General features: G+C 39.0%; 1 long non-coding RNA gene across 1 annotated transcript; it reads left to right on the forward strand.

Moving 5' to 3' along the window:
• The first annotated feature begins 3305 nt into the window (after positions 1-3305).
• Positions 3306-45836, forward strand: LOC147578092 (uncharacterized). The gene is made up of 2 exons (XR_015254782.1): positions 3306-3404; positions 44016-45836. It is a non-coding gene; the product is annotated as an uncharacterized LOC147578092 (long non-coding RNA).
• Positions 45837-72089: the final 26253 nt, after the last annotated feature.

The following is a 72089-nucleotide window of genomic DNA, read 5'->3' on the forward strand; positions in this document are numbered from 1 at the left end:
GTTAAGTAAACTAATTCATGTGGTATTTTTAGTATATTGCTTGATGTATAGCAATTATAGTTGATGCTTGAACAAAATGGGTTTGAACTGCGCAGGTCCACTTAAAAGTGGATTTCTTTTTAATAAATATACATATAGTACTATAAATGTATTTTCTCTTCCTTATAATTTTCCTAATGACATTTTCTTTACTCTAGCTTACTTTACTGAAAAGGATACAGTATTAATCTATGGAACATACAAAATATGTGTTAATTGACCATTAATGTTGTAGGTAAAGCTTCCAGTCAACACTAGGCTATTACCAGTTAAGTTTTAGGGGAGTTAAAAGTTATATGTGGATTTTCAAACCCACAGAGGGTTGGCATCCCTAACTCCTACGTTGTTCAAGGGTCAACTATCATCATAAAGTTCTAGCAATGATGATGATAATGATGCTCAGAAAACATCTGTTTAAGCTGGACTCAAAACCACACATTTCCATATGCCACAAATTTCACGTGTATAAAATGACCACAATCTATTTTTATTGCCGAGTCCGATCTGGGTTTTATAAGTTCTCATCTCTGCTCTTTAGAGTACCCCTTGGCAAACTGTGTCTTGTGAACCAAATCTAGGCTTCTGCCTATTTTTGTAAATGAAGTTTCAGGGGAACACAGCTGCATCCATTTGCTTATGTATTATCTGTGGCTGCTTTTGCGCTACAATGCCAGCATTGAGTAGTCGTGACAGAGATCATGTGGCCCACAAAGCCTAAAAAGTTTGTTATCTGGACCCTTACAGAAAAAGTTTGCCAACCCTTCTCTAGAGGTTGGGTCAGAAAAATCTGAACGATGTTAGCAGATTCCTGCCTCTTTAAATGCATGCCTCTGGCTTGGAAGGATGGGAGTGAGGAAAGAGGCTGCATATATCAGGTCATACAAGGGCCCTGTCTGGAAGAGGTGGGAGTTCCTAAACCAAGCCTTCTGTGGGCCTTAACTCATCTTGACCACCTGGCCCTTCTCCATGGCTTATCCCTACTTCTTGCTCCTTGCTGGCAATTTCTAAGTGCTAGGAGAACTGAAATGTCACAGACAAAAAAAAAAAAAAAAAAAAAAAAAGGTCACAATAAAATTTGAGAAATGATGTGGGCTTGCACCTTTTATTTTGGTTCATTAAAACTATTTTTTATTCTATAAAAGAAAGGACATTTAATCCCTTATGGTAGTTCCCATGTGGAGTAAATTTGGCTTTATAAAAAACTCAGGAGAACGTTCTTATTTTTCTCTTTTCACTGCTGATTAGCTATCATTTGCTCACAGACAGATGTTTAGGACAACCTGCTCTATGTGTTCCTTTTAGCCCCTGGTCTGTCTCCCTCTGTAGTTCCTGACATGTCAGTTCAGCATCTGGCTCTGTGCTTACTGCACTCCTTAGTTTTAGATCCTTCTATGACACTTCCTGTGGTCCTCTGTTCCATCAGTGATACTCGTTAGGCTGTGTCTGTTTTACTCACTTCTTCATGAAGAGTAACTTGATCACACGCATGCAGAATGGCTTCCTTCCACATGCCTTACATATTTATTGAATTGATTTCATTTTAATTTTGGGCTGACTTTCCTTTGGAAAATGTCTCTCTTAAAAAAAAAAATTATTTATTGTGAGAGAGAGTGAGCAGGGGAGGGGCAGAGAGAGAAGGAAGCAGAGACAGGGAATTCCAAGCAGGCTCCACACTGTTGGCCCAGAGCCCCATGTGGGGCTCGATCCCACAAACCATGAGATTATGATTGGAGCTAGAACCAATACTTGGACGCTTAACTGACTGAGCCACCCAGATGCCTCTGGAAACTTTCTCTTATTAAATGCTATCTTGTCAGGTAGCTGTGGTCTTTCTGATTTATTACACCTTCTCTTCTCCTGATTGAACTCAGGGACAAGAAGGCTTTTTTCAAACTGTCCCCAGACCCATCCCCATGGTAGAGGAAAATTGAAGGAAGGAGAACAAATGGCATCTCCTGGGAAATCCAGGGGCGTAGATCAAAGATGCCCACCCAATATGGGAAATTTCTTTGAGGTCTCATGGTTTAACTTGAAAATTTATATGAATGTTATATTCTAGTCCATAATATATCCATTTGTTTAGTAGAAAAATATTTTTTTTAAGTTTCTTAACAACATGAAAGGATGCTCCGTTTCACGAATCTTTAGGGAAATGCAAATCAGCACATTAGGTAAATGCAACAGCCATAATGAGATACCACTACCCACCATTAGGGTGGCTATTATTAAAAAAAAAAAAAAAAGGAACGTAAAATTATGAAGCCACTGTGGAAAACAGTATGGCCATTCCTCAAAAAATTCAATGTAGAATTACCATATGACCTAGCAATTCTGCTTCTGGGTATGAAACGAAAAGACTGAAAGCAGGGACTTGAACCAATATTTGCATACCAGTGTTCACCTTATTCGCAATAGCCAGAAAGTGGAAGTAATCCAAATATCTATTGATGAATAAATGGATAAACAAAATGTGATATATCTCTAGAATGGAACACTACTCAGCCTTAAAAAAGAGAGATATTCTGATACATGCTACAACGTGGATGAACATTGACAGCATCATGCTAAGTGAAATAAGAAGTAAGCCAGACAAAAAAGGACAAATATTGTATGATTCCACTTATATGAAGTGTCTAGCTAGAATAGTCAAATTCGTAGAGACAAAGCAGAATGGTAGTTTCTAGGGACAGGGTAAAGGGATCGTGGGGGTTGTAATTTAATGGGTACGGATTTTGAGTGTGGAATGATAAGAGGGGTCTAAAGATGGATGGTGGCATGGCAGGTGGTTGCACAACAGTGGGAATTACATCATCCTATAGAACTGTATACTTAAAAATGGTTAAAATGGTTGATTTTATGTTACATGTATTTTACCACAATAAAAAAAAAAGTGACAGCAGTAATAATGGTTCATTTTAGAAAACTGAGAAATGACAGAGGGGTACACACTGGAAGTCAATACTAACTGTTTGATATATGTGTTTTGATTTTATCCTTTCTATGCATGTGTATAAATTTTTAATGATTATGGAACCATGCTGTTTTGTATTTTTATAAACAGGGATGAGATCTAACATTATTGAGCCTCTATATGTGCCATTGTCCTGACTCTATTTGATTTCATTCTCAGAAAGCACTGTGAAATAAAAGGTTTTCTATCTCCATTTTGTAGATGAGGGAACTTAGAAGACTTTTTTGGGTTCATATAAATGACAAGAACAGGATTTGAAGCAAGTCTGTGTATTCATAAAGCCCATATTCTTTCTAGGATTCTGCACTGCCTGCAGCCCTGGGAGACAGAGCAAGTTCAGAAACCTGGTTTATGCTAGTTTTACAAAGGAGAAAACAGGATTGGAGAAATTAAAGTGAGTTACCTACACATTTGGACATTATAAGTCCAAATCTCACCTTTTCATAAGTATCTTATAAGGCATGCGAAGTGGTTTCTGAGGGACTCAGCGTCAAATTCTTCAAAGGGTGCCCTGGTGTTGGCCTGGGTCACCTGTAGGTCTCTACAAGGGCATCTGTCATGTAGTAGATGGGCTGGACAGATGTCATTTGACTCTTGGAGTCCTAGTTGCTCCTCTGGGCTTGAGACAAATCAGTGTCTTCTTTGCAGAAAGACGCTAGAGACTTTGCTTTCCCATCTCCTTTTATAGCCTGATAAGACTCCATTTCAAAGTCTTGGCTACTGCTGGGCTGGAATATTCTGTTTGTTTTGGTCCCGAATTCTGAAGGCAAGTTCTTCCTGGAGATGGGGATGGAAATAGGGAGTGGCCAAGCAACCATGTGGCAATCCTGCCGGCTAGTGGCGACACAAAGTATGGGCCTAAACTAAGGACCCTGCAGCTTGGGATGAACTACCAGGTTGACTCAGAGTCAGAGGACACAGGTTTTATCACCTTGATTTACACATGATGGGAGGGAAGGATGCCTAGAGAGAAGAAGTGAATTGTTCAAGGTGTTGATGGTGTTGGGATTAGAATCTGGTCTCTCTTGGATCCCAACTCATCTGAGACATTTATTAAGCATGTTCAGCAACAGTGACAAACAGGCTACCATGTGTAAGATTATTTCTATTTTCCACAACAATTCTCCAAAGAAGATATTTTTTTATGTCTCTTTTATTGATGATAAGCATAGGCCAAAGAGATTACTTGTTCAAGGCTATTTGATAGCGAAATTAGGGTCCACCAAGAATGACTGGGGTCTGTTGAGGCTAAAGTATCAAGCCCTCACAGTATATTATCAGGTGGCAATTATTTTACTCCCGGTCCCAGTTTCTTCCAAATTCTAGATAAGTAAGTGTTGTTTGTTTGTTTGTTTTTTTGATAAATACATATAGAAAAAAACCAACTATTTCTTTTCCCTAACTAAAACCAGTGTAAGTTAAAAAAAAAAAAAGCCATCATGGAGAAAGCAGTACTGAGGATGGATCTTGAAGTACCGATAGGCTTTCAAAAGGCAAGTGATCTGATAATAAAAGACATCCAGGAAGAGTGAACCGCATGAAAGAAAAAGTATGAGAACAATTTGGGAAATAGCAGATAATCCATTTTGGCTAGAATTAAGGTATAGGCTGTAATTTGGGGAACCATGAGACATAGGAGCTAGTTTGGGACCTGAGTGCAAAGGGCTTGGAAGAGGAATTTGTTTATTTTCTTTGAACAGTTGGAAGCGAAGGAAAGTTTTGATGGATAGGAGCATGGCATGTGTGAAGTTACACTTTGGGAAGATTTTTTTGGAGAGCTGTATATGGGACAGTTTATACAGTGGCACAACCCTAAAGGAGAAGCAATAGGAAAGGAGGTAATATGTTCTATCAAGAAGGGTGCTGATAGGTATCTGGGGAGAGAGAGGGCCAGGACGTGGCTATCCTGTTTGTTACAGAATAATAAAAATAGCAAAGGTTTTAAAAATATGCCTTATTGGAAGTATATATAAAATTGACCAAAATATCAACTGTCCATATAAAATTATCATTTTCAAAAATTTAGGTGTGGTGGGTGTGCTGATGGGGATTTGGGGGAAAGTTAGGGGCCCCCGCCCCAAGCTACCTTTTAGCACTGCTTAGTGACTGTAATTGATTACCTACAAGTGAGGTCAGTCTTTAACCACTTACCATCTTCTCTCTTTAGAACTGTGATGCAGTATAGTTTCCTGGGATTTGACCAACTCTGTTCCTTGAGGTTTGGGGTTAAAGGAGGGTGAAAAGAGATTCTGGAGTTTTCTAGAGACACCAATTTATGGTCAAAATATATTGACCATACAGGTCTTGGAAAGTATCTGGGGGTGACGTGGGGATCTATATACATAAAGTTCTGTGTGCCAAAGCTGGGCACTTTGCAAAATCTCCTTCTTGTAATCTTCATAAAAGCCTTGCAGAGTATGTATTGTTATTCTCCTGTTTAAAGATGAGGAAACTAGTACTCCAAGAGGTGAGGTGATTTTCCTGATATCACAACTACATAGAAGAGCTGAGATTGATTTCAAGTCTGTGGAGCTCCAAATCTTGTGTCCTTTCTACTTTGCTTGAGAGATGGGGTGCTAGGAAGTGGGGGAAAAAAGGAGATGAAGATTAAATCCAAAGTTTTGAAATTGAATAAGGCTAAAAGATTAGGAATAAGGCAGAAGGATGGACAGGCTTGTTGAAGAAAAATTAAGTTTTGGATATATTGATCTCCTGCCTAGATGGGGTATCAAGCACATAGTTGTTAATATGAAAATGGGGTTTGGAAGGTATGGAGCGAAGGGTAGATTTGGGAGTTATTGAAGAAGACACTTAGGAGCAGGGCATAGAATAATGGTTCTCAATCTTTTCGGGGGTTAGGATTGGAAATAAATTCTGAACTCTTCTTAGTAGTTTTGTTTATTATAGTACTATTGGAGAAGAAATGCTGAAACTATTGAGGATGTACTATTGGACTCAACAATTGCATAAATATGATGTTGGAAATCAGGATTCTCTTTGTGGAAGAAGGGACATACAACTGTGGAATATAGAAAAGCAAGAAAAAACACTGTAGGCATGAGTTACTGGAAATTTCAGTGTGGACCCTTGAGTTCTTAAAAAAAATGGATGTATGCATATCTTTATATGCCCATGTATTTTAATATATTTATGTATATATGCATATTTGTATGCCTGGGTATGCATAGGTTTCTTGGCTCTGGTTGAAAAAGCCAGGAAGTAAAGACCCTCTCTCCCCCAATGGTAGGAGTGAGCACACATATCACCCAAATCTTGATTTCTAATATGATTCCCCACCAAAAGGAAGTAGGGCTCCTTAGAAAAATGGCTGATTGCAGAATTGGAGCAAGTTAGGATCAAGATGGTTCTGGAATATCTTATTATACCAGGTAGTAAGGAAATGCTACCAAAAAAAGAATCAGAAGGATGCAGGAGCTAGCTTTGAAGGGCTCCTGCTGGCCAAATCTGGGATAATTTAAACAATAAAATAATTAAGTACATTAATGAATTCTAAACTATTGAAAAGCATAGAAATTCATGAGTCCATACTGATGGAAGATATATGGAGGAGAAAGAAGGATTCTTGCTTATAGTAGAATGCCAAGGACTGACTGTTCTGTAGTAAATCGTAAATTTTATAACCATCATAGTCAAGATTGGATGAGGCAAGCATCATCAACAGATGCTAAATTCAGAAGGAAATTTTGCTTAGCAGTAGGATATTTGTATGGATTTTTAGTGTCTTCTCGCATATTGCTTATTATAAGGAGGAATTTATTTTTATTTTTTTTTTCAACGTTTTTATTTATTTTTGGGACAGAGAGAGACAGAGCATGAACAGGGGAGGGGCAGAGAGAGGGAGACACAGAATCGGAAACAGGCTCCAGGCTCTGAGCCATCAGCCCAGAGCCTGACGCGGGGCTCGAACTCACGGACCGCGAGATCGTGACCTGGCTGAAGCCGGACGCTTAACCGACTGCGCCACCCAGGTGCCCCAATATAAGGAGGAATTTAAATAGCAGTAAGTACATAGCAGAGAAGTGAGATAACACCTTGACCAGATGATCAAAATTATTTCCAGTGAGGGACAGACGGAAGTGATTGGGCTCCAATTGTGATACCCTCAGAAGGACATAACATAGCCTATGCATGCTCTGGCTGAGAATATATTTAATCACATGGACACATTAGACAATCATAAAATGAGAGAAAAAAGGGAGATGGGACTATATTCTTCAGTAATGTTAAGTTCATGAAAAGCAAAGACTGTGGAACTATTCTAGACCAAGGGAAACTGAGGCAACATTACAACTAAAAACAGTACCTGACCTTAGACTGGGTCCTCTATTGGAGAAATGGTATAAAAGACATTAGTAGATTAACTAATAATATTGGAATTGGACAGTATAATTGATTGACAATATAATTGATTATTTGATAGGCTATCCCTATTCTTGGGAAATACACTTTGAATTATTTAGGGGTAAAGAGTCACGAATTACAACCATATATAACGGTAAAATGTTAGCAATGGGCAGATCTCTATAATGAGTGCATGGGTATTCATTTGTACTATTTTTATTTTTGCAACTTAAAAAAATTTTTTTAAACATTTATTTATTTATTATTGAGAGATAGAGAGAGACAGAGCATGAGTAGAGGAGGGGCAGAGAGAGAGAGGGAGACACAGAATCTGAAGCAGGGTCCAGGCTCTGAGCTGTCAGCACAGAGCCCGACATGGGGCTCGAACCCACAAACAGCGAGATTATGACCTGAGCCGAAGTTGGACGCTTAACCAACTGAGCCACCCAAGTGCCCCATTATTTTTTCCACCTTTTGGAAGCATGGAATTACTTCCAAATAAAAAGCCTATTTGAAAATGGCTTTAAATTTAACATTTAAAGTGTTAAAATGAACAGAAGAGGATCTAGAACAAGTATTATCTAACAGGTAGAATAAATGGGTGAAAATTATTATGGCAGTTAGACAAATCCTTCTATACAAAATTGGCTTGATTTATTAAGTGGACATATGTAAAACAAACTTGTAGTATTGTGCAATAGTTGTTTAAAGACACAGCTTAACTGTCTTCTTGTTATGGTCTATCTGTTTCTAATGCCACAGTAAAAGTTATAAATATCCCAAAATGAATCAACTTGAAAACAATTCAAAAGTTCTCATTCTTAAAAAAATAACTCTGTTTATTCAATCACAATATGGCATTTATTTGGCAAAGGAAATAAGATTAATTTGGGGATAAATAACAAAACTGATTTCTTAACAAGTCTAATGCAATCTGTTTTCAACTAAGAAGTACCTAAGGGGGTGCCTAGGTGGCTCAGTCAGTTAAGCATCCAACTTTGGCTCAGGTCATGATGTCACAGTTTGTGGGTTTGAGCCCCATGTCAGGCTCTGTGCTGACAGCTCAGAGCCTGGAGCCTGCTTTGGATTCTCTGTCCCCCGCCCCTCTCTCTCTCTGCCCCTCCCCCACTTGTTCTCTCTCTCTCTCTGTCTCTCTGTCTCTCAAAAATAAATAAACATTAAAAAAATACCTGAGAAACTCACAACTAACTGTCTTGTTAAACAGGATGTGTAATTAATGTTTACTGTCAAAGGACATTCTCCAACTGCTGTTTGCATGGCATTAAATCTTTGGTAAGGTATTTATTTTCCCTTTCAGTTGTGTATTGTTTATTTTGAACATTGTTCATCATGTCAGACACCTTTTGTGTGCTTCCTGCTTGTCTCTGAGGCCTACGGCCACTTGTTCCAGACGTAGGCACTGAATACCTAGCTGTGCATGAACTGGGACCAGTTCCACAGAATAATCTGATATCATCTTTCCTTTTTCCGTTTCTGTGTATCTCTCACCTTCTGTTCTGTAGTCACTGGCATGAGACACTGAAAATATGCTCAGTGTCCACAAACATGCAACTCAGACATATGGAGTGAATTAGTGCCCGCTGGGTGAAACTTTGACAATGGAAGATTGAACCAGTCTGGATAGTCAGTTCTATGAAGCAGCTTTTATATGGCTTTGTAGTGGAAGGTACCATAAGATCTAGGAATCAGTGTGTTCAAGAGGTGACCTGTGCAGTAATGTGTCTTCTTGGATTGGCTCTTTTTCCCAGCCTTCTTCTCCTTTTCCCTCATTCTTGCTTCCTGGGAGTACATTCTATAATAAAGTAGTAGCACATAAGCTTTGCCTCAGGCTCTGCTTTCTGGGGAATCCAGGCTAATACAATTATTAGTTGCTCAATGAATATTGAAAAGTATGGGAAAATCGAAAGTACTGTACTTGGTTTGTATTTTTATTTTGAGACTTAGCACCCTCTAGTGGAAACTATTCTTCATTTTCAGTCATTCCAAGACAGCCCCCAAAAGGGTTTTTTTGTGTACCAGTTAGTTTTCCCAGATAGAAATAGGTTTGGCTGATACAACAGGAAATAAAGAAGCTGCATTCCCTCCTGCTTTTGTCCATTTTAGGTTATATTTCTATTCCTATCTGGAGGAATACTTAAAAAATTGAAAAAGTAAGACAGACTGAACCCATATCGTGTAATGTGAATCAAACATAAATAGAAAGAAAATCAATTTTGATTATGCCACAGCAAGATACCTGATGGATTTTCCAGAGAATCTTTATTAAAAAATGGATTTTCTTAGTTGTATCTTATGTCGCTTTTGCCCCTTGCAGTCTGTGTTCCTGTATCAAGCCAGTTGTCACTGAAAGCCCATAGTCTTGACCTCTGCCAAAGCTCAGAGCTGATTTTAACTGCACCTTGTTTATCAGTGAGGTTTAGATTTTCTTAAATGTCCACCATATCCTGACTGTTATTAACCTCAGAAATCATATTTACCTATAAGAGTAGTTATCTTTTGGTTTCACTACTTATGTCCACTACCCTTTTTATGGCAATAATGCCTGATTTTGTTTTGGGATATATAACCCTCCTCCATTTTTAGCCATGAACTTCTTTTTGAGGATGACTTAGCAGGATCCAATGAGCACATATTATCATCTTAGCAATAGTGATTGGTTCAGGGTTAGATCTCTGCCCAAATCAAGACCATAAAGGATAAAGAGACTTGATTTTGGAATTTTTTGTTTAACTTTTTGCAAAGAGAATTTCCTCTTGCACTGAATGAAGTCTTGTGATGATGTGCACCTGAAGCCGCCGGGAGCCACCATGCAATGTTTGAAAATATAGCCAATCTAGAGGAAGTAGAATTGAGAGATGGATCCTGGTGATATCACTGTATTCTTAAATGAGGCCACTGGTAATGCTAGCGGTACTTATTAAATTATGTTTAATGTTTGTTTATTTTTGAGAGAGAGAGAGAGAGAGAGAGAGAGACAGAATGCAAGCAGGGTAGGAGCAAAGGGAGAGGGAGACACAGAATCTGAAACAGGGTCTAGGCTCTGAGCTGTCAGCATGGAGCCCAGCGCCGGGCTTGAACTCATGAGCCATGAGATCATGACTTGGGCTGAAGTCAGTTGCTTTATGGACTGAGCCACCCAGGTGCCCCCTAGCCAGCCGTACTTATAAATTTTACAATTACATGAGCTGCCACATTTTTTTCTTTCTTCAAGTGAGGTTGACTTTGGTTTTTTAGTCACTATCAACTAAAAGATTCCTAACTGGTAAACTGTTTAATTCTGAACTCATAGCCTTGTCCTCCATCTTGGTTCTCTTTTGTTATTTATTATTTTAGTGAATATCATTATCATTCCATCTATCTGGGCCTCTAGCTAGAAACCTATGAGTCATCTTGACACCTCTCGCTCTCTCTCTCTCTCTCTCTCTCTCCCTTTTTTTTTTTTTTTTGGTTATTTACTTATTTTTGAGAAAGAGAGTATGTGAGCCAGCAGGGGAGGGCCAGAGAGAGAGAGGGAGAGAGAGAATCTTGAGCAGGCTTCTTGCTCTCAGCACAGAACCTGAAGTGGGGCTCAATCCCACGAACTATGAGATCATAACCTGAGCTGAAATCAAGAGTTGGATGCTCGATGACTGAGCCACTCAGGTGCCCCGACACCCTTTTCTTTCTTAAGCCCATATCTGGTCCACCAGTGAGTTTTGGATATTTTGCCAAGTAAATATTTCTTGAATCCATCTACTTCTCTTTGTTGAAGATGGTCTCATCTTTCACTTAAGCTCTAAAACAAAACAAAGCAAAACAAAATGAAACAAATAAACAAAATGTCCTAAGTATCTCTGAGTATCCCCTCATGCATCCTCTAATCTGTTCTCTATTCTTTATCCAGAGAGATTTTTTTCAAAGTACAAATTTGATAATATCATCCTTCTTCTATCCCATTCTTCTGATTAAAACCTTACCGTTACTCTTAGGATAATGAAACTTATGTGAGAATGTCTGATTTTCAACTACCTTTCTAGTCTAATTTTATAACCCTGCCTCAGTCACTCAGAGCCCCTGTACATGTAAATTCTTCTGCCTGGATTGTGTGCTTCCCTCCCCTTGTAAGATCTTAACTTTGAACTATTTCTTCAAATAAACCTTCTCTGGCCCCTTTGATTAGATTCAGTAATGCTGTAATAGCCTCTCATATCTTGATTTGAGATCTATCCCGAATTAGGGATGATTTCTCTTTCTTGGCCACGTTTAAAATTTTTTAAAACAAGAATGAGATGCTAAGACAAAAACTGATAAAAAAAATTACACATCCTTTAATCAACTACTAAAAGCAACGTCCCAGCTATACTTAAATTATTACTTGCACTGCCATCTGGCAGAATGTGGTCTTGATACCAGAGAAGGTGTTCTTAGGACAGGTATGTGGTTGAATGGTGAGAGGAGGCAGTGAGTGGGAGGAAATGAATATATAAAAGGATTGATATAGAGTAGATGTACCAGGTTTCCTAGTTCTTTCTTAAAACATGGTGAAGAAGAGGTTGTGACTGGTCTTACTCCCCTAGTAAAATCTTTATAATTGGAGCAAAATCTTTATAAGTTCACTCTAATGTCCAAGTTTGAAGCCCAATCCATCATCCCAGATTAGACATCATAGATCTTGTGGCAGCTAATGGTGTATGTTGCTCATATCTTTCTTGATGTGAGAATACACTGCAAAGAGAATAGTTAGCTGACAGCCTCCAGATGCCGTACCTTTGGGATCTGTTGAGGTGTCTGTGTCAAGGAGCCTACATGCTCTTTGGGCTGCTCCAAGCCAACAACAACATGGCAGAAGTACTACAGCTGGGCCATTCCTACCCAACAGAGGGCTTCTCGAATGGGTAAACTTGGCTCTGGGGTGCCCCACTGGTCTGCTCAAGACTTTCTGAGATCTGGGGCGCCTGGGTGGCGCAGTCGGTTAAGCGTCCGACTTCAGCCAGGTCACGATCTCGCGGTCCGTGAGTTCGAGCCCCGCGTCGGGCTCTGGGCTGATGGCTCAGGGCCTGGAGCCTGTTTCCGATTCTGTGTCTCCCTCTCTCTCTGCCCCTCCCCCGTTCATGCTCTGTCTCTCTCTGTCCCAAAAATGAATAAACGTTGAAAAAAAAATTTAAAAAAAAAAAAAAAAAAAAAAGACTTTCTGAGATCTGTACTGTACTGAGATCTATAACTACCTACCCAATCCTCCTTCTTTCCTCTCCTTTTACAACAGTCAGGTGGCATCATGGTCGGAAGGCTTTTTCCATTTACTATTCCTTCCCCTTTATTCTTCCTAGTTGTCCCCCCCCCCCCCCCAATTAATTGTCTGTTTCCTGGAGGATCTGAACTGACACACACATTTGGTTGGGAGATAATAGTGGAAAAAAGAGGTGTGAAATATTATCCTCCTTCCTTTCATCGTTTCTGGAAGAAGTAGTGTTGGGGGACAGATCCTTTCATGATCACCTAGATGTTGGTGTTGGCTAATGAACTGCACACTCCTCAATTGGTCATCGCCATTGATCAAGCTCATTCCAAATCTCCTGTTGAGGGAGAACGTTAGGTCTGTACAGGTCTGGATGGTGATAGACTTGTCTCTGAGCAGCTATCTAGGCATCTGCGGTTTCCATTAAGTAATTGGCGGCATCTTCCATTTGACAGCCATCTTACCTACATCTCTGGTGAACATGATCCATTAGGTAAAAACCTTCCCTTCCTGTCCATATTTTGATATCCTTGTCTTCCTGTTCTTGAGGTCAGTGGGGGTGGTTGTGATCCCGTTGTTCACCTCTCTCAGGAAACATGGTGTATGTGTGGTGGGAAGAAGCTGGGGTCTGAGCCTTGCCCTCTTCTGCCTGACCTCGCCGGTACTCATCCCTTCCCCCTCATATTCCTTTACCCAAGTTCTGGTAGCAAGCCCTAAGGCTCAGCTGACAAGAAATTGGCAAGCAAGGTACAAGTCCCCACTTCTTGCAGCCCCACAATAATATAGCTGTCTGTCTCATGGAGCCCCCAAACGAGCAGCGAGGGAGTAAAGGTTCATGTAGCAAATTCTAACATCTAGGAACTTGGATCTGACTTCAGCTTATTTTATCTTTATCTCTTTTCCCCTAGTAAGGAAGGCTACAAGAATTGGGAAAATGAACCATTCTAATTTCCTCAGACTTTTGTGGTCTCACACAATAAGTTCTTTACTGAGTTTAATATTGGCATTTTTGAGTGGATATGAGGAAAGCCACGAAAATGAAGTAAAATCGATGTCTTAAGTGGCTGTCACATATATCTTGCAAATCAGTTATAGTGCCCACTTTATTGAGTTATGAGGACTAAATAAGATAATACACATACTGTGTTTAGAATGGTGCCTGGACATTGTAAACAGTAAGTGATATCAACCATTATTTTGCATGATGAAAAATTTATCTGAAAATAAAAAACACTTTTACTCTCTAAAAATTTTACAATTTTTTTCTGTTTCTATTTCTTGAGTTTTCCAAAGAAAAGAAAATGAAAATTTGTAAGACACACCCATTTTGTTCCAAATGGAAAAAGAAAGTATTATGTTGTATTTATAATAACAAAATCATGAAATTCTGATTTACCGGGAAATTTTTGTTTGTTTGAAGCTAGAGGTGTGATAAAATGACATGAATAACCTTTTATAATAGCAGGGGCAGAATCCAAAGGAAAGGGCACTGTGGTAAGCCTCCTTCAACATCATCTGCTTTCTAATGCTGTGCTTCCTTTGGGATTTCTTCTCCGCCTGTACATCAAGGTATCTCTTACTCAGAAGTGAATGACTTTCACTGTGTGAAAATAACAAAGTTTTTGCCACATGTAGTGCCTTCTGAAAGAGTCATTTTCACTCCATCTGTTAAGATCTGTATCAGCATGTGTACGTTGTTTAGCAGACTATTGCCTTAACCACTCGGTCACTTTATCCTTTATGAGTATATGGTTTAAATTGGGCCACTGTGACTCACTGGGTTGTATTTCCCAGGCTTTTATATTATCACAATGCCCAAGTGCTAGAGCATGTTTTTCCTCCGTTATCATATTGGCGTGAGTTTAAAAATGAGTGACCATTAAAATATCATTTTAGTATAGTTTCATTTCTTGATTGCTGCCAGTATTTGTACTTCTAGATAAGGGGTTACCAATTGTAGCCCACCAGCTGTTTTTGTAAGTAAAATTTTATTGCAACATAGCCATGCTCATTTGCGTATGCATTGTCTGTGGCTGCTTTTGCATTACACCGGTAGAGTTTAGTAGTTTCAATACAAATCATATGGCCTTCAAATTTAAAATACTTGCTATCTGGACCTGTACAGAAGAAGCTTGCCCCCTTCTGTTCTTCCATGTGATTATTTCTGCATAAGGATGTTCACAACTGGGACACAAAAGATGGGCTTCTCACACTTTCTCTTAGGGGCAGATCTTTGGCCATTTCTGACAAGGAGGAAGGGTGGATATAATTATTTTCTAGATTGTTTTAATTGAGCAGGGTTTATATGAGCAGGGAGAATGAGCAACAATCAATGCTGCTTTCAGAAAACCTATCATCCCCTGTGCCATGGTCCCATTATAAGTTTATCCTTAGGCTTGTGGCTTTTAGGACCCAACTCCCCACTTCTTTTGGGATTGTATTAATATGACACTATTGATTTCAGTGAGAAGGGAGAAGAGGATGGTCAGACTTTCCCTTTCATCTATCTTTTGCCTCAAGTTGGCAGACTTTCCTCTCCGCTTTGGAACTCAGCAATTACCCATGCTCTTTTAATATTAATAATCTGCATAGCAGGGGGCAGTTTTTGAAGTCACCTGAATTTTGCAGTTGATGGAGCTCATATTCCCTTCAGAGTTTTCTTACCAATTCATTGAGTAAGGCAGACTTTCTCACTATCTCCTTCAGTTGTCTTATCCTCTACTTCATAGTTTCCTTTGTCTTTCTGGGTAGTGATTTGTAAATTTTTGTTTTAATATCTATCTTCCAATTCACTAACTCTCTCCACTGCTGAGTCTAATCTGCTGCTTTTTGATTTTGATTTTTTTTTTTCTGTTTCTAGAATTTGTATGTGGTTCTATTTTAAATCTCGCTGTCCAATTCTTATAGTCTCTTGTGCCTTTGCAGTATTTCAATGCTTGTTTTTGTTTTTTGAAACATATTAAACATACTCATTTAATATTTGGGGCCTGGTTATTCCAACACCTAGTCTTTATTGTCTTATTCTATGTATTCTGCCTGCTAACTTTTATTCATCATGGTTTGTTTCCTTCTCAGTTCAACAATTCAAAAAATATGGTTTTTTTAATTAGTGTTTACTTTTGGGAGAGAGAGAGAGAGAGAGAGAGAGAGGGACCGCGAGTGGGGAAAGGGCAGAGAGTGAGGTAGAGAATCTGAAGAAAGTTCTGTGCTGTCAGTGCAAAGCTTGATGTTGGGTTCAAACCCATGAACCGTGAGATCATAACTGAGCCGAAGTGGGCACTCAACTGACTGAGACACCCAGGTGCCTCTCAGTTCCATAATTTTTTATTGTGAACTTATATATCTTAGAATTTTATCTCTGAGAATTTTCTTCGAGTCTGTGCCTAAAATTAATTTCTCTACAGTGGATTTAATTTTTCTGCCAGGTTTCTGGGAGCACTATCAACCAAGGGTCAATTTACCTTTGGCTTAGGGTTTCAAATACATGCAGTGTAGATTTTCACCTTTAAACCATGAGAATGTACGTTTTATGAGGAATTCCCAGGGGAAGCATTACTTTTTCTTTTATTTTCATATTTTTCCTTTTCACACAAAGCTAAGGCTGAGAAAGGCAAGTATCACCAAGAGTCTCACTATAGGGAGAGAGAGACTCCCTATTTCTAGTTCACTCATTGAGGGTATTACCCTTTGGTGGTCCTGACTTTATGGAAGAGTCTTTGATTCAACCTCCCACTCTACTTAGGCCTCTGACTGTGTCTCCTGCTTGCAGAAACTCATTAAAATTCAGATTTTAGGCCGCCAGGAATCAGCAAGTACCCCAAGGAAAAGGTTTGGCTCTTGCATTAACTTAACTTTTTGTGCATTATTGGACTCCTTTGAGTAATTCTATTCCTTCCCATCAGCTCTCTTATACATTAAAAAAATTTTTTTTTGCAATAAGAAAATTTTTTTTCCTTAGCATTTTCTGGTGCGTTTTATTACAAGCGGTCTCATTTAATGTTTATAAAGCCATATTGCCAGAAATGCCCATTCATTTAGACAGATCCTTTTTATCTTTTCTTGTATGCTTATGTCTTGAACTCCCACATATCTTGCATTTTTCCTTTATTCCTCATGTTTCCCATTCTCATCTTCATTCAAATTCAAGTCCTCTATACATTTGGACTATTGCAAGGGCCTCCGATACAAACTCCTCCCCCCCACCCTGCCACCACCATTTCATTTTCCAGTTCACCTTGCTTGTGATAGCCAGCCATTTACTTAGATAAATGAAACTCAGAACAGTCAGCAACAGCATTTTGTATCAGCATCTTGGAAAAGAGCTCAGAAAAAAAAAATGGTATATTGTTGGAGGAAACCTGTAAGTAAATAAATACATGTAACAATCAGATGAACGAAGCAGGTCCAAGAGGCTGTCTCTGGGATCAGAGAGAAAGGGAGAGCTCAAAGCTGACTGGATAGAGGAGTGGGATTCTGAATGGCTTTACAGAAAAGGTGGTCTCTCAGTCAAGTCTTGAAGTTGTTATTATCTAGGAGAAAAGAGGATAAGAGAAGGTATTCTGGAAGCAGAAACAATATGTTCACACACTACTCTTACGGTTTATTTGGAGACAAGAAAGTTGAATAAGATCTAGAACAGAGGATATCCCCATTGCAGAAGACGTAGTTGCGATTTGGATTTCTGCCCTGCAGAAACATGTAATAATAACAATCCCTCTCCAATTCTTTCCTGTATTTTATCATAGCTCACCAACCCAACAGGCTGGCAAAGAGGTAGTCTTATGTTTTAGTAAGTTACTTTATTTGTCACCTAATCCGTGCCATATCTGAGGTTTACATTTTCTTAACTTCATTTTTCCAAATGGGTTTGGAGTCTCTTCTTTAATGCTTTTATGTGCACATAGTGTGTAGGCAGTTATTTAGACCAGGCTTAGGAGTCAGATTGCCCACATTCAAATCCTAGCTCACTACTGTGGCGGGCCATGGCCACAGTAATGGCAATGGCATGGCATGGAGGCTCACATGGGCACCTTGCCCAAGCAAGAACCAAAAAATGGAGATAATTAGATTAGATAACAGTGGCTTAACCAAAAATTATGAAGCTGGAGCCTTGACACTAGGGTCTAAAGGTCCTTCCACCTTGAAAAGGATTAAAGGGCAAGTAAAGTATTGCAGATTCTTCCAACGTGGAGGATCTCCCAACTACATGAGTTGCTGAAATGATTTCACTTTAGGCTGGTTCCTTGAGCAAAACTGCTGTTGCTAGAGAGCTTTATCTCTTTTCATTTGTCTTTTATTTATTTTTTTAAAGTTTATTTACTTTGAGAGAGAGATCATGCATGAGCCGGGGAGGGGCAGAGAGAGAGGTAGAGAGAGAATCCCAAGCAGGCTCTGTGCTGTCAGCATGGAGCTGGATGGACATGGGGCTCAATCTCATGAACCGTGAGATCATGACCTGAGCCGAAATCAAGAGTCAGATGCCTAACTGACTGAGCTGCACAGGGATTCCCCCATCTTGCTTTTATGTGTGTTTTGGTTTTGTTTGTTTGTTTGTTTGTTTGTTTGTTTTCGCATGGCTTACTGGTTGAAGCAAGAGTAAAACAACAGGAAAGTTAACCTTAACTCACTCAGAGTTATCAGTTTTGCCAGTCTGAACTCAGACCAACCTCTGCGTAGCTTAATCACTTACAAACTCTGATTTTCTCATATGTGAAATGGGACTGATTTGAGGATTAAACAAGATAATGGTGAGAAGAAAAGCTAATAAAAACAAGATAAAAGGGACCAGCCAGATGCCCAAGGCTGGATACTCCCCTTGCATACTTTTGGCTTCTGTCATCTTGTTTGCCTCCTGCCTCCACCAACTACCTGTGTAGCACCACTGATAAGGGCCCCCTCCCCTTTTTCTTTTGTCTCTCAACCCCCTACCATCCCAGCCATAAAAGGCCGATGCCAGGGTTCGGGGCTCAACCTTTGGAGGTGACTCTGCTGGGCCGGCACTGGTGCACAGTAAATAGTCTTTTCTGATTCCCCGAGTACGTGTGGCTTGTCTCTTCCTGGGCGCCAAATATTTGCTGTAACAATGGTAGCAAAGTCCTTAACAGTGTCTGGCTCACAGGAAGTAGGAGCAAAGGTCGGTATTATTACTAAGTCGCTGTCTCACATATTTACCCACTCTTTTGGTGCCACTGCTTTCTTATCCTGAATCAGATGGTGGTATCTATGCACTCTACCTCTTGGCTTTCATCCAAAACTTTTATAGAGTGAGTCAAATTCTTCCTTCACAGATGTTCTCTTTTCATGTTACCTTTAAATCATTTAGCTTGCCTACCCCATCTTAGCTCATGGCCCTCCATCTTTCCATCTTATTAAATCTAAAATCTTAGAGTCATATCGACTCCTTTCTTTTTCTGATATCCCAGGTCCAATCTGTTGTACTCCCTGTTACCCCTTGTCCAAGCTGCTATAATGTCTCTCCTGGCTTATTGCAGTAGCCTACTAATTGTTCTCCCTGTTTCTGTCCTTATCCCCATTTAACTTATACTCAGTGCAGCAACCAAAGTAATCTGATAAAATAAAAATTGGTCCAATCAGTTACTCCTTTCTTCAAACCCTCAAATGACTTTCCGTCTCAGAGTAAATGACAAAGTTATCTTAATATGAGCTAGGAGACCCTATATAATTGAACTCCTATATCTATTATCTCATCATCGCCTACTCTCCTTGTTGCTCACCCGTATACACAATGACTTCCCCAAATTGGTATTTGTGCTATGGTATGAATTTCTGAGTTCCAATGCATGGCTTTACATTATGTATACACAAATATCTTTTGCTTAGATGTGGCTTTTTTTGGTAAAATTGTTGTTGTTGTTGTTGTTGTTTTAAGTAGGCCCCGCACCCAATGTGGGGCTTGAATTCATGACCCTGAGATCAATAGTCACGTGCTCTACTGACTGAGCAGCCAGGCACCCCTAGATGTGGCTTTTCCATAGCATCTCAAGCTCTGGTACTCTCACCCAGCTAGAGACCATTCCAAGTACGTGTTGTGTTTACATTTGATCAACACATCAGTTGTGTCCTCATTCATATAAGTCATAATAAAAATGTTGAACGGATCAGACTGGAGAACAAAGACCTTTTGTTCATCACTAGAGGCTTTTAGATAACGCTACTAAGATGAGTCATCCAGTTGCAAATACATATATCTTTTCACTTTACATTTCTCAATCTTGTTCCTTAGCAAGATGAGGAAATGCAGAAAAGGTAAGTGAATTTCTCAAGGACACATAGCTTGTATGCAGCAGATGTGGATCTAGACTGTTAGTCCAAGGTCTTTCCTAATATTGCATAATACTTCTAGCATTTTTGTATTTTTCACCACACCAAACACTATTTTGCAAATTTTCAATACACATATGTTTATTGTTGATTAATATGCCTTGCCTTTGCCTTCCTGTAAATTAAGTCCTTCATTTAGACCTATGGTTCTCCACTGGGGGCAATTTTGCTTCCAGGAGACATCTGCCATTATCTGGAGACAATTTTTGACTGTCACAAATGGGGAATGCTACTGGAGTCTGCTGGTTAGAGGTCAGAGGTTCTGCTAAACATCCTATGATACACAGCACAGCATCCTACAATGAAGAATTATCTGGTCCAAAATGTGCTGAGATTGAGAAACCCTGATTTAGAACTTAGCTTATTGATTTATAAGCAGTTAAGAGAAGGTCTAAAAGTACACCAAAGCAAGCTGATTATTTTTTTCTCTCTGGTTTCCTTGTTAATGGACCCAGCTTTTAAATAAAACAAAAGAGCACTCGAGCTGAAAAAAACAGATACACAAATAAAACCTTGTAGCCCAGCTCCTTTTAGTACCTGAGGTCCTTGTACTTGTACTGAGAGGTGATAGCCAAGCAACAGCCACCCTCCTCAGCTGGGATAAAGAAAGTTGTACTCATTACATATTCATGTTTGCAGTGGCATTCTTCACTTAAGAGATTCAGGGCACATCATTAATTAAAGCAATGAATTCCCCAGAAACAACACTAATTAAATCTAAAAATCAAAACAGAATAAAAAGGCAGACCTCATTTTTCCATCCCATCTGAGCAACTGAGAAAAACCATCCAGCTTCAGTAAGCCTAGTGAGGGATGGTGGGATTTATCAAGAAGGCAGACCAGAGGGCTTCACTTACACTCTCTTTTCTCTCCTTTCTTGCTCCTGGTTCCAAAAACGAGCCATAGACAGAGCTGCCAAAAAGCAATAGCTGGTTGGTAGTGGCGGTACCAGCATTTACATGGTGTGGGTTTTATCTTCCTTGAGGAAGCAGTGGGATTCTGTAGCAGCCGGAGGGTTAGGGTTTCAGGAGTCAGAGATCCACTGTTTTAACGAGGACAACCTTGATCCTCTGCTTTTCTCTTCCGTATCTGATATTTGGGCCGTCTCGTTTAACTCACACACATTTACTGATTACTTCCAGGTCTATATTTTTCATTCCAGGAACTGTGCTGAATGCTTTGTACGCCTTGTCTTTTTAAAATTCTTTAACAGCTCTATGTACTCTTATTCACATTTTCTAGATTATGAAATTCAGGTTTGGAGAAGTAGTTTGCCCAAGAGCACATGTATAGTAAGTGCAAAAGCTGGGGCTCAAACCGGTCTTTTATCCCCACTTCATTCTCAACTCCATTGTCTGGTTCAGGTTCCCATTGTTTCTCATCTGGGTTCTTATCCCAGTCTGGACTCCCTGGTCTTGCTTCCTTCCATGCCGTCCTCCACTCTGCGACCAGAATAATCTTTCTAAAATGCAGATCTAATAACCCTAATGACCACAGTCCTCTATTACTCTTACTAAATGATTTATGGTTCTCTGAATTCATCAGATTCTGTGTCTTCACACATGTTGTTTACCCAACTGACATTTAGTTTCCTTAAAAATCCAGCTAAAGGGTCTGCTATATTGAGTAGAAAGGTAGTCATACCTTTCTTAAAACAGAGACCATGTTACCTGCCTTATTAACATCTGTGAAAACAAAAAGAGAGGGGTGCTTGGGTGGCTCCGTTGGTTGAGCATCTGACTTCTGCTCCGGTCATGATCTGACAGTTTGTGAGTTTGAGACCCACATTGGGCTCACTGCTGTCAGTGCAGAGCCTGCTTCAGATTCTCTATCCCCCCCCCCTCTGCCCCTCCCCCGCTTGTGCTCCCTCTCTCTCTCTCAAAAAATAAATAAAAAACACATTAAAAAATAAAAAAATAAATAAAAATAAAACAAAAAGAGGAAAAAAAAACCTTTCTGGGTAATCCTAACATGTTTGTGAAATAATTTCCCATCCACAATATTAGAATACTTTGTTTGGTTTTGTTGATTAGGTCATTTAAATGGATTGATTTCATCCAACCATCTTATTGTTGGATGATGATGAAGTTCACCACTCTTCTCTTTTCTTTGTCTCTAAAATGACAAAAATTTAATTTTTTAAGTGTTCTGAAGCCACCCCAAGCATATTTCATGGATCTTCTTTGCCCTGAAAATTAAATACGTGTTCAGAGTACACATGTTTGTGGGTGTTCCAGTTGGTGCTTCTTTCTGTCCCCTGACACTTTGACTCATTTGGTCCAATCTTTCAGGAGATGCTGCATCCCGGGAAGTACAGTCCTTCAGAGTCTGTTTCACGTGCTTCTCTTGAAGGGCATAAATGGGACTAGAGATTGTATCCAGTGGCAAATCATGAACATCCCTGGCTACCTCTGGTAGCACCCAGTAACTTTTCCCTGTCTGTCATTCCATCCCTACCGTCTTTCTCAATCTCCTCCTAATCTTCCTCTCCATCCACCTGCTCTGTCACTCTGCAGCTCTCTCTGCTCTTACTCTAAATAACCACCCAGTCAGCTTTTGTATTTTTGACACCTCCCCCATTCTGGGGACTCCATTACATGAACTCTAAGTATTAGTCTGGCGATATGAGAGCAGGGAGAGAGGGGACCAAGTGGACAGAACCAGGTCACTTATGCTGTAATAGTTTAGTCCCACTGCAGTGACAATTTTTTGGTAGGATGGGGTCCCTACTTCCACTTGTAATTATGATTTTAGTGGTGTGAGGAACCTTAGGTCAGATAGTCTACCTTTCTCATTATGTAGGTGAGGAAACAATGGATGCCCAAATACATATGACTTGCCCATGGTTACTCCACTTGTGAATGCCATAGTTAAGCCAGACCTTCTGACTCAGGGGTCAGGGTATCATCTTAGTAATGCTTAGTAATGACCATATTCCAGAGTTATTCGGTGCTGTTTAAACTCTTCACTTATTGAAATAAGTCATACAGAGAAGGACAGATGCCATATGTTTTCACTCTTATGTGGATCCTGAGAAACTTAACAGAAGACCGTGGGGGAGGGGAAGGAAAAAAAAAGTTAGAGAAGGAGAGAGCCAAACCATAAGAGACTCTTAAAAACTGAGAACAAACTGAGGGTTGATGGGGGATGGGAGGGAGGGAGCGTGGGTGATGGGCATTGAGGAGGGCACCTGTTGGGATGAGCACTGGGTGTTGTATGGAAACCAATTTGACAATAAATTTCATATTAAAAAAAATAAACTCTTTGCTTAGTACTAAGCACAGTGCCTCTTGAAAGATATGTGTTCGGTGAATGTGGGAACAAACATAAAGAGATGCAATTTAACTATTACAATTAAAGTAGAGGATCCTTCTCCCAACCACACTATGACTGAAGAACCAGAGGGAGTAGCAAAATAAATTTGGTCTGCCAGTCTGCTTGTGCTGTTTTAGTTATGATATTTTGTTATAGATTACTTAGGGGTCTAGTATTCTATTTTAATGATATCATGAACCTTTAAAATGAAGGCCAACACATCCCACCCACCCCAAATGGCTTTTTGAGTTTTTATTAGCTATGTTTTATAATAGTAATAAAAATAGTAACAAGAATACTAATAGCTATCATTACTGATTGCATTCTATGTGCCAGCCCCCACTAAACACTTATATTCTTTCACTTAATTTAATGTTCAAATAACTCTGTGAGATACCAGTATATATATTATACATATACATATATATACACATTATGTATAATATATATATACACACAATATATATATGCATTATATATACATACATATATATACACTATATTATATATATATTATATGTATACTATATATAATATAATCTTATAGATTAAGAAATGGAGGCTCAGAGGAACAAGATAATTTATTGTCATTTGGCAAATAGTAGAGTCAAAGTGTAAACCCAAGCCATCTGGTCTCCAAGAACCTATGCTTTTACTCACTGCCATATAAAGCAGAAGGTGACAACTCCTACCTCATCCTGCATTGTCCTATATATAGCTCATTCTTTCCTTCAAGTAACTTTTAGAACTATGCACTGGTACCAGTGATAAGAATACAAAGTTGAAAAAAACGCTTTTCTACCTTCAAGGAGACTATACTCTAGCAGGGAAAACAGACAAGCAAATTAACAATTGCAAATCCACAATTGTGCTGCAAGAAACCATTTTCCTAGAGGTGTAAATGTGATACCTGGGGTGCCATCGGTGCCATCGGGGGCATCAAAACCAGCAAGAGTAGGGATGGTCAGGGAATGCTTGCAGGACCAGCAGGGTATTGAGCTGAAAGTTTAAGCAGGAACAGATGTCATTTAGAGAAACAATATGTGTGAGGATGTGGAACATGATGAACTCAAGGAGTGGTGAGTAATTCTGGTAATTACTGGAGTAATTCTGGAGGGAGGGGACCATGTGGGGCTCGGCAGAGAGGTTATCTGCAGCCAGGTCTTACAGGGCGTTTGGACCATGTTGAGTGGTTTGGAATTGATCCTCAGTGCCATGAGAAGTCACTGCTGAGTTTTTATCACTGAAATTATGTAGTCAGAGATGGTTTGGGGCATGTACTTGTATTGGGTGGGGTGTGGAGGATAGAAAGGCAAGGTGGGCATTGGATGGGAGCATGAGAGATTGTGGCAGGGTGCTAGAGGGGAAGCTGCTGTATACAATCCAGGTACAAAGGGAGGAGAGCAGACAGGCCCCTTGAAGGGAAAATTGGAAAGGAGGAAATGGGTTCCCAAGATTTACAGCAGATCTTCAGCTCCCTGGGGACTCAGTAGATGTCCCTTGTTTGCTCCCTTGACGTTTGACTCTACCCCTTGCTCAGGGAGAATTTGCTACATGTGCTGGCTGTTGGAAAAGAAGGAAAAGGTCAAATGTGAAATGAATCACAAAGAACTGTGATGAAGAAAGAGAATCAACCAAGGGACCTGAGGGAGGTCAAGAAGGAAAAGATGTTACACCTTAAGTCTTGTATCCCCTTTCCTCTGCCTTCTCTCTTACTCTTTCTCTGCCTCTGCCTCTGTGACTTTAGCACACAGTGCCTTATGGCTAAGAATCCTAGGAGGGTGCAGAACTGAAACTACAGCACAGATTAACTTTAGAATATGGTCATTACTAAACTTAGGGGCCTTTCCTAAAAGAACTGCTTCGTGGCTCAAACACACTGCGTTGGGGGAGGGCTGCATTCAGGGAACCTCAGTGTTTGCTTCTACAATATTCCTTGAAAAAACCTAAGAACTGCTTAAGAATAGTATCTATGTTTTTCCATTGATATGTTGCTATGAGTTTGAACCCAGGCCTGTAAAGTTGCTGGGATGCTAATGACCTTTTGTTTATAATAGATCTAAAAGAAGATTCTCAAATTATGCAATCCTCATTGCCAAAAAGCTTTTGGGTGGCCTTTTGAGCAAAATGAAGAAAAATAGCACATAAATTCACATCCATTTTCCAATGTAAATGGCCATTTTATTAAAAAAGGAGTCTATAACAGGGCAATCATAATTTAAATTAATGAGTCCTCAAATAATACTTATTATTGCCAATTATTTTTCATATAATATAAAATCTCTGGGTTCATAAATAACATTCTTTCCCTATTCAGGAAAAGCCGTGCTCAGCAATGTGTTATTCATGACTTAATTATTCTATAGATGCTTCATTCATATGCATGCAGATATATCTGGCAGCATTGCATTTTAATGAAGATGCTGAAAGGCAGCAGGCTATAATTTTTAACAGAGAATTCTGTCAGGGTTGAACAATAGCAGCTCCTGGAGAGGACTAGGAAATAGCATAGCCCAGAAAGAAAATTAAAAACCTATTTAAATATTTTAATTATAATCTTCATTAGTGAAATTTTGAAATCCTTTTGCACATCCAGAGTGTCTGTAGTTTAGAAGCTGTTTTTGCTGGAGGAGAGTAATTTTGAGGAAGGGGAATATTTTCAAAGTTCCATGGGTTGAAGTACGACCCCTACTGAGGGAGCAGGGGAATAGGCCTCTGTTCCTGTGCCCTGCACTTCCTAACCTGACTTCTTTTTATTGAAGTAGTGAGGTCAAAATGACCGATTAGGTCAACCTTGCAAGGTAAAATGAGAGCAAGAAGAGAGGGAAGGTTCATTTCAGATTTTTTTTTTTTGTATGTGTGTGCTGCATGCACACATATGAGGTGTAGGATTTTAGCACTGGCTGGACACACCTCACATATCTATCCCGTGACACTCCAGAAAGCTCAGCTTGACTAGAAACAATAAAGAACAATTTTGACTGCAGAGATTGCCTCAATTCTGTTATGGGAGAAATTTCAGAGAAATGACAGAATTGTCAAAAGCACATGAAATCAGCTAAGTAAATTGTGAAACAGGTCATAATTATACTTTTTCGGTTATAGAAATCTGTCTCTACTATGCTTAGGTATTTGAGGACAACTGGGAATTTGCAAGTGCCGTGGCATTTTGGGTATTTGGGAAGGTGTGGCATTTTCTGGAAGGGGATGTATAAGCAGTCCATGCACTACCTTGGGTTTCCTCCTACTTGGTTGAAACGGCTCTTGTTCTCTTCACCAGTGTTGTTTGCGTCTTTAAATCCAATGCACACTTTACTGTGTTCCTCTAAGTCTGCCTCTCAGTAGAATTGAACACAGATGGCAACTTCCTGTCTTCAAATACACTTCCCTGGTGACTCCTGAGACGCGATACACGTGTGCTTTCAGACTTCTTGTCTTTTCCTTCCTTGTTTAGTTTTTTTTAATGTTGACCTTCCTTTGATAAACAGAATTGTGTGTACTTGAATTTTCAATCTTTTCCTGTATTTTAAATCTTTGAGGGGCGCCTGGGTGGCGCAGTCGGTTAAGCGTCCGACTTCAGCCAGGTCACGATCTCGCGGTCCGTGAGTTCGAGCCCCGCGTCGGGCTCTGGGCTGATGGCTCAGAGCCTGGAGCCTGTTTCCGATTCTGTGTCTTCCTCTCTCTCTGCCCCTCCCCCGTTCATGCTCTGTCTCTCTCTGTCCCAAAAATAAATAAATGTTGAAAAAAAAAATTAAAAAAAAAAAAAAATAAATAAATCTTTGAGTAAGGAATTCCTTAACCCACGTTCATGAAGTACTTCTAAAATTTGTTATAAACATGTAAGGGCTTCTATTTGCTGGTCATATTTTAAGTAGAGATCCGGTCTTTTTTTTTTTTTTCCTGTGTGTCTGACCATTTGTCCTAGAATTACTCATTGAATAGACCTCCCCCTCCTTCATCAATGATCTGCGAAGTCAGCTCTGTCATATATCAAAATTTATACAATTTTATTCAAAATTTATAAAACTATAGATCTGTGTATTAGTTAGGTAACAAATTACCACAAATGTTTTGGTGTAAAACAACACAATTTATTACCTCACAGTTCTATGGAGCAGAAGTCCAGCTCAGCTGGGTTTTCCTAAATGTCGAAAGTGTTGTCTGGGCCAGGCCCTTATCTGAAGGTTCGCGAGAATAATCTGCTTTCAAGCTTATTCAGATAGTTGGCAGAATTCAATTCTTTGAGGCTATAGCATTAATGTCCTCATTTCTTTGGCTATGAACCTGGTCCACTCTTAGCAACTCAAGGCCACCCATAGTCTTTGGCATGTGACCCTCCATGTTCAAAGCCAGCAGAGGCATGTCAATTTCTCATTATGTTTCTAATCTCTGAGTTCATTTTCTTCAGCCAGCCAGAGAAAATTCTCTGCTTTTAAAGGGCTCATTTGATTTGATTATATTTGTTCACATCTTCTCCATCTTTCTATATAACATAATCATATATGAGGGATATTTCATCATATTTGACCTCATTCAAAGTGAAGGATATTACATAAGGGCGAGGATCATCGGGAGTCATTCTTGGAATTCTGCCTACCACAATCTGTGAGCTTTCTAACCTGTACCATTGGTTTGTCCTTGTGGCAATATCCACACTATCTAATCAAGTTCTATCAAGAATCCTTTTGGGGTGCCTGAATGGCTCAGTCAGTTAAGCTTCTGGCGTCGGCTCAGGTCATGACCTCATGGTTCGTGGGTTTGAGCCCCACCATTGGGCTCTGTGCTAACAGCTCAGAGCCTGGAGCCTGTTTCAGTTTCTGTGTCTCCCCCTCTCTCTCTCCCCTCCCCCACTCACACTTTGTCTCTCTCTCTCTCTCCCCAAAATAAATAAAACATTAAAAAAAATTTAAAAAAAGAATCCCTCTAGCATTTTAACTGGAATTGCATTGGATCTATATAGTTTTATCTTATTTATTTATTTATTTATTTATTTATTTATTTATTTATTTAGTAGCCTTCACACCCAGCATGGAGCCCAATGCAGGGCTTGAACTCACGATCCTGAGAGCGACCTGAGCTGAGGTTGAGTTGAACACTTAACCGACAAAGCCAATAAGGCACCCCAGTTTTATCTTTCAGATATTGATTTTTAATTTAAAATATCATATGCCTCCTCATTCATAATTTTGTCCATAAACTTTGCGTATCTTTTCTTTGTTCACATGTCATAATGAAATGTTACAATGACCCCTGACCCAAAGCCAAATTTTTGACTTGAAGTGCGACTTCTAGAATGGTTGAGTGAGGAAGTCAATCATTTTATTCTCCCCAAAAAGCAAATATAAAACCAGACAAAACTGTCAAAAACAACCATTTTAGGATTTTGAAAATTGACCAAAGGCATCCATCTAGTTGAGAAGTATTTATTCAAGAAAAACCCCTAAACATCAGTAAGAATGGTGGGAGTCGTGGCATTTTATCCTGGGGCTTCTGCCATTCTACGCTCCAGCTCTGCTGTTCAGTGATTTTACTGGGGGCATGGCAAGCTGTGAGGACTGACAGCCTCTTCCTCAGAGGGGACTGGCTCGCTTTGGAGTGGAACACAGATACCCAAGGGTATTGTCATAAATGATAGGAAAATTCAGGAATAATAGCAAACAATTTAAGAAGGACAATATTGCAGCTAGCCTGAGGTCACAATACTGCTTGGATAAGCACTAGACTGACAGACCAGCCAGAAAATTCAAAGGGAAATCCAGAGATTGAGATAGTGATAGTGGGCCTTCATAAGTGTTCACTTAGCCATGGTGATTTGGAAGACTGTATGCATGCTCCAGGATATACTCACACAGAGGAAAGATCAGATAGGGCCTTGGCTATCTACTTGCCTCTGATGAATGGGAAGCCTTGAGTATGTGGGAAGAATAAGCTAGAGCAGACCTGTAAACTGCCTGAACTTTGATTACACTCCTTAAATACACACAGCCCCATTGGCAAAGAGTGGAAGCCTTACAAGATGTTAATGCATAACCTCTAATCAATCACTGGCTGACCATTCAGCTGTGCTGACCCCTAGGGAGCCAGGCTTAAAAAATAAAACAAAAATACTTTAAAAAAAAAAAAAAAAAGAGCAAACATCGATTGCTGCACACTATTGGGAAGACAGACTCTACAGAGTTAATCCTGGCAAGTCATTAAACAAAAAAATCAGCAACAACAACTACCCCTGGAGGGCATAAGAATCCAGAGTTGCTACCATATATTATGTAGAATTTCCAATTTAAAAAAATATATGCAAAAAAAGAGCAAAATCAACAAATATAAACCCAGGAAAGTGTGCCCATACACAGGAAGAAAAATGAATGGGTTCAGGACATGCCACCCCAAAATATGCCAACTTGGCATTTTGATTATTTTGAATTAAAGGCACTTAAAAATAGCAGGTGCAAGAAAGGCAGTCTGATTCCCCCTTTTCCTCATGACAGCAGAAGTTGAAGGACCATGGGAGAGCTGCCGTCCCTATGCCAGGAGGAAAGAAACATCCTTATCACCAGAAGTGGAAGTCAGGGTCACGAGAATTCTGTACAAGCCCACCTTGTTAAAATAACTCTTATCTTCTTTTAGTCTCCTTATTTATTTTACTTTTCCACAATTGCCATTCTTGTTCAACCCAGTATATAAGTATTTAGGTTTTGCTACTTCTCTGGGTCTTCTTTTCCTTGTGAAGGTGCCCATGTCATATAAGCTAACATTAAATAAATTTGTATGGTTTTCTACTGTTAATTGGTCATATGTAAATTTAATTCTTAGGCAGGCCTACCCAGAAACCTTAAGAGGGTAGAGATAAAGCTTTTGCCTCCCCAACAGTTTCTGGAGATGAGAATGGGATTGTACTGGCTGGGACACTGTTCACTGCAGGGACTGCAGCTGACAGAGCCCGGGACATTGACAAAGTCTGCAGCAGGTAAAGAGTTCTTACATGTCAGTCTCCCAGATCTCTGCCTGTACGTTCCAGTTAGATGAGAGTGGGAAGAGTCTCCTCTTGTCCTTTTCTCTTTCCAAGTTCACATTGGCAGGGGAAAACATTCGTGTAAGCTAGTTCTTGGGGTATAGCAACTCCAGTACTTTCCAAATACTCTTGTTTTTGATTGATTTCCTTCCTCCCAGAGATGGTCATTGTTTTTCTTTGTTTCTGTCTTTTGTGTCACTTGTCATAAGGAGGAGAATTATAGGGTAAAATACAAACATAGGTCCAAGAAGCCTGTTGTTTGAGCTGGCCTCATAGACTGCTAAGTTTATAGTTCTCATCAAGTCAGTATCTGTTTGGACAAACTTTGCTGTGGGTCACAAACTAATAACCCAACAACTGGCTGATCTTCTCCTTTCATCTTATTTTATGTCCTGAGATCTTAGCTTGTGACTACTGAGAATATCCTCTTTGGTCTCTGCCAGTGTTGGTGGGGGGCGGTTAGGGCACAGGTGGTGGGGTTTTTATCAGGTGGCCAGCCAACAGGCTGGAAACCTAAGACGAGAAGTGACAAGCAGCATTCTCTGTCTAACCATGCCAGTTCTCAGGGGAACTGGTCTTAATAAAAGGCCCCAGTCACCTTAACCTTCATTGCCTTGTTAGTGTGAGGGAAGTCCCATCCAAGTATTGCCTATCCTGTGTCACAAATGAGTAGGTCTGGGACTGGGGCAATTTCATGTTCTTATGGGACATTGGAGACACGGTTTTCACAAACACTTATTATCATTTGTGACAATGAAGATCTTTGCTTACTTAGGGTCACTCTGGAAGTGAACTTTTTGGATTGTGGGGCTGCATCTTACATCCATGCTTGGAAAGTGACCTCTGGATCTTTCCATAAAAAGGCTTATTGGATTGAGTGACTACTGAAATAAATATAACATTGAAGATCCTACTTGTCAATGGGCAGATAATGGATTGTTTGAATTGGAGAAACTTCTATATTTGAAAAAATTTTAGAGAGCTCTCATACTAAACAAACGTCTTATCAGTACTTCTGGGAAGATCAGATTAAAAAGAGGACACAACTGGGGCACCTGGGTGGCTTAGTCCATTAAGTGTCCAACTTTGGCTCAGGTCATGATCTGGCGGTTCATGGGCTGGAACCCTGCACTGACAGTTCAGAGCCTGCTTGGGATATTCTTTCCCTCCTCACCCCCTCTCTGCCTCCTCCCCGCTTGCACTTTCTCTCTCTTTTTCAAAATAATAAATAAATACACTTAAAAAAATAGTGGACACAATGGCATGTAATGGCTAGCCTTATCAAGCTTAAAACAAAAATTTTAATCCATACCCACTTAAATCTTCCTTCTCCACCCACTTATATTCCCTGTACCCCCAACTTCTTGTCCCTGACCCTTCAGATGATCTACTGAATCTCTGAGTCCCTCCCTCAAACCCTTCTTCTCAAAATCTGACCTTATCTCCTTAGCAAATTCTGTTAACTCTCAAAACTCCTTCAACTTGCCCTCAAAATCTCTTAAACACCTATCTTGCCTTTCCCTGCAAGATATACAGAGAGCACTCTGGCCTGATCTCCAGGCCTGGAATATACAGGTTACTTATGTAAATGCTGACAGCCAGGAAATAAATTTGCCATAATTTACACCTCCTCCTACTACCCCCGGCTCAGTAAAACAAACTCAGTCAACTCTAGGGCTTTCTATGCAGTGCCCCACCCTGTGGGTGTATCCTGGACCCCTCCCACAGAGAATCCATGTACCTTGGACAGCAGGTCCAAAGAATTCCAAAGTATGCTGTTTTGCCTCTAATTCCAGAAGATCCTACCAAACTTAAATTTTTAATTAAAAAAAATTTTTTTTTAAAGTTTATTTATTTATTTTGAGAGACAGAGACAGCATGAGTCGGGGAGGGCGGGGAGAGAGAGAGAATTCCAAGCAGGCTCCTCACTGCCAGTGCAGAACCCAATGCGGGACTTCAGCCCATGAACCGCAAGATCATGACCTGAGCCAAAATCAAGAATCAGATGCATAACTGACTGAACCACTCAGGCATCCCTAATTTTTTTTAGATTTATTTATTTTGAGACCGAGAGAGAGGGAGAGAGCGCACACACTTGAGAGCAAGAGTGGGGGAGGGGCAGAGAAAGAGGGAGAGAGAGAATCTGAAGCAGGCTCTACACTGCCAGTGCAGAGCCTGAAGTGGGGCTCAAACTCATGTACTTGTGAGATCATGACCTGAGCCAAAATCAGGAGTTAGACACTTAAACAACAGAGCCACCCAGGTGCCCTGATCCTGCCACATTTAGAGATGAGTTAGAAAGATGTGTGGCCTTTCACACCTCCATTCAGGGGACCTTGACTGGCTATTCAGGGTTATTCTTCCCACCCATGGTTACATGGTAGTTGTGAGATAGGCTAGATGGTCCCAGGAAGAAAATCACCCCCAACAGAGGAAACAGGTAGCCAGAACTTCTCCCAGACCCTCCTGCAAGTGGCTCATCCAGGCCAATAGTCAGAGCTTGATAGTGTGGATAATAGAGGTCTTTTCCTCTAAGGTAGTTGGTTTTAAAGTTGAAAGATGCACTCAAAAGGAAGGGGAACATCCTAAGACCTTTGTGGTACACTTTCTACAAACATTACATTAAACCCTGAAACACCAGAATATAGAAATCTTTGAATTTCTGCCTTAGTCTCTCTGATATAAAGAGACAAACCCAAAATAGTGTCACTGGCTGGGCAGGTATCAGTATTATTATTGATATAGCTACATAAGTCTTTGAAAATGGCTTATAGGAAAATAAGACAAAAATATTAAAATCAACAGTCATTGCTGTGCATATTGAGTCTTTACAAGAGCAAAAATGATGACTCTAAGAGTAACTCAGAGTCCACTCATTTTTCTCATCAATCACAGGGCCTTCCCTATTTGCCTCCAGACTTCTGCAGATATTGTGAAAAACTAGGGCCTCAGAAAAACAATTATCCTGAACTTAAGTAAAAGGAAGCTCAGACAATTTCCCTAAACACTAGCACCCTCAGAAGGTCCATTTTTCTCTGCCTGTAGGATGATACCCCACTAATTGATGAGATAAACTAATTCTCAGTCACACCTCAGAACCTACTATTAAATTTAAAATTGAGGATTGGAAGCTGTATATTGTTTTTAAAGTTTATTTATTTATTTTGACAGAGAGAGTATGCGTGAGAGCACTGGTACGGGCAGAGAGAGAGAGGGATAGAAAGAATCCCAAGCAGGCTCCTCACTGTCAGGTCACAGAGCCCAATGTGGGGCTCGATCCCACAAACCACGAGATCATGGCCTGAGCTGAGATCAAGAGTTGGATATTCAACCTACTGAGCCACTCAGGCACCCCTGGAAACTGTACTTCTTAAGTAACACCGGTGCAGTTCTCTCTACCACTCACTCAGGATTATCGCTGTCATCTCTGATTCTATTTAAGCTGCTGGAGTGTCTGGACAATATATTCCATTACCCATATCTCAGGCCACCCCAATATCCTTAGTCCCTCTTAATACCCCTCATGCCTTTCTTATTTCTGAATCCTCACCAGTGATCTTTTAGTTAGGGAGGTGGTGTGTAACTTAATGCCACCATACAATGCTGTAAGGAAGGCATTTTTATTTCCATGCCCTTGGACTAAACCTCAAGCTTGCTACTTTCCTTAATGAAAACCTGTCTCAAATTAAAATCCTCTGAAGAAGATGCTACCTTAAAATTTGCACCACTACTCTCTGGGCCTCACATGCAAATGAGACTGGATTGCACTGAGTGAGTGTAGATCCTGTGCAAGTTTCCTGGAAAAAGAACAAATTTTTCCTATTAGTAGCCCAGTATACCCCTCAGGAGAGGCAGAATTAGGAATTGAACCTATAATAGACTTTTTTTTTATAGCAGGGTGTTCTTATCTTTACTTCCTCACCCTGTAACATCCTAATCTTGCCAAAAAAAAGGGGGGGATTTTATTCAAATGGGAATGAAATCTGTCCATTTGTACAAGATCTAAGGGTATAAACTCCTTTGTAATTCCTCGCCACCCGTAGTTTCTAATCCAGCTACCATTCTTACCTTGATTCCTGCTGACGCAGCCTGGTTTACAGTAATTGATGTCTGCTGAGCCCTCTTTTCAATTCCATTGCATTCTGATTTGCAATTTCTCTTTGCATTTATTTTTAGAGGGAGACAGTTGACATGGAGACTCACATCCCTGAGGGATATTTTGAGTCTCCCTCAATATTCTTCCAAGTCCTTAAAGCCAACTTAGATTCTGTAGCCTTTACCTGAGGCTCCACACTTGTTCAGTATGTTGATGACCTTTTACTCTGTAACTAAACTGCACACAGTGCTCTTATAGATTCTCTCATTCTCCTAAAGGCACTAAAAGCAGCCATAAAGCCTCCCAGAGTCTAAACTTCAATGGGTACAAACAACTGTGACCTACTTAGGACATGGGATATCTCAGGCACTCAAAAGCTAACTCCAAAATGCCTTGACTCAATTTTGTCCATTCCTCTCCCTAAAAAAATGCAACCACATATATTTCTAGGGGCAGCGGGCTATTGTTACCAATGGATTCTTAACTTTGTTGCTTTTGCTAAACTCCTGCATGCTCTCCCCACCATACCACCTCAAAGCCCATTTCCTGGGGCTCCCCCACTCCCTGCAGAGGCATTAATTTTTTTCGAAGCTCTGAAATGAACATTGTCACACCCCCAGATCTCAACTTACCTAATTTTGACAAACCTTTTCAGCTATATTGCCATGAAAATAATGGGATTGCTATAGAACCACCTTTTACCTTTCAGATATGTCCTAAAGCATATTTCTCATATCGGTTGGACCCTGTAGCAGCAGGCATGGTCCTGTACCTGTGTGTGGTATCTGTGGTAGCTGCGACAGCTGCCCTAATTGACGAGGCCAGTACTCTTATATTAGGCTCCCCTGTTCACTTCTATGCTTCCCATGCTGTGTCTGCTCTCTCACAAGTGCATAAGACACAGCATCTCTACATGGCCACAGACCACCTATGAACAAGCCCTACTAACAGTCTTTCCATCATCTTACATCGTTGTAACACTTTAAATCTGACTATTCTATTGCTCCCTGAAGATTCCATGTGACTGCCTTGTGACTATAGAATTGGTCCCAAAGCCACCAGAAAGCTTCTTAGATGCCCCTTTAGACAACCCAGACTTACTTCCATTTTGCGGTGACTCTTGTCAATGACATTTCTGGGGAAACATAATGACTGGTTATGCCTTAGGTTCCCCACATGAAACACAAGGCATACTCTTTGCCCACTGTAAAATCAGACTGAATTGCTAAACTTACAGATCTTACTAAAGCTTGCACACTGATGAAAGGAAAAACTACTATTTACATTGACTCCAGACATGCTTTTGGAGTCAGCCATGCTGTTGGCACAATGTAGAAACCTCACAGATTGTTAACCTCTGTTGGTAGTCCTATTGCCAATGGGCATATGATTGGTCCTACTATAGGCTATATACCTCCCTACTAAAATTGTTCATTGTCCACCTCATACTAAGGAGACCAATACCGTATCTCTAGGAAATAATAGGGCTGACAAAGGTGCTAAACATACAGCCTGAAATAGACCCCCTATTTTATCACTACCCAATTTATAAACTTGCCTTATCTTTGATTGATATTATTGATTATCAAATGTCCCCAAGTCTGACAAAGACAATGAATACAAAAGCGTGCCCAGTAATTAACCAGATTATACATTGTGCTAAGCGAACTTCTGTGGTCCTTTTTCTTTTGACCTTTCGGCTTGCACTTGTCTCCCATCAATGGGGACATATGTGCAGATGGGGATAGTAATGGAATTAAAAGATAATTGGTTCTGTTCTGGCATCCACACAATTTCTGACCAAATTATTTCCCAGTGTACTGCTTGTAAATGTCACCAAAGTTTTAGAAGAAACCAACTTGCTTTAGGAAGTCTTCCAAGGCCCACATTGCCCCTTGCAGTACTCCAAATGGATTTTACAGATTTGCCTCCAGCTTTAGGCCATTCCCACTGCATGGTACTTGTCTATGTGTTTAGTGGATGGACCGAATGCTATTGAACTAGATGTGCTGATGCCACAACAGTAGTAAAGAAATTAATAACTTAGATTTTTCCTTGTTTTGGCATTATTTTATGGATTGAATCAGATCAAAGAACTCATTTGACAGCAGAAACACGTTGCTGCTTGCAAAACCTCTGAGGTACTCATTTCGTACCTCAATCATAGGACAAGTGGAACATAAAACTCAAGACGTAAAAAGGATTTTAGGAAAAGTCTGTCAAGAAAATGGACTTAAATATTATCTCTTACCCTTATAAAAATCTAGAATACTCCAAATAGGGGACATGGTTTATCCCCTTTTGAAAAGTAAAGTTCGGTTGCCCTATGCCTACTGGCATCTCCAAACCTTCCATTCCCAGACTGAGTGAACATTATGGGGACTTTAGTGAGCAATGTGAGATTATGATTAGCTATATACAAGAATTAGTTAGGATACTTGGAACAGATCATCGATAGGTAAAAAAAAAAAAAAAAAAAAAAAAAAAAAAAAAAAAAAAAAAAGTCACAACCTCCAAACATCCCTTACCATCCGTTTCCACCGGGAAGGTGGAAAGAACAAGGTTTTTAGAAGATAGTACACACTGCCATCTCACTGAGAATGACCTTATCAAGTAAAGTAACCATTTACACTGCCATCAAAACAAAAGAAAAATCCTCCTGAATTCCTATAAGCTATGCCAAACTAAACCCAGATCAGCACTCCCAAGACAATTGGAAGACCATTCCTACAGGTAACCTTACAGTAAGGATTTCTAGGATCAATTCCCAAGCCCAAGAAGCATATGATATCATGAAGTAAACAGCTTTTCCCAAGAACATGGATTAGAAACTATACTTTCATCTATTTTCTCCTTCTACTAAGTCTCCTAGTCTACAAAAACAAAAAATAAAACAAAGTAAAACAACACTGTTACTTTAAGTGAAGCCTCCTCTTTCTTTGACCATTTACTTAAAGGCTTACTAAAGATTGCTTATCTCAGTCTTATTCTCCCTCTGATCCTCCACTATGGCCTTTTTCTCAAATTGTGTCTTGCTCTTATTAACCCTTACTGTGTTTTTCAACAGGTCAAGCATAGACCTGACATTCCCTTACTCTGGTTTTCCAAACACTGGCCACATTAACTAACTAGTCTGGCTATTGGTCATGTCAACCTCTAGATCATGCGAAAGAACCTGAAATGAGTTTTGTTCCTGCCCATATGAACTACCTCTGGCAAATGGATATATGACAGGGTATGGTATCCACATCCACGAAAACAATATCACTTTGTTTCCCCTTCTGCTAATCGGACATGAGAAAACATTTAAAAATTCTCAAGGACTGTTCTTTGCTCAGGTAAAGTCATTAGAAGGGAATTTTTCCCTCTGTGTTGAAAACAGGAATGGTGCTGGATCCTTCCTAGGTGACATACCAAGGCAATATTACAGTAAAACTCTGGTTTGGCTCCCTAGGTGACGTCTTCAAGCCTCACAAAGGTCATAGATGGCCCTGGCACTGACTCTTATAGTACAAACTCATGTCAAATCACTAGATGTTACAGCTAGCTCACAGGCCACCCTTATGCAGTCTGGGTTGGCTTAGTTGCTCCCCTAATTATGCTCCCCAACACCCAAGATTACATATGGCTAGACCAGAATTATGGACTAGGTCACGGTATTTTAGCCAGGTAACAAAACCAAGTCTCATAACTGCCAAACCTGAACTATAAGTCTTCTATATCAGATACTTCACAATCTATTCTGTTCCTATGGATGGATATAAATGCATGGAAAATGGGAGGTATCAGATGACAGATGACAAAACACACCAAACACCAACCTGATGCATCAAAAATTTCATTCCGATCTTATTTGATGAGGTATATGAAGGATTCAAAAATGGGCAGGACAATATGGACTTGGATACCTGATGCCTTCTGTCACCAGGTGCTCTACTTCAAATGTAAGCCAAATCGCAAACTTGGGCACCTTTGTTTATAAAGTACTGCCGCATAAACATACTAAGTGTACTAGGCACAATGTCCTAGAAGACCCACAATTCTAAATTCTTTTCAGCATCGAGACCCCTTTTCCCAGGCTTTGGTAGTGCTGAGCTGGAAAAGGCAGTTTGTAATCTTTCCATAATAATAGAAACGGAGTTCAAACTTCAATGTGCAAACATTGGAAGCACTTCAAATGGAAGTTAATAGTCTAGCCTCTGTTTTATTCCACAAATGTGCCCTGGACACACTGATGGCCCAGTTAGGAGGAGCTGGTGCAATTACTGGTGGGGAACGCTGTTCTTGTGTAAATCACATGGGAAAATAGTGTCTAATCTGCACCTTTAAAAATTTTTGTTCAACGTTTATTTATTTTTTTGGGACAGAGAGAGACAGAGCATGAACGGGGGAGGGGCAGAGAGAGAGGGAGACACAGATTCGGAAACAGGCTCCAGGCTCTGAGCCATCAGCCCAGAGCCTGACGCGGGGCTCGAGCTCACGGACCGCTTGATCGTGACCTGGCTGAAGTCGGACGCTTAACCGACTGCGCCACCCAGGCGCCCCTAATCTGCACCTTTAAAGGACAAGATAAACACTCTCCATCAGATGTATGAGGCTCAACTATTTTTTTTTTTTAATTGGATTGGACTATTCCCAAGGATGGGAGACTGGTTTAATGGAATATGGAGAAATGTGCTTAGATTTTTTTCTTTTCTGCTTATTCATTCTTGTTCCAATCTATGTTCTACTCTTCCTTTAAAGATTCCTTGCCAGTCAGTTACTAACTCATTTCTTCTCTGCACAGTCAACAGCTCAGCTTTTAATATGTGAAACTTTGGGGAATTTCTCAGATGGGGGAAATAAAGGGTTTAGGACATGCCACCCCAAAAGAAGTTGTCTTGGCATATTGATTATTTTTGAGTTAAAGGAACTTAAAAAATAGTGTAAGAAGGGAACTCTGTTTTCCCTTTTTCCTTCTGGAAGCAGAAAGTAGAGCTGCCTTCCCTATATCAGGAGGAAAGAAACATCCTTGTCACCAGAAGTGGGAGTCAAGACCAGGAGAATCCTCTACAAAGCAACCTTGTTAAAATAACTCTCAATATTCCTTTGTTCTCGTCATTTATTTTAATTGCTTTTCCACAATTGCCACTCTTCATTCAATGCAGTCAGTATATAAGCATTTAGGTTTTATCACTGCTTTGCGTTTTTATTTCACTATGTAGTCTCCCTTGTCATGTAAAACTAATATTAAATAAATTTGTATTTCTCTTGTTAATGTGTGTTATATCAATTTAATTCTCAGGCCCAACTGGAGACTCTAAGAGAGTAGAGGTAAAATTTTTTGTTTCTCCTACAAAAGCAGTCAATAGAAACTTTCTCTGAGGGGGCCATATATTGAACTTAGCAGAGGAAGACTTCAAAGCAATTATTATGAGCATGTTTAAAGGAACCAGTACCTTAAAAAATAAAGAGAAATATAATAGTGATTAATCAAATAGAGGATATCAATAAAGAAATACAGATTATTTAAACAATCAAACAAATTCTGGAATTGAAAAGTACAATAATTGAAATGAAAATTTCACTAAAGGGGCTCAATAACAAATTTCAGCTGGCAGAATAAAATTAATCAGTGAAAGTGAAGATACATCAAGAATTATGAGAAATTACAGAAAGAAAAATGAACAGAGTCTCAGAGACCTGAGGAGTACCAGCAAGTGATCCAACATAAGTGTTTCAGAAGTAGAGGAGAGAAAGAGGAAGAAAAATATTTAAGAAATAATGCTAGAAAATAACAAATATATATATAATATATACATATTATATAGATGTATATAGTAAAAGACATCTGTATTACTTCGCTCAAGCTGCTGTAATAAAATACCCTTTACCGAACAGCTTAAACAACAGATACTTATTTCTCACAGTTTTGGAGAATAAGTCCAAGATCAAGGTACTTGCAGATTTGAGTTCCTGATGAGAACCTTCTTCCTGGCTTACAGATGGCTGCTTGTCCTCACATGGCAGAGAGAAAGCATTCTGGTCTCTTTTCCTCTTCTTATAAGGGTATGAATCCCAATATGGAGGCCCTTCCTCATGACCTCATTTAAACCTAATTACCTTACAGAGGCCCCACCTCTAAATACCATCATAGTGAGGATTAGAGCTTCAACATATGAACATTAGGGGGACACAAACATTTAGTTCATAACAGCATCCTACAAATGAATTTAAGTGGTGCACTAGAAAATATTAAATACAATAAAAGCAATAAAAGAAGAACAGAAATACAAAAAATGCATGATATAAATCCGAATAAAATTTCAACAAATATGTTGAAAGTAAAAGCATTTGACAAACATATATTGGAAACTGACAACACCTGTTGCTGGTAAGGATGCGATAGGAACTCTCATTTATTGCTGGTGGGTACATAGAAACGGACTCATTGGAAGACAGTTTGGCAGTTTCTTATAAAGCTAAACATAATCTTATCTTATGAGCCAGCAATGTGCTCCTAGATATTTATCCAACTGATCTGAAGCCTTATATCACAAAAAACCTGCACATGAATGTTTATAGTAGCTGTATTTACAATGGCCAAAAGCTGAAAACAACCAAAATGTCCTTTAATAGGTGAATAGGTAAACTGTGGAGTGAAATATTATTCAGTGATAAAAAGACATGAAGCCATAAAATGGCATGATAAATTTTAAATGCATATACTAAGTGAAATAAACCATTTTTAAAAGGCTGCATACTCTATGATTCTAATATATGACAATCTGGAAAAGAGAAAACTAGAGACAGTAAAAAAGATCAGAGTTGACAGGGGATAGGAGTGCAGGGGAAGTCCCAGTAGATGAAGTACAGGAAATTTTTTAGGGTGTTGAAAGAATTTTGTGTGATAATATAATTGTGGATATAGGACACTATGCATTTGTCAAAACTTTAGAGCCAAGAGAGTGAACTTCAATTATGCAAATATTAAAAAATCATTTAGGAGGTAGAGGAATCCGAGGATTGAATCCAGTATGTGACAACACTGTCTCTGTTGTATGTCTTAAAAATGTGTAAAACAACCTCACTGAAGGGGCTTGGGTAAGAGGTGCTGACCTAAGTAACTTTGGAAATGAATGAAGTCTATAAATAGTGACAAAAGAAACTATGCGTATGCACTGTCACTAGTTGATAAAGTTATTTCCCATGGGCATACAGCTTAACAATTCTGATACTGCTATTCTGGAATTGAACAGGTAAGTAAACTGATGTCATGATGGGAGTCAGCTGTTAGGTGATGTCTCACTGTTACAATGATAAGTCATGTCCACAGTATGTATCCTTGATAAACAAAAGGAGAGGGCTAGAAGGATTCAAGTGGAAATGGACTAGAGTTTGAGACATTAGTATGAACTCATGTTAGGCTTAATATCAATATAGATGTTTATATACAGAGATGTGTATGTGTGCAGGTTAGTACATACATGTATATTTCCTTGCTCTGTCATCTGAGCAGGCCAGTAGCAATTAGCACACTTAGTGCCCAGATTTTGGTTTCTAATGACATTTACCAATAAAAGGAACCAGGGCTTCTTGGAGAACTAGTTGATTCTAGGACTAGGACAGGAAATATACAAAATGAGCCTGGATCATCCTACAGTGTCAGAAAGTAAGGAAGTGTTCAAAAGCAAGCTAACAAACAGACACCCACAGTGTTGGACATACATCTGAGGGACACAGGAACTAAATGAAAGAACTCTCAGTGGCCAAAGCTGGAATAATTTAAGCAACAAAATTTGTAATATACTATTGGGCCATAATCCAAATTATAAAATGGGTATCCATGAGTCCATACTGATACAAATAAGTGATTGAATAAATATTAACTGGGGTGAAGAGACAGACCTCCCATGCAGAAGAATTCCAAGTTTGGGCTGTATATAGTGACTTTCTTACAAAGAGTACGGTATGAAAAGGAAGGAAAAATGAGTGACTTTACAGGAGAGACACCTGACAAACACTTACCTCAGTCAGCTAAGCAAGCTCAACATCAACAGTTATAAGTCATATTGATAGTATATATACTTGATAAGATGTGATGAAAATGGCGCTTTACCTTTGTGGTTTTCCTCTCAAATGTATAACCCCAGTCTAATCACAAGGAAAACATAATAATGGAGGGACATTACACAAAGTACCTGGCCAGGATGCCTCAGATATGTTAAAGTCATCAAAAACAAGGAAAGTCTGAGAAACTCTCATGTCAAGGGGAGAATGAGTAGACATGATAAGCAAATGGAATGTGGCCTCCTGGATGGGATCCTGAATCAGAAAAGGACAAAGAAAAACTGAGGAAATCTGATTAAAGAATGGACTTTAATTAATAATAGTGTATCAGTATTAGTTTATTAATTTTAATAAATGTACCATACCAATGTAAGATGTTAATAATAGGGGAAAATTAATGTGAGTTGTGTGGAAACTCTGTATTTTACAATTTTTGTAAATTTTCTGGAAATCTAGAACTTTAAAAAATATATTTAAAAAATGTATATATATATATATGTGTGTGTGTATATATATATATATATATATATATATATATATATATATATATACCTGTGTACCTGTGTGTGTATGTATCATGAAAGCAGTAACCATAAAAACGTTATAGTGGCATGGGATACCTGGGTGGCTCAGTTGGTTAAGCATATGACTATTTTAGCACAAGTCCTGATCTCGCAGTTTGTGAGTTCAAGACCCACGTTGGGCTCTGCACAGACATTGTGGACCCTGCTTGGGATTCTCTCTCCCTATCTCTCTGCTCCTCCCCTGCTCTCTCTCTCACTCTCTCTCAAAATAAATAAATACTTAAAAAAATTAAAAAAAAATAAAATACATATATTTTTTAAAAAAGTTATAGTAGCTCTAATAATGTCAAGTAAAATAGAATTTAAGGCAAAAATATAATAGATAAAATGTGATATGTCCATAATGCCCATATAATGAAATATTATTCAGCAATAAAACGGTATGAACTATTGATACCCACTACAACATGGATGAACCTCAAAAACATTATGCTGATTGGAAAAAGCCAGATGCAAAAGATCTATTGTTATAGATTCCATTTATACCAAATGACCAGAAAAGGCAAACCTATAGAGACAGCAAGTAGATTAGTGGTTGCCTCAAGCTGGAAGTGGAAAAGTGGTTTGGCTGCAAATAGGCATGAGGGATCTTTTTGGGGTGATGGAAATGTTCTAAAATGGGATTGTGGCGATGACTCTAAGTTTAATTTTACTGAAGATCATTGAACAGTACGTTTAATCTGAGGCAAATTTTAGGGGGGGCAGTGAAACTTCTGATGTGTAAATTATGTGTCAATAAAGCTGCTTAAAACATAAAAAAATTAAATTTAGATAAGTTAATGATTAACAAGCAGATTAATATCAATATTGGCCATTTCTATGGCCTATAAGAATGCACATGATAGCCCTGGCACAGAAGCAGGCCAAGGAGTCAATTTAATCATAGGTCATGCTGCATTATGCTTAGGCAAGGTGCTGGCTTTGTTTAGTTTTGCCTTTAAAATGTTGTAATGAAATTTTGCCCTACTTTCTAAGAACTTAAATTACACTTCTTTTTTCTTTTTTCTTTGTAGTTGGAGAATTTGTGGCACATTGACTGAACAAAACACAGTCTTGTTCTTATGACTCCTTGCCAGTGTGATGTGGAATTACACTCTCCTGAGGACATGGTCAGCACTTAAAGGCCCTTCCTTCTCAATGTCCAGAGAAAGCTGTTTCCAAGCTCTTCCTCACCAGCCATGGTGGCCTCCTGGTCTTTGCTGGGAATCTGGGAGGCAGACACAATAGCTAGACAACCTCAAGGATGGCTAGAATTCTGTTCCTTCTGGCTTACCAAAGGGCAAACCCAGGGTCAGTAGGTCCTTCCCAGTGTTGGATGGTCACTTTCAACCAGCCCACAGATACACTGTGGAAGCAAACCTCAAGAGCAGCAAAGCCTGTACAAAGAGGTAATTCATACACAAGGGTAGTTCTGTGGTAGTTGGTAGACCCCCAGTGGGACATGTAAGTTCATAACCAGCCTGAATTGAGTTATGAGAAAGTTAAAATCATCACCATCATCATTAGTGATACAAAGATGGTAGGAAAGAAGAGAGCTGTTCTGAGTTATTCTTGTTTCCCAGCATTTTGTGAGGTGTCCTATCTCTAGGCCTTTGTATATACTTCTCTCTCCTGTCATGTCTCTCTTCCACCTAGGAAAATCTTTTAACACTGTCAAGATTCAACTCAAATGTTCTTTCTTCCAAGAAGCTTTCTTTGACTCCCTTCACTTTAGTGAAGGAGGTACACTCTCCTTTGTATGCCTTGGGGCTTGGTGCCTGTCCTGGTTTTTGTCTCCCTCTATTATACTCTAATTGATACTCTATTATATCATGTACCTTCCTGTTCTCAGCCTTAGATGAAGAGTATCTTGAGGAGCTCAGTTGAACTGTTGATTCATCTCTACATCCCAGGACATAGTACAGTGACCGGCATGGAGAAGGAGAAGTGGCTCATAATAAATATTCCATTAATGAGCAAGGAATGAGTAAAAGAAGAATGAAGAGAGACCAGCTTCCAGAGGAAACTTTGAAGTTTCCTCTCACCCTATTCCTGTATCCCCCAGTTGGCCTGGGTTGCCACACCCTTTGTGGGATCTGTGCTATTTCTAGCCCATTTTTCAAAAACATTTTTATTATAGGTTGAAACATGCAACTTTGAAAATTGTCTTTCAAGTTCATGGCCTTCAACCCTAGAATTAGGTTGCAAATATGTGTCTTTGGTTGCTAGTAATGAAAAAAAGATTGAATGGGGAGAACTTTCCATGGGAAGGACATATAATAATGTTACAAAGAGCAGTCTTTATAACATTGCAAGGGAATATCATATTTTTTTCCAAATGCTTTACAAGGATGTTGGGGAAGAGGATGACCTTAGGCCTCACCAATTCTTTCTCTATGGTTCTACGTATTGACTTGCAAAGAGGCCACACTGCATTGCTCTTCGCCAAGATAAGCATTTAGAAATGCATTTATTCATGTCCTACCTCCCATATTTGTGAAACAAACTCATTTCATACTTCCTTCTTATCTCTGAGCAATGAATTTACTGAGATAAACAGATACATAGCATGTCCTGAAACCTCCCACAATGCACCTCTTTCACAAACTTGATCTCCCTTTCTTCTAACATACAAACCTCTTCTAGAAATATACTTGTTCCACTGTTAGTGTTCCCTGGAAAGCAGTCCTACCTCAAATTCAACACACACCCAGATATTTTTGGAAAATTTTTGTTGTCTTGTACCTGATTAGGTTTGGTAGTATTGAAGGGTGTTAAAATTTAGCCTCCCTTAGTGCATCAATTCAGGATAAATCCACATTTCGTGCTCTCACATAAAAACTTAATGCAGTGTAGACCCTTGTGTGTGTGACTGTTTCTTCCATGACCTTGAAGGTAGAGAGTGGGTCTAGTTCCCTTCCTGATACCCATGGCCTAATTCTGGGCCTGACATCGAAAAGGTACTTGATAAAATGTGACTTTTAACTTTGAGCCCTTAGAAGCACAACATGACTGTGTTTAGCACCTGAAGGGCCAGTGTTAGCAGAAGGATGAAAAATTGGGGATGTTTGGGCAGCATTTGAGAATTAATGGTGGCCAGGAAGATCTCTTAAATGAGGAAAGGCAAGGAAGCTAGTGGAAGACAGTTAAATGGGGCAGAGGAACTCGAAAAGGGGAATAGACAAAGAACCACTGTCAGGCTGGGCTCTTCCTCCTTACCTGTCCTCAGCTCCAGGACCCATTGAACTTCTTTGGGTTTTTCTTTGTAGTCCCACCTGCTCCAATTCTGACCAGGAGAGTTGCAGTTCAGGATGAGTAATTGTAAACAGGTGGAGAACAGTAACTGAATGTAAAGTTTAGGAATTTATTTAGTCAAGAATTTTGAAGTTATGTTAAAATGTCAGGCTGCACTATAATATTTCACTGCTCAAGGAGTAGACCTTCTAAACGATTAATCATCTTTCCCCTGTAAAATGTAGTATGCTCCAGTGGAAACAGCCCATGAACAACAGCCTGGTGTTCCATTTCTCCAAGGTCTGCCAGAATTGCTGCTGGGTTGATTTGGAGGATTGGCTGGGTTGGGCTAAGGTTAAGCCAAGAAGATTTTTTTCAAAGTGGCATTTGGGGGTAACTACGGTATGTTGCCAAACAACAGATGATGAAGACAAAGAGATGTGATCGTAAAGGTATGTGACCTCAAAGGTATCTAACTTTGGTCTTTTGCCAGATTCTTATTTGTCAAAATAGCCCAGAGAATGTCAACCAAAGGTCATGTTGGAAGAAAAATTACAATTTGCCAAATTTTTTTTTAACTTCAGTTTTTTAAGAAGTAGGAAATAAACAGTGGTTAGACTGCAGGTGTCTTTTTGTTTAATTGTGAAGACACTTTTAGAATATCTTAAATGCCTTCCAAAATGTGGTAGTTAATATTTAAAGTATAAATATTTAAGCAAAATAAGAAACTTGCCTATTGGGCAAAATGAGAAATTTTGAACTCTTCATTTGAGTTCAGAGTGTACCATCTGTAACTCTGTACCCGAGTTCTTGGCATGTAGTGGGAGTTCATAAACATTTGGCGAGTGAGTGGGGAAGCTAAAAACCAACTGCATTATGCAATCCTGCTCTTCTATTTCAGTTGGAAGCAGCTAGTTGGTTATACCTAATGGGGCCTTAGCATTGTGATTCTTTTGCTATAAAAGTAGATAGAGTGAGAAGACAGGCACAACTTTAAACTACCTATTCTCAACAGCAAGAAGACTATTTTATTAGAAATGTGTGTGTGTACTTGTGTTTGTAGGAAAAGCTTACAATGCAACCGAACCAGCTTTCTGAAAATTGGCCATGCAATCTTTGTAATCAGTACTTCATGTGCTTGTCGTCGTTACAAATGGGTGAGCAGATAACTCCAAGATTTTATAAGGCCACAGTGATTTAATTAAACTAATGGTGGTATCATTTTGCATTTTTCTTGATTGCAAAGTCATATATTTTTTAATTGTACAAAATAAAAAAGCAGAAAGAAATGAAAACTCAGAGTCACTACTATTGATACGTTTTTAGAGTATTTTTAGTGCAAAGATATGTAATAGGCAGAATTCCAAGATGGGGTTATTCTTGTGATTACGTGATGTTACCTGGAAAAAGGAATTTTATAGAGGTAGTTAAGTTACTAATCAGTTGACCTTAAAATAAGGACATTATTCAGGTGTGGGCCTAACCTAATGATAGGAATCCTTTAAAAGCAAAGTTTTCTTTCCCTAGTTGAAGAAGTAAAAGTCAGAGATTCAAAACATGAGAGGAATTCAACATTCCAGCCAACATTGCTGGCTTGAAGATGGAGAGATCCACAAGTTGAAGAATTTGAGTGATGGGGTGCCTGGGTGACTCAGTCAGTTTAGCATCCAACTCTTGATTTCAGCTCAGGTCATGATCTCATGGTTCCTGAGATTGAGCCCCACATTGGGCTCTGCACTGACAACTCGGAACCTACTTGAGATTTTCTTCTTCCCTCTCTCTGCCCCCACTTGCGCGCACATACTCTCCCTCTCTCTCTCTCAAAATAAATAATTTTTTTAAAAAAAAAGAATGTCAGTGATATGTAGGAGTTGGAAGTTACTCCTAGCCAACAGCCAGAAAGTGAATGGAGACCTCAGTCTTACAGCCAGAAAGAACTGGATTCTTCTAACAACGTGAATGAACTTGAAAACAAATTCTCATACAGAGCCTCCAGCTTAGCCAACATCTTGATTTCAGTATTTGAGATCCTAAGCAGAGGACGTAGCTAAAGCACAGGTCATAGCTAAGACAGGTCTAACCCAGACTACAGACCCACAGAAACTGTGTGATGGTAAGGGTGGGTTCTTTACAGCTGCTAAGTTTGTGGTAATTATGTCACAATAAAAGAGTAATATAGATTTTCCAGTACCTGAAAGTGAGGCCTGCCCCACAATAATAAATATCTGAAGTCTGGAAGTGGCTTTGGAATCAGGCAATAGCTGGAGGCTGGAAGAATTTTGAGGAATATGATAGGAGAGACCTAAAATTGCCTTGAACAGACTGTTAGCAGAAACATGGACACTGAAGATGCAGCTGATGAAAGTTCAGAAGGAATTGAGCATTATAGTGAAAACTTAAATTGTTTTGGAGAAATCATAAATCACCATGAACAGACTGTCATTAGGAACTTGGGCTTTGAGAACACTGCTGGTGAGGACTCAGAAGGAAGTACAAAGCATGTTATTGGAACTGGAGGAAGGAGGAAAATCCTTATGTGGTGGCAGAAAGCTTAGAAAAAATTGTAGCCTCTAGTTATGTCAAAAGCAGAATTTTGTGACAACTTGGATATAATAGCTAAGGAAATTTCCAAGCAAAGGGTTGAAGGAGCTTGTTTGTTTCTTCTTGCTGCTTATACTAAAATCTAAGAAAAAAGAAGTAATTTAATTTTTGTTAAGCTTTTATTTTAATTCTAGTAAGCTCACATATGTGTTATATTAGTTTCAGGTGTACAATATAGTGATTCAACAGTTCCATACATCACACTTTGCTCATCACAACAGGTGCACTCCTTAATTGAAAAAAGAAATATTTTGAAGGGAAAAAAAAATCCTGGTAAACATAAAAGTCTGGATAATTGTGAAAAGTTTCAACCATTCCAGATGGTAAAAGATTCTAAATGTCAGAAGTGGCTTCTGAAAACATGGTATAGAGGGTTGTGTGATTATTCATCTTTTTGTCAAAACAACAGAAAGGCCAGTAGGTCAAAGTATTCAGTCATACATAAGACTCTTCTAGGAGATTAAGGGTGTGATACAGGGCTCCCATCAATCAAACCAGAGGGTGTCTGAGAAACCTAGGGGTATTGTCCCTCAGCCATCTGAGCAGAAACCAGAGATGGAGAAGAGATACCTCAAAAAGATTTGTGGGTGTTGCTTTTGTTTAATGGCGTGAAACTGTGAAATTCATGCAAGGATAAATAATATAATGGGTTGAATAATTCCTCCCTAAAATCATGTTTACCTAAAATCTGTGAATGTGACCTTATTTGGAAATATAATCAAGCTAAGATGAGGTCACGATTAGCATAGACCCTAATCTAATGACTGGTGTCCTCATAAGAAGAAGAAAAGTTGGACAGTATTCTAAGTATTCTGGTAGCATTCTAAGTTAGTCCTTGATCTCTGCCCTCTGGTGTTACTTTCTGATTTTATTACATAGGAATAGGGATTTTACAGATGAAATTAAGGTTACTAATCAGTTGACCTTAAGAGAGTGAGGGTATCCAGGTACGCCTGTCCTAATCACATAAACCTTTTAAGATGAAAGTTTTTCTCTGAGTGGTCGGAGAAGCAGAAGTCAGAGATTCAAAGCATGAGAAGAATTCAACTTACCATTGGTGGCTTGAAGATGGAGGGAGCCACATGTTGAGGATTATGAGAAACCTCTGGAGTTGACAGTGACCCCTGGCCAACAGCCCCCAATAAGAAGATGGAGACTTTAGTGCTACAACCACAAGAACTAGATTCTGCCAACAACCTGAATGGGCTAGGAAACAGATTCTTCCCTAGAACCTCCTCATGAGAAGACAGCTCAGCTAACATCTTGATTTCATACAATCTCTGAGAACCTCAACAGAGGGCCACCTAAAGTGTATTGGACACCTGACCCCTGGAAATTGTGAGATATAAATTTGTGTTGTTTACAGTTATGTTTGTGGTAATTTGTTACACACCAGTAGAACAATAATGTGAGTGTATGTGTGTATAAACACACACACACACACACACACACACACACACACACACTGTTAAGCAAAAGAGATCACATTTTTAGTAAACCATATAAAATCAGCCTAGCCAGAGGTTTTTTTTTTTTTTTTTTTTTTAAGTTTGTTTATTTTTGACAGAGAGAGAGGCAGAGAATGAGCAGGGAAGAGGCAGAGAGAGATGGAGACACAGACTCGGAAGCAGGCTCCAGGCTCTGAGTTGTCAGCACAGAGCCTGATGCGGGGCTCGAACTCACAAACTGCGAGATCATGACCTGAGCTGAAGTCAGATGCTCAACCAACTGAGCCACCCAGGCGCCCCCAGCCTAGCCAGAGGTTTATAGGACAATCTCATAGGTCACTGATTAAATGAATTTTCATAGGTCACATACGATTCTAAAAATTTTTTAAAAGCCCATAATAAAGAGGGGGTAACTCTAGTTTTAAGCTCCTTAATGCTTTATCCCTCTGGGAAATTCTGTGAGGAGTATATATACCTGGATAGTATGTATTCTCAGAGAGTTGAGATCTCAGACCAAATCACTTCTACAAATGATCACTGGGCACCTTATATGCACTACTTGACATTGGATTAACACTGAGGATTGAATAATAAATATTTCTGGCTCTTCAGGGACTTTATGTTGGATGAGGGAAATAAGGAAATATATAATGGTAATATGATGTATTAACTATTATGATTGGGTAATACAGGAATGCATATGAGGATTACTTAATCCCAACCTGAGAGTGAGGTGGTGATAGGAAATTCTGCAGATCTGAGGAGCAACGAAGTAACAACTAAATTGGATTATAGTGTTTATGCATATACAGGTAGGCAGATATGAGTGTGGTGTGTGTGTGTGTGTGTGTGTGTGTGTGTGTGTGTGTGTGTGTGTGTTTGTGTGTGTGTGTGTGTTTGAGCACAGGAAATACATATAAAATATACTTGAAGGTATGAGAGCAATTGATAGACCTACAAGTATTTCAGTGTATCTGGAGCTAGAATGCAAGGGGCAAGTGGCTAGAGAGAGATGAAGAGGTAAATACAGACCGCTTACAAAGGGTCTTGTATACTAATGTGAACTTTATCTTGAAAATGGTGGGAAAAATAATTTAAAGTATTAAGCATAGGATGTTACCAGGTTTTCCCTTTAGAAAAAACTGTTTGCGGTATAGAGATGAATTACAGGGAGCAGACCAAATTGCAGGGCGATCAGACCAGACTCTTCCAGACTAAAGGTATCTGAACTGAGTGATGGTGGTAATGAAAAGGAGTGCATGGCCTTGAGAGATAATAGAGACTAAATGATCAGCATGTGTTTGCTTGGAACTGGGCTATGAAGAAGGGGAAGAAGAAAGGTTCACGTGCAGGTTTTGGACTTTTGAGGTTAGGTGACTGGCTGCACCAGTCAACAAGTTGGAGCAGTACTGAGGAGGAGATGAGCTCAGTTTTGGACATGCTGAATTTGAAGAGTATGTGAGATAGCCAAAGGGAAATGTCAAGTAGGAACTTGCTTGTATTGTTCTACAGGACACAGGAGACAAATCTCAGCTGGATAGAGGTTTGGACGGGTGGGTGCAATGAAATTACCATTGGGGAAGGGAGTTGAAATTGTTGGCCAGAGAATGGCTGAAGTGATAAGAAGCTATACTATTTATCTGTAAAACCAGGATAATAATTTATCTGTAGTAATACATTAGGAGACAGTCAGGCTGGAGGCTTGGCAAACTCTGACACATAAACATATAGATGTTATCAGAGCAAAGGATACATGCTAAGCAAAGGATTTTCAGGTATCTCACCCAAGATCTGTGAGGTGAGTGTAGCTTCTCAGGTTTCCTTAGCTCTTCACAGAACAACTGCCTACGTTGATGGTGGTCATGTTTCACTTCACCAGGATGAGGTCCTACCAGGTTGCAGGAAGCCCTGCATAGGGGCTTACCAAGTCTCTTATATTCTGAAATATGTCACACCCAGACTTCAGTATAATTACTTTATAAGGCTGAGGAAACCTCCTTTTACAAACCTGTATCTAGTCGGATAGGTTCCAGGTACAGTTCCTCACTAAGCCACCAGTGCCATCTTGCCACGTTGTCCTAGATTTTAGAATGATGGCTAGGCATCTAGTGTGTGTAGTTGCACTGCAATATAATGAACAGTGTCTACATATTCAGTTCAAGAACTTGAATGAATGGGCTTAGCATGGAGGGCTTGACTGAGGCCCTCAACATCTAGTTCACAGAGTAGCCCTGAGAATTAAATGATGGGAAGGCAAGGAGATGCTTAGGACTCAAAAAAGTCACTACTCTTGTAAATTGCTCTTACTTACTTATTGCTATTACTACTGCTGTGGCAACTATTATTGGAAAGGAAGTGACGACAAGAGGGGCTGACATTGGGAGACAGAGGAGGGTGTGTGGAAGTCATGACAAGTTTGAATAATAGAATGGTAGTATCTGAATGAGAGAGGCAGAAGGTTGCAGTGAGTGGAGTGTTTGAATTCAAGCTTTATGAAAGGGAAGGGTTCCAAGTAATGGTAAGACTATAGCAATCTCCGGTGGACGTGGGAGTATGAGATATGAGAGGTGGGAGAGGGACATGTGAGATGAAGGTTATTAGCACTAAGAAGGTCAAAGAAGCCAGGGGCTGGGGAGTCCAGTAGGTCATCCATGGGATTGTGGAGCTCTCCTGGGATGACAGTGTGACTTGTATTAGAGGAGATAAATGTAAGTGCTAACATCTTTGATATAAGAAGGAAACACCTGAGCTATGTTGGTAGGATTCCCGTGCCTGACAGTGTCTCTGGATCATGTGGTTTTAGCAGAGCTATTATGCACACTACTTATACCCTTGGCAGAGTTCTCGCTATCCTCTAACTTCAGGACGTGACTCAATTGGGCTGATTTCCAGAGAGCTGCTGCGATAGTGTAGGGCCTGAGCTGGCTGGCTGGAACACATCCGATGTGCTGCACCCGTTCTTCCAGTCCCCGTCAAACTGCCCCGCTTCCAGGAAGAAAGACCCCTTAGAGCTACTTGCCTGAATATCACGAGATCTGTTCTCATTCTAATTTAGAATGCAGGGGCTTGTGTGATGACTCATACATTTGAAAAGCCCAAATTAAGTAGTGGTGATCTCAACCATGATTCACTGATGAGAACTGGAAAGTGATTCATCTCCTTTATGTGCTTGTCCTTGGGAGTCACAAGGCTTAAAGGTCTTTCTTCTGGAGAACACATCGCACTCAAGGAAAGACACTGGGCCCTCCTGTGGTGGTATTTTAGTAATGACACGGAGTCATTCACTACATTTTCTTACAAGTCCATTTGTTTTGGTTCATTTTATTCCCATCTCTAATCTGTAAGATGTTCTTGAGCTGTGGTGACTCATTGCTAATAAATTAGGGAAGGCAATGATGCTTTTAGGCCAAAGGTGGCGGGTCCATTTAATAAATCATTGGTGCAGTCACAACTTGGAAATGTGGAGAGACCGTTGTATCTTATGTGTTATCTATTTGTTATCAAGGGGTAACATTTTTTTTCTTAGAAGAATAACTAGGCTTAAATAAATTTATAAGATCTTAAGAGAAAATATTAATAAAAATACTTAAAAGTAAAAATGACTTCGATTATAACAAATAAACCAAGAGATTAATCACTCTTGTGTACCAGAAATAGCATTTTATGGAATTAAAGTTAATACCCAAAAGATCCATCTGAAAAAGAAAAGACCATATGCTTTGACCACAGTAAATAATTATTTGTGCACCTACTGTGTGCCCAATCACTGTGCTAAGACTAGGTAGGAACTCTTCCTATGTGCTTCCTCAGCACCTTGTACTAACACTCACTGTAGCTTTTGTAAATGATCAATTCCAATGCCATTTGATACACCTGTGATTTCCACCCAGGTCTGTGAATGCTTATAGATAAAATTTATACTGGATTATTCTGTGCCAGGCACTGGGTCTAAGTATTGAATATGTATTAACTTATTTAATCTTTGCAGCAACACTAGGAAGTAAATAGGTGTTATTATACCTATTTAAAATTTTTTTTAATGTTTATTTACTTTTGAGAGAGACAGAGAGACAGAGCGTGAGTGGGTAAGAGGCAGAGAGAGAGGGAGACACAGAATCTGAAGCAGGCTCCAGGCTCTGAGCTGTCAGTACAGAGCCTGACGTGGGGCTTGAACCTACGAACTGTGAGATCATGACCTGAGCGAAGTTGGGCACTTAACCAACTGAGCCACCCAGGTGCCCCTATTATCCCTATTTTTATATACAAATAAACTGAAACACAGAGACATCAAATTGTTGCCTGTGGTCACCCAGCATAAGATAGGGAGAGCCAGGGTTCAAACCCAGGTAGAATTGCTGGAGTCCATGTTCTTCATCACTCTCCTCTGTGCCTCTCTCTAAATCTTTTTCTTGCCCATCGTCACATCCTTGGGTGTACTGAGTGTCATGTCTGGCCACTCAGTTTCATGTTTGCCCCACTTTGGACTATTCTCTACACAGCTACCAGAATAATGTTTTAAAACCATTAGATCAAGTTACTATCTTCGTCAAAACCCCAAGTGACTCCCCATCTCACTTAGAAAAAAATCCAAACTCCTACAAGGTCCTACATATTCTGGCTACTGCCTACACAACCTCATGTTTACCATTTCCAGCCTTGCTCACTCTCTTCCACCTACATCATTCTTTTTGCTGCCCCTGGAATACAGTGATACCTTCCTGCCTTGGGAGCTGGAACATTGCTCTTCTCTCTGCCAGTGGCTTTTTCTTTCTTCATTGATATCTCTTCTCAAGTATCATCTTCTTGAAGGGGCTTTTTACGACCCTCCTATCTATTATAGCCCACCCACTGTCAGCCACTGACTTGCTCTTACCCCACTTTATAGCACTTAACCATTAGCTCAAATTTTTTTTAATGTGCTCTTTTTTTTTTAAAGTTTATTTATTCTGAGAAAGGGGGGGGCAGGGGCGGAAAGAGAGGAGACAGAGAATCCCAAGCAGGCTCTGCGCTGACCACATGGAGCACAACACAGAGCTCAAATTCATGAACCATGAGATCATGACCTGAGCCGAAATCAAGAATGGGATGTAGAAGAACCATCCTTTCCCCTACCCTCATGTGCTGCCTGGACTCTGTGGTACTTGGAGTTTGACAAAATAGCCTTGAGGGGGCTGAGGGGAAGACAAATTCTCATAGGGGATTCCAAGTTTCTGGTAAGACTAGGAAGGCAGAGGAACATTGTTTAACTAGGTTGGGAATATAAAAAGGATTGTTGGAGGAACTCAAGAATTCTGCAGAGCCCTGAGAAGTAGGACAGCTATGGGAAGAAGAATCACAAGTGAGGAAGGAGTGTAGGATAGTATGGAAAAGATAGCATGTAAGGGAATAGTGGATTAAAGAAGCTTCTGTTTTGGCTGATTACCAAAGACAGCAGAGATGAGGGGCACAGTTGCATTGACTGTTCTTGAGGACTTATTGTTAATCTGAAACTATCTCCTGCAATGTGAATTCATTCTACAGGTATTCATTGAGGATTTTCCAGTCACATTCTAGTCAATGTGAATACACAGGAGAGTAAAATGGCTCTGGCCCCTTTTCTGGTGTATGCTATAGTCTAGCAGAACAGATGGATTTAAACATAGATATTTATATAATGGCAAATGTAATAGACCCAATGAAGAAAATATGTAGATATAGTGAGAATTTATAATTAAGAAATCTACTTTAATCTACAGATTCAGGGAAATCTATTCCTAAAAGATGAGCAATAATAAACCAGATTATAAGTGTAGACAAGCACAAAGTCTTTGAGGCAAGAAGGAGAAGGTGCCTGGCACTGTATTATATACATAGTGTTCTCTAAAATGTAGCACTAGGTAAAGCATTAGTATTCTGTTATGTATTATAACATGGAAAAGTGTTTTGTGTCATATATGGGATTAGGTTAAGTCCCTAGTGCAAACATTTAAAGTGATTTCAAGTGCTGTTGTCATTTATACATTTTCAATAGTTTGGCTTTGACATTTTCCTTCAACACCATAGGTCTATCTTTCTGACTGATACAGAAAATTTAAAGAATTATTTAACTTTTAATTGAATTTAATCAGCAATCTACTGCCTGCAAAATATTGTAGAAAACACAAGGATAGTCAATGAGCTCAATTATTAAGAATGCAATATACAAAAATAATAAGAGGGGGAGGCTGGGTGGCTCAGTCAGTTAAGCGTCAGTCTGACTTCAGCTCAGGTCATGATCTCACAGTTCATGAATTCGAGCCCCACGCTAGGCTCTGTGCTGACAGCTCAGAGCCTGGAGCCTGCTTCACATTCTGTGTCTTCCTTTCTCTCTGTCCCTTCCCACTTGTGCTGTCTCTCTGTCTCTCTCTGTCTCTCTCTCTCAAAAATAAATAAACATTAAAAAATTTAAAAAAAAATAAGAGAAGACTGATAATACAATATAACAATATAATAGGTGTTACAAAAGAGTAACGTCTATAAATGAGAGGTATAAACAAGAGGTACTCTGGAGTTATAGGATGGTGATAAAAGTGTCTCCTGGAGTTGTCTGAGAATGCTTTATAATAGATTTGGAGCTGAGATAGCCTTTGAAATATCTCTGAAGAGAGTCCATGGTCAGATATTTTGATTTTGAAGTAAACTTTTTAAAAAAATTTTTATGTATTTTTGAGAGAGCAAGAGAGTCGGGGAGGGACAGAGAGAGAGCGAGAGAGAGAGAGAGAGAGAGAGGATCCCAAGAGAGCTCTGCACTGAGAGTGGAGAACCTGACATGGGGCTCGAACCCATGAGCTGTGAGATCATGACCTAAGTTGAAGTCAGATACCTAACTCGCAGAGCCACCCAGGCACCCCTAAAGTAAACTTCTTAGAGTTTGTATTAAGATAATTTCATTTGCAAAAAACCCCAGAAAATATAACCCAAAGTGGCTTAAGTGAGAAAGGAAATGTATTGGCTCACAAAATGAAAAATTCCACTGGTAATGTAGACAACAAGCATTTGATCAAGGACCTGGTTATATTTCTCTTCTATTTTGGTTTTAGTCTTTGTTCTCAGGCTGTTTGCCTGGATGGTTGCTAGATGACCATTTCCTGTAACCAGGGCTACATGCCTTTTTGTTCACATCAGAGCGAGAGCAAGTCTCTTCCACAAGGGTCCTGAGCTTTGCTCTAACAAGGTCATCTTATGTCATAGCACTATGGCCACAGAGATATTATTATTATTAGTAGTAATGCTATTATTATTATTATTATTATTATTATTATTATTATTATTAATTTCAGTGGACTCCACACCCAATGTAAGGCTGGAACTCACAACCATGAGATCAAGAGTCGGATGCTTTACTGACTGAGCCACCCAGACATCCCAGCCATGGAGATATTCTATAACTGGTTGTCTCAGATTTGGGTCACATCCTCATTCCTGTACTAAACAGCAAGGCAAGGAGGATTAAAAATTGTATATTAAAAATCATGGAAGCTAGTTGACTCTGTGACAAGTTCATTGCAAAATGACCTATAATTTCAATCAATAGCAATCTACAAACCAGTAATTTTGAGATTGGCTGTTTGTCCAGGCTTTTGCTATTTTTGTTATTCTCAGATTTAGTTCTATTCAACAGATATGTATTTAGTGTCCATCATGGCATTGTGCTAGGTGCTGGAGGATATGATATCAAAATGAATCAGCTTTTATCCCTACCTAAAAGAGGTGTATAGTATGGGTAGGGGAGAGCAATTAATGTAAGAGTAATGATCATGGGGAGCAGAGAGTGCTGTGAGGGCAAAGAGAGGAGCCACCCAGGTCAGGTGCTGGACTATTCTCAGAAGGAAGACCCAGGATTAGAATAAAAAGTTTGAGCATGTGTAGTAGATTTTCCTGCTCATTATTAGTATGGCTTTTCTCCTTAAAATAGAAGCAAAAAGCATGTGGATATATTAAAATAATTTTTAATGTTTATTTTTGAGAGAGACAGAGTGTGAACAGGGGAAGGGAAGAGAGAGAGGGAGAGAGAGAGGGAGACATAGAATTTGAAGCAGGCTCCAGGCTCTGAGCTGTCAGCACAGAGCCAGACATGAAGCTCAAACCCACGGACCCACGAGATCATGACCTGAGCTGAAGTTAGACGCTTAATGGACTGAGCCACCCCAGTGCCCTCGGATATATTAAAGATTCAACTAACAAAATATTCTTGTCTTGAAACAATTTCTGATTCAGAAATAGCTTTAGTTTTAGTTACAGATAGCTACCCAGTTTCTTCTGTTTCCCTAAACAAAATGTGTCATTATTTCCAGTGTTTTGGTATGATAAGCAATGCTTCAATATACAAATTTCTTGCAGAAATAGGGTGAATATTTTTGGAGAATAGACTTCTGGAAGTGGAAGGACTGGGTTCATTCATGTATGTGCATTTCACATTTTATTAGAAAGAAGTGCTTCACAAAAAATGGGTATGCAAATGACCAATTATGCATATGAAATGGTGCTTAACATCATTACCTACCTGGGAAATGCAAATTAAAGCCACAAGGAGATACCATCACATCCTCATGAGAATGGCTGAAATTAAAAGACTGGCAATAACAAATGTTGAGAAGCATATGGTGCAAGTGGAACTCTCATATCTTGTTTGTGAGAATATAAATTAATACAACACTTTGGAAAATGGTTTGGGAATATCCATTAAAGCTAAAGATCTTCCACCTCTATGACACAGCAATCATGCAGCAATGAGGATATATGCCCACCAAAAGACATATGCAAGAACATTCACAATAGCTTTATTCCTATCAACCTTGAATTAGAAATAATCTAAATGTTTATCATCTGGAAATTGACAAAGAATTTGAACTACTGATACACTCAGCTATATGGATGAATTTTTTAGACATGTAATTGAAAGAAATCAGACACAAATGAATACTAACTATATGATTTCTTTTACATGAAATTCAAGAATAGGTGAAACTAATCTGTGATGACAGGAGTTACCATATCTTAATGCTGGTGGTAATTACGTGATATTATACATGTGTAAAAAATCAGTGAATTGCATAAGTAATATTAGTGCACTTTATATGCTTGAGAGCATATATGTTATATCTCCATGAAAAATAAAATTAAAGTAAAAGAAAAAAACCAAATTTTACTAGATAGTTTGTGACTGTCCACCAAAATATTGTACAAATACACACCCCATCGTTAGTAAAGAAGAGTGCCAACTTCTTCCCATCTTCACCAACACTGAACATTTTTAGTTCTTTTTTTTTCTAAGCTTCCAAGTGAAGAACAACCCCTACTGGTATATTAATTATGATTTTTGTATTATTACCATTATTAAAAATCATTTCCATATTTTTATTAGACATCTTTACTTTTTTAATCCTATGAAGTATATGTTACATTTTTGCCAGTTTATCTATTAGTTAATTTTGGTTGTTATTCATTGATTCATAGGAGCTTTTTATATATTTGGGATATTAACTGCTGGTTTGTTATATTCTACAAATATTTTCTATCATACTATGTGGATTTTAACTTGTTTGTAGACTTTTTCTTCTATGGAAGTGTTGCTTTTTACACACTCAAATCTTTGTCCTTTTTCTGGTCGTTGACTTCTAGAGTTTGTCATATGTAAGAAAGCCCCTATTCCAATATGGAATTCATTTTTGTGTTTTATGGGAGATAGAAATCTTGACATCATTTTTTTTTTCTCAAAAGATAAGAACTTTTCCCACTGATTTGAAATACCACTTTTATTTTATATTAACCTATCATACATGCATGGATCTATCTCTGGACCAACTATTTAGCTCCCCTATTCATTTGTTTATCAATCATTGAATACTACACAGTTTTTTATTTTTAATTTTTTTTTTAACGTTTATTTATTTTTGAGACAGAGACAGAGCATGAACAGGGGAGGAGCAGAGAGAGAGGGAGACACAGAATCTGAAACAGGCTCCAGGCTCTGAGCTGTCAGCACAGAGCCCGACGCGGGGCTCAAACTCACGGACCGTGAGATCATGACCTGAGCCGAAGTCGGACGCTTAACCGACCAAGCCACCCAGGCGCCCCGAATACTACACAGTTTTAATTACTATGGATTTGTTGTATGTTTTGATATCTGATAGGACAAGTACTCTCCTTCCTGCAGAGTGTGATGGGGGCTTGATCTCACGATCATGACCTAGCCAAGATCAAGAGTTGGACGTTTAACCAGTTGAGCCACTCAGGCACCCCTCTTTCAACATTCTTTATTGTATTTCCTAGCACAGTCAGGCAATATTAACTACTAATGGTAATAGTATTCCTGACTTAGATTTTATTAGAATGCTTCTATAGTTAATGTATCCTGCTAGTTTGTAATAGATGACTTTTATTAAGTTAAAGATGTTTCCACATATTGTTGATTTACTAGGAGTTTTCATTACAGTTACTTTAATGTTTAATTATTTTTGAGAGAGGGAGAGACAGAGTATGAGCAGGGGAGGAACAGAGAGAGAGGGAGACACAGAATCCGAAGCAGGCTCCAGGCTGTGAGCTGTCAGCACAGAGCCTGATGCAGGGTCTCAAACTCATGAGCTGTGAAATCATGACCTGAGTTGAAGCCGGTCTACCAACTGAGCCACCCAGGTGCCACTCATTACAGTTGCTTTAAAATGTATATAAATACAGGGGCACCTGGGTGGCTCAGTCAGTTAAGCATCACTCGGACTCTTGATTTTGGCTCGTCATGATCCCAGGGTCTTGGGATCAAGCCTTGCATAGGGATCCATGCTGAGAGTGGAGCCTGGATGGGATTCTCTTTGTCTCCCTCTATCCCTTTCCCCTGCTGTGCACTCTCTCTCTCTTTCAAAAGAATGTATTTGAGTACATTTAATTTTGAGATTATTTTAAACAAAGGAAAAATGTAAGTTACTAATCACTTTTCTTTAAATTTATGACTGTTCCCATTTTTAAAACCTCTATTTTAGTAATATGTTAAAAGTATTTTAATATTTTAAAATTTAGAATATAATTTTTTTTTCAACGTTTATTTATTTTTGGGACAGAGAGAGACAGAGCATGAACGGGGAAGGGGCAGAGAGAGAGGGAGACACAGAATCGGAAACAGGCTCCAGGCTCTGAGCCATCAGCCCAGAGCCTGACGCGGGGCTTGAACTCACGGACCGCGAGACCGTGACCTGGCTGAAGTCGGATGCTTAACCGACTGCGCCACCCAGGCGCCCCTGGAATATAATTTTATAGCTTATAGTTTTAGAGTGCTGAGTCAAAAGTTTGAAGATGTATAAGACATGATTAATAGTATGTGTTTCAACTTGTGATATTTTAAATTTTTTTATGTTAGAGAAAGAGAGAGAGCACAAATGGGGGAGAAGGGTGGAGGGAGGGAGAGAGAGAGAGAGAGAGAGAGAGAGAGAGAGAGAGAGAGAATCCCTAGCAGGCTCCATACTCAGTGAGGAACCTGATGTGGGGCTTGATCCCATGACTCCGAACTGATATCGAGAATTGATGCTCAACTTACTGAGCCACCCAGGTGCATCCAAATTGTAAATTTTTTAATAGAAATTGATTTTTATTTTATAAGTATTTAGTGAAGTCTTCTGTGGAACTTATTAGTTTATGTCTGATTCTCTTCTCAGGCAGACATTTTTCCAGATGAGAAGTATAGTGGTAGAATGATATACAACATAACATCATAATCTTCAATAAAAATCCCATAGGAAACTTCCAAATTAAAAGTTTTTTTATGTAGGATTTAGAAAATGATATTTTTAATAATCTAATGTATTGCATTCCATTTATAGAACTGTTACCTAAAAATAAATTTAAATGTCTGAATTTTTTTCTTTCCTTTGAAAACGTACGTATTTTTCTTAAAGAAGTATCACAGTAACGTTGAAAACAAAATCAAAATTCAAATAAAGGGAAAACAATGACACATAATACTGACAAAACATCACTATTATTCTGACACATTTCTTTCTGGTCTTCTCTTCATATACATATGTGTACATATTTATAATCAGAATATGCATGTGGTCTTTGTAAATTGTATGCTATACTTTACATCAGTATCATCTGCATTTTCCTAAATTGCTAGGTTATCTTCATAGTCATTACCAATGGCTGCATAACATTAAATTTTATAAATGTATTATAATTTTCTTAATCATTTCTTTTATTGAAAATTTAGGTTATCACTAATATTCTACTATAATAAACTTATTTGGTAATTTTTTTAATGTTTATTTATTTTTGAGAGACAGAGTGCAGGCAGGGAAGGAGCAGAAAGAGAGAGCGAGAGGGAGACACAGAGTATGAAGCAGGCTCCGAGCTCTGGGCTGTCAGCACAGAGTCCAGTGTGGGGCTCGAACCCATGAACCATGAAATCATGACCTGAGCTGAAGTCCTACGCTTAACTGTCTGAACCACCCAGGTGCCCCTCATATGGCAAATTTTTTAAAGACTAGATTACTTAACAGTGGAATTACTGAATAAAAGGGTTATTAATTTTCTTATTTCTCTTGATACATTTTTGCAAATTATTCCCAGAAGGAAATACAGAACCTGCTTGGGATTCTCCTTCCTCTTCTTTCTCTGTCCCTCTCCTGCTCACATGCCTGCTCACTCGCTTTTGCTCTCTCTCTCTCTCTCAAAATAAATGAATATTGAAATAAAAAAAACTGATCCTTCTTCAAAATGCTCAGATTATAATTGCTCAGTCTTCACAAGAATAGCCTTTGAAAAGTTGATACCTGCTGTCAACTTATTTTAATGAAGGGTATGCCTATTTATAATTCTTCCAGAAATATAGGAGAGGACCAGTTTCATTACATTCTTGCCAGCATTGGGAATTATCATGTTTTTAGAAGTTTTATATTACTGTTTCATAAGATGAATCTTCGGACCTTGACCTAGAAGGTAAATATGACAATATAATCTTAAGACCAGACAAACAATATATTTTGTTTGTTTCTCTCATTCACTTTAGCAGTTGTATATGGTTTTTGTGTAGCAGGAGCTGCTTTCATTTCTAGCCTGACTGAGGAATGTAGAATTGTAAACAAAATTGTTCCTATCAGGGCCAGCTTTAGTAATAGCTGCTACAAAAGAAGATAACTCTTTGGAAGAACTGGGAGGAGCCATTCTGCATTCCTGGTAGGAAAGGAGATGAAAAACAGCTTAGTTGCTCTCAAAAGGTGGTATTCAAAACCCAGGGTAAATTGCAGGCTATTCTTGTGGACACTGAGCAATTGTAATCTTAGCATTATGAAGAAGGATCAGGGTTTTTTAATGTTCATTTATTTATTTTGAAAGAGGGGGGCATGTAAGCAGGAGAGGGGCAGAGAAAGAGGGAGAAAGAGAATCCCAAGCAGACTCTGTGCTGTCAGTTCAGAGCCCTGGGCAGGGCAGGATCCCAGAAGCTGTGAGATCATGACTTCAGCCAAAATCAAGAGTCAGACACTCAACCAGCTGAGCCACCCAGGCATTGTGCAATGGCCATAACTTGGGTGATCACCCTGGCTTAGGGATGTGACCCTGAGCATCTCAAACAAAATCCAGAAGATTGAAATCATACAAAGAACAGACCAATGGTCTAAGCAGTCGTTCCAAGATGTTAGAAAAATGCCAACAAACTGAAATCACAATAAGCCAGAGAAAGAAAATAAATAATAAAAGCAGAAAATACTGAAATGGAAAACAAGTATATAATTAAAAAATCAATAGAGTAAAAATATAGTCTCTTTGAAAAAATAATAATATTAGTAAATATCAGGTATTAGTTGTCAAGACAAAAGGTGAGATGCTATAAAAAATGAGAAAGCATGAAAAAGGGGATATTAAAAAGATCACAGAGATGCATTATGAACAAATTCATGTCAGTAAATTTGAAAATTTTAATACAATAGACAAATTTCTAGGAAAATAAAACTTACCAAAAGTAATGGAAGAAATAAAAAATCAAGGAATTCTATAAATGGCAAAGAAATTTTTAACCTTTCTGTAGAGGAAACTTCAAGTTCAAATAGCATCACCAATGAGTTTTTCAAAATATGTAAAGGAAGAAATAATGCATGTCACACAAGCTTTTCTAGAATATGGAGGAAAAAAGAACACTTCCCAACTTTTTTTGGGTAAGATTTGTATAACTTTAATAACAAAACCTGACAAGAGCTTGATAAACAAACAAACAAACAAAAACCCCTTAAGTCAATCTTTTTTTATTGATCTAGATATAAAAATCCTAAATAAAATATTGTGACACCAAATCCAGGAATTTATAAAAAGAATAGTAAAACCAGCCAATAATGCAATATTTGAAATATTTCCAATAATGAGTTTATTTACAATAATGCAAATTTGTGCAATCAATGGAATTCACATCAACATAATATAGAAGATACATCATAGGTTGATAGACACAGAAAAATCATTTGATAACAGTCAATATCCATTTATAATAAAAACTCTCAGGAAACCTGAAATAGAAGGGAACATCCTTAAGCTGATAAAGAGTATTTACCAAAACAAACAAACAAAAGAAAATCCTGTTGAAAGCCACCACTCTGAGGCTGTAAATAAGAATGTTTCATATTACTTTAGCCTTATACTGGTGGTTCTATCCAGCATAATAAAGCAAGAAAAGAGGCACCTGGGTGGCTTAGTTGGTTAAGCATCCAACTTCGGCTCAGGTCATGATCTCTCAGTTTGTGGGTTCAAGCCCTATGTCAGGCTCTGTGCTGACGGCTCAGAGCCTAGAGCTTGCTACGGATTCTGTGTCTCCTTCTCTCTTTGCCCCTCCCCCATTCATATTCTGTCTCTCAAAAATGAATAAACATTAAAATATTTTAAAAAATAAGCAAGGAAAAATATAAAGATTGGAAAGAAAGAAATAGGTTGTTTTTAAAAAGTATTTTAAGGCAGTTTATTAAGTTATTTTAAATAAGGAATAATTAAAATTCAAAGAAATAAAAAGAAGATGGCAGAGAGGTAGGGTAGGAACATAAAATAGAATGAGCAATGAGTCCATAATAGACGTTTACCACAACATCTTAAATATTTCCAATAACTGAGACACAAACCTGATTCTAACCTTTCTAACAACGAGCAGCAAAAGGAATTCAAATTAATTTTACAAGTCACATAAGTTAAAAACAGTCCAGTTGTGGGGCGCCTGGGTGGCTCAGTCGGTTAAGCGTCTAACTTCATTCAACTCAGATCACGATCTTACAGTTTGAGCCCTGGGTTGGGCTCTGTGCTGACAGCTCAGAGACTGGAGCCTGCTTCAGATTCTGTGTCTCCCTCTCTATCTGCCCCTCCCCCACTCATTCTCTGTCTCTTTCTGTCTCTCAAAAATTAATAAATATTAAAAAAAAGTCCAGCTGTTCAAGAGAAACACAATTCTTTCATTTATTTTTAAATGTTTTATTTATTTATTTGTTTGTTTATTTATTAAATTTATTTTTGAGAGAAAGAAAGACCTGAGTAGGGAGGGGCAGAGAGAGAGGAAGACACAGAATCCAAAGCAGGCTCCAGGCTCTGAGCTGTCAGCACAGAACCCAACGCAGGGCCCAACCCACAAATCGTGAGATAATGACCTGAGCCAAAGTTGGATGCTTAACCAAATGAGCCACCCAGGCACCCCAAGAGAAACACAATTCTTTCTGATGCCAAGATCAGGTAGGATTTTTTTCTTGATGTAAAATATGTACCCAATGTGTACTGTGTATATGAGAATGTAATTATTTTCTAATCTACAGGCTTAAATTTTTATCTATAATTTGATGTCTTGAATTGTAGTTTTTCCTGTTCATACCTTCATTTTGTTGCATTTAGAGTTAGTGGTGGTATTGACTATTTTGCACCTATGGAAGAGGAAGCCTACAACTAGTTTAAAATATTTTTCTTACATTAAATTATGGATATCTACCTGAAGATCCTGTGGAATGTGATGATTGTTTATATAGCCCCAAAGAGCTAAATGGACTGGTATGTCAAAATTTTGAGTCTTATCTAGATCTTAAATTGGTAAGGGAAAAAGAGTAAACTTATTTCTAGATGATTGCTTGGACAAGTGAGTAATCATTTTCACTAAAAATTATGGTGCATTTATTCCAAGCATTTAGATTAGTTTTAAAATGTGGCACCAAAAGTTAAAGCTTAGTGATAGTGAATAATTATCCCTTTTATAAATTTTTGTATTTAATCAGGTAGAGAGTGACTTGAGCTAGAAGTCTGACATATTTTCAAGCTTACTCCAATTTCATGGGATTTTATAGCTCCTGTGGAAATGCGATTTTTATCTTTAAACTCTGTTAGTATATTTCAAACACATGGGCGAAAGAAAATGTTAGAAATGTTTGAAAATCTATGATTGCCTAGTTCCAGGATTCTGTGGAAGTGGAGAGATAATTAATGGTAGAAAGAAATCTTTGAGATGAAGAAGTTCAGAAAGGTTTATCAAGCAGGGGTAAATGCTTATGAAACTGAAAAACCACAGGAGTCACAAACAGGTTTTACCATTCATGATCCTGATTTTGAATCTCCTTTCAGCTGCTTAAGACTGTTGACCTTTACTAAATTATGTACTCACTAGGTTTGTTTATCTATAAAATGCTTACAATGATAACATCTATTTCATAAGGTCGTTATAAGAATTTAATCCAATATTCATGTACATTGTCTGGCACCATGTTAAAAAATAATAGCTATTATAATTGGTGGTTATGTAGGTACCAAAATTTGAAGGCACAGGATTGCTATTTTTTTTTTAATTTTTTTTTTTCAACCTTTATTTATTTTTGGGACAGAGAGAGACAGAGAATGAACGGGGGAGGGTCAGAGAGAGAGGGAGACACAGAATCGGAAACAGGCTCCAGGCTCTGAGCCATCAGCCCAGAGCCTGACGCGGGGCTCGAACTCACAGACCGCGAGATCGTGACCTGGGTGAAGTCGGACGCTTAACCGACTGCGCCACCCAGGCGCCCCAACTATTTTTTGATAGTGTAAGAAAGCAAGGGGTCTGGCCATTAGCTTATTGCTTTACCAAGATTTGTATCCTTTGGAGTGACTAAAATATATTTGTTAGGTAAATGAATGAATATGAGGATACAATGAGTTTTTAAATTGTTTGTTAATTCATCTATTAATTTATTCAGCAAGTGATCACTGAGTACTTACTATGTGACACATGAACTTACTTGGCAGTGGAAAAGGCAGATGTTAACTAAATTAAATTACCCATAAATTTAAAACTATAAATTTCTGCAAAAATCATAAAGACATTTAAAATAGTTGAGTTATGAAGGCATAAGATCATATCTCTTTTTGTAGATGTTGAGCTGGTTAACAGATAGAAGTTGATTCCATGAATTCAAGCCAGAATGCGGAATAACACTTGTAACAGGTTTTGCTCATCTGCGAGGGTAAGATACACTTTTCAGGAGCACTTTTTTTCTTCTGAAGCTAAGCTACAAGAGGACAAAGTACTCTTTCTCCCAAGGCTGATATTTTCAATGATAATCTGAACTAGTTCCTCTAAACTTCATTTTATCAACCATGTAAGAGGACTAAGGGTTTTTATGGTTGAAAGAGAATTTCAAGTTAAGTTCCATTAGAGAGAATGCTATGATGTGACTATTAGTCCCATTCCCAGGGTTTGAGAGTGTTCTGCAGTGGGAAACTTCTTTCAGCATCTAAATCTTCAACAGCTCAAAGTAAAAATTAGGCTGCACTGAGTGCTATGCCAGTTGCTTTAAAATACTGCACTTTCCTGTGTCAGGCAAATTCACTTTCTCTAGAAGAAGGTCGTTGTTTAGTGCTTAAGTTAAAAATTTTTTATGGTAATTAAGAGGCAAATTATACTGAATCATGTATCATCATCATAGATATTTAAAGAATATCCGGTGGGTATGTTTGAATACGCTGGACACATCATGAATTTTGAGTTTCTAGAGAGGTGTAAGAACAACTGGTTTAATAAATCTAGTGTTATTAGTTAAATGTTTCATTGGCTATATTATTTTGGAGGGCCCCCCAAAGCCTGTTGGATAAGGAATTAATGATTTTCCCCGATCCAGTGTTCTAGGAAATAATTGAAGCAGATGCCATTAAAATAAACTGCAAACAAACTTTCAGATGACTATGTAAATTGCCCCAACTGAGATGGTAACACAAAAACATATGTTGACTTCTTCCTGTGTGTCAGAACCTGTTCTAAATGTTATATATACGTTACTTTATTTAATAATCAGAATAATCCTATGAAGTAGATACTACAGTCACCCTCATTTCAGGGATGAGACCAAGGCAAAGAATAGTTAAGTAATTTGCCAAGTCAATAGTAGTGAGTACTGAGGTTGGACTTCTAACCTAGTCAGTCTGACTTCAGAGACTGTGCTCTTAACCAGTATGAGGCAGAGGGAGTAGTAGTAGTATAATATAGTAGAAGGAGGAGGAGGGAGGGGAGGAAGAGGAGAATAACTAGAGGTAGAATTAGTACAGTAGTGGCAGCTGCTGAATACTGGTGGGTGAGAATGAAGACTGCAGACAGCCTGCCTTGATCCAAACCTAGCTTCCATCTTAACAAGAAGTGAGACCTTAGGCAAGTCACACAACATCTTTGTGCCTCCACTTTCTCATCTGTGAAATAGGCGTTGGGGAAAGATTAAATGATATAATACATGTACTTAGGATAGAGCCTGATACATGATAAGTGTTCAATAAATGTTAGCTGTTAGTATTTATATCACTGCCAGTGTTATATACCCTCACAAGGATTAGGAAAAACATGCGCAAAGAATCCTTTTTTATTTTTCTTTTCTCTTTGCTCATTTTTAAAATTCTATCATATGATCCTTTCTTAGTTTAGCATGCTTCTCTTTCTCCTCATCCTAGGATGAAATTTTTTAGGACAATCTGATTTCCTGGTTTCTAGAGATTTATGCCTCACTGGTCTAGATATATTATAAATTTCTCCAGAGTGTGGTCAGCAACACATTGGAAATATTGAGTTTGGTAGATGATGAGACAAACCAGTCTTGATGTAATCAGAATCTGGAAACTAGAAATCTATCCTGAGGGGACAGGCACACTTCTTTTAGGGGTATAAAGGAAGAGTTTTCTCAGCTAGTTAGAGCAAGCTTGCCATCCTCAAGGACACATAAAAATCAGAGTAAGGCAAAGAGAGTAGCTTCAGTGCTGTGCTTTGACCCTTGAGAAGAAAGGGTGGGTTAGAGAAAGGAGATTTTGATGAAAGCAGGTAATATGCTTGTTGAGACTAGGTTGTCTTGTTTATAAACAAGCTTAATAAGACATGCTAGCCACATTTAAAACGCTCAGTAGCCATATGTGGCCAGTGGTTACACTATTGGACAACACAAGATAGAACATTTCCATCATCACAGAAGGCTCTACTGGTCTAGACAGTAATTAAAACATAGTGGTTGCTCAGTTAATATTAGCTGAGTGAAAGGGTTGAATAAACAAAGAATATTTACTTTGCTACCTTGCAGAGTTTTTTTTGAGAATCAAAACCTTTTTTCAGATGGCGAATGATCTGGGCACATTGAAGAGCTGTCGTTTCCATCATGGCTTCCAAACAAATACTTCAGTGGATGACCTTTTGTTTATTGTTGTTTATGTTTTAGGATTGGTGTTTCCTCATGGCCACTATTCCTGCAATTAAACGAAAGTTCCTTTTCTGACTACAGGAGATAGGGTGAACTTGACATAACTGTATGGCCCTATTTGCTCTTCCTTTTTCCAGCGGGCTCCCTCAACCTTTTGATTCTCTGCTCAAAATGCTTTGGGACCACTCCTAGGAACATTTTGTGAAGTGAGTCTGTGTTAAGGAAATAACATGAAGTGTGTGTGTGTGTGTGTGTGTGTGTGTGTGTGAGAGAGAGAGAGAGAGAGAGAGAGAGAGAGAGAGAGAGAGAGAGATGGTTGTGAGCAGAGCTGGCAGTCAAGGGATTTGTAATCTGCTTGCGGTGGTTTCCCAAGCAACCTGTGTGGATAACAAAAAGTTGCTTTTAAAATTATTTTTTTTTTTCAACGTTTATTTATTTTTGGGACAGAGAGAGACAGAGCATGAACGGGGGAGGGGCAGAGAGAGAGGGAGACACAGAATCGGAAACAGGCTCCAGGCTCCGAGCCGTCAGCCCAGAGCCTGACGCGGGGCTCGAACTCACGGACCGCGAGATCGTGACCTGGCTGAAGTCGGACGCTTAACCGACTGCGCCACCCAGGCGCCCCCAAAAAGTTGCTTTTAATAACAGGAGTAAACTTGACTTTACTTCTTTGGTACTTTCCGGTAGTTTTTTTTTTTTTTAATTAAGTTTTTGGTATTTAAAGTTTACTGCTAATTGAGACATTTATTACTCTGAAATTTAAGTTATATTATTTGAGTTAGCGCCTTATGTTTACATCCTTCTCCTCAATTTACCAAAGATGTTTATATGTGTTATCTTATATGTCTTACAACAGTCTTTGAGGGCTGATAGGGCAAATATAATTCTTCCAACTTTGTGGACAAACTTCATATCAGAGCATTTTGTGTGACTCATTTCAGATTACATAGCTTATAAGAAGCAAAATAGGGCTAGTACCCAGGGCTCCTGACCCTTACTCCTTTTACAGTCTGTTGCCTAATTAACCTCATGGGAAGATGAAATCATTGGTAGGTTTTGCAGATGTAGACATTAAGATGATTCCATTGCAGTTTCTTCTGCACCTTCTTCATTTGTTGAAGAATCAACAATGAGTTTCCATATCCTATCAGATCAAACCCCAAATCCTAACCCAAGGCCCTTTGAATGTGTCTAACTAAACAGATCTACTACTTTTCCCTGTCATGAACTCCATTTGTGCTTGTCGATATCCATAAGAGGATACTGAGACTGGGTTTCTTTCTTATAAAAATGCCAATTAAGGGGCGCCTGGGTGGCGCAGTCGGTTAAGCGTCCGACTTCAGCCAGGTCACGATCTCGCGGTCCGTGAGTTCGAGCCCCGCGTCGGGCTCTGGGCTGACAGCTCAGAGCCTGGAGCCTGTTTCGGATTCTGTGTCTCCCTCTCTCTGCCCCTCCCCCGTTCATGCTCTGTCTCTCTCTGTCCCAAAAATAAATAAATGTTGAAAAAAAAATTAAAAAAAAATGCCAATTAAAAATTCAGCTCCTCAAACACTAGCTACACTCAAAGCTCTTTTGTCACCAGTGACATAATCATATGAAATTATTGACAGTCAAAATTTCAAACCAATAAAGGATAATCTTCCCTTAGATGGTCATATATTCCTAGAAATTTCTGTGTATATTAAAATCAAGAAAAAATATACTAGACTTCTTATAAGATTGAGTTATGTTCTGGTCTCTAACGTCATTAATGAGTTTTTAACTCACCAAAGTGTCAAGATTTTGATCGTGAAGAGTACAGAGTTATTCTTCTTTGATCAAATTGTCCCTTAAATTGCTAGAAAACTGGATTGGCTTAAATGTCATCAGTGTGTCCCCTTTTCCATCTTCATGATGACCCAGTTGTGCCTCACATATTTCCATAATCCCGCTGGGGTTGTTTCACCCCCATGGGGACCACCTGCTCTAAAATATTTGGGGCTCATATTTCATGGGAGGTTAGACATTGACTGGTTCTAGTGAAAAATGTAACAGTTCTGGAATGGTTCTACCATGAAGGCTATAGCTATAACCACGATGAGAAAGGGCTAATATCATACTGATAGTCAATTTGCTTCTTAGGATGTTTAAACCTTAACCTTTTATTTTCTTAGATGCTATTGCTAGTATT

The sequence above is a fragment of the Puma concolor genome, chromosome C1, assembly GCF_028749965.1.
Source record: "Puma concolor isolate L17-30 chromosome C1, mPumCon1.1.hap2, whole genome shotgun sequence".
NCBI lineage: Eukaryota > Metazoa > Chordata > Mammalia > Carnivora > Felidae > Puma > Puma concolor.